Source organism: Castanea sativa, chromosome 2 (assembly GCF_040712315.1).
Source record: "Castanea sativa cultivar Marrone di Chiusa Pesio chromosome 2, ASM4071231v1".
NCBI lineage: Eukaryota > Viridiplantae > Streptophyta > Magnoliopsida > Fagales > Fagaceae > Castanea > Castanea sativa.
In genome coordinates this window covers 7507555-7579643 of record NC_134014.1, presented here as the reverse complement: position 1 = coordinate 7579643, position 72089 = coordinate 7507555, and the positions used below count along the sequence as shown (strand labels likewise).

Here is a 72089-nt window from a genome sequence, read left to right as displayed (position 1 = left end):
TGCTATAATTAAATGAATTTAAATTTTAGGTGTAAATTAAGTTGTATAAGCACAAATGATACCATTGTCCCTAAGTTCCATTCCAAGACTTCTATTTCAGAACTGTTTTTCTATTATGTAAGAAAGTTATCCATCCAGTCATTTAGGAGGTCCTTTTGGCATAATTTCCTTTGTGACTTTTGGAATGTTAAAGTTGATGTAGAGCTTTGTTGCCCATTTGAATGATAGTCGATAGTTACCTACAATTTTTTTTTTTTAAGTATTAGGATTATTGATGTTGAGGCATTATATACTTTTTAAAGAAATGTTACCTCTATAAGTTTTCACAATAGTTGAAGTGACTATTACAATGAATGACCCTTAATTTGTTTTATAGAAACCATCATTCATGTCTTATCTGCCTTTGTGCTTCTACAAAAACATGTGGAAAGAAAAAGTTTTAGAATGCAAGAGGCTCTAGAAATTAATTTCATTTACTGTCTATATACCGGGTTAGCAATTATAATTATCTAAAATCCAGAAAAGTTTGAACTTCTTTTAACACCAAACTCAATTTTAACTACTTAATTTAATATTTTTTGTTCTACTTCGTAGATAAGTGATCAATAAAATGGAACATAGTGGTTATAATGAAGTTCATACATATTAGAGTAGAATACTAAAGTCACAAAATAGAGTATATATTCTTGGACAATGAAAATGAAACTTAACGTTATCTTGATTAATGAATTAAAAAAAAAAAACCATAGAACTCCACATCCAATCATTTTGATAGGAAGCCAGCTTATTTAGAACTAACACCTAAAAATTAAAGAATTAAGATACCTATTTCAGCATTATAGGGTATCTTAAGAATTTCAATATCGTTGGAGTCCTAAATATGCTCACAACTACAAAATGATGTAAAGAATATTTTACATGGTATTGACATGCATTGTGGAGGATCGAAACCTATACCGGGGTGAATAATTATTTTTTCATGTTCAATATACTCAACATATTTGACAGTCGTTTAAGGGTTTGCATATAGTAGTATCATTCTTCACTCATAAAGTTAAAATTTTCAAAACAGATTTAAGATTTATTCTAGCATATTTTGACATCATGTGGGATGTGACAGGTTTCTCTTACCATAGGATGTGATGGTAGAAATGGTACCAAATGTTCTAAATGAGAATGAAAGGACAATTTAACAACATGAATCCACCCAAAATAAATACAAAAGTGAGTGAGTCAAACACATGGTGTATATGTTCTAAATGGGAATGAAAGGACAGTTTAACAGCATGAATCCACCAAAAAAAAAAAAACAAAAAACTGTCAAAGGAAGTTTCAACTTTCAATTCTTTGTAAATATTCTTATGAGAATAATCTAATCTCACATCAATGTTATAAAAAATCAAGCCACATACACGTTGTTTTAATCATGCAGAAATTAATGGTCTCCTCTGAGTGCTTGATCAAACAAAAGTATTTGAATGATGATGAAATTGAAGGAAACCGCAGGTGAGCCTGGGTTGTTGCTATAGCTTCCACTATTCTTTCAATCGCTCAGCCAACTCGATTATGAATATGTCATTTTTTTAAATAGGGAAAACTGAAAAGGTTCAAGCATCAATTCACACCAACGTAGCAAAAATAACATAACATTGTGTCTCCAATTTATTATAGGCAACTGAACACCAATCGGTCAGGGGGGAAAATCCTAAAAATAAATTAAAAACATCAGACAAAGCCTAGGTAGAATTTGATCTTCTATGGTGTTTCCCTGGAAAAAAGAAACAGATAGGAAAACATATTAGGAATTGAAATCTATAATTGCAGCAAACCCTAATTAGAAACCCCCAAATCCCAAAATTAATAACAACCCCAAATCGAAAATTTAGTAATTTTCCCAGTATCCTTGTTTGTTTTCTCAATTTCCTACAAACATTTGAGCCTTAAAGTTATTTTGGATACAAAAACCACAAATTATTCATAAGCAAGTAGATTAGGACAACAGCAACAACAACAAAATAGGAAGAGAGTAGTGAAGATTGAGGATTCAAGGTGATCTTACCAACGATTTGATACGTACCCTGAAAGATTCAAAGCTGGTGAAACTTATGAGAGAAACAAGTGAAAGGGTTTTGTTTTCAATGGTGGGGAACCGATAGTGATGGTTCCAAAAAATTCTCTTTTAAGCTATTGGGTTACGGTTCCAATGAACTTTGTTCTCTTTCCTTTTGATTGCAATATTTTCTATACTATTATTTAAGGGGCTTCCCCTGTTTGGATTTTACATTTTTTAGTTTCATAATACCCCTACAGTCCTATGTTTAAGCAGAGACAAAACTAAAGGATAGTTTGGTAAATGATTTTTTTTTTGTCTAAAATACCCCTACACCCCTAGATTTAAGTAGAAACAAAACTAAAGGATAGTTTGATAAAAATACATGTTTAGCTTGCACTAAAATATTGCCTACAAAATATGATTACTCTTCAGTTGATTTTCAAATTTATTTAACCACCCACTAACATCGTGGTGGAATGTTGATAGGGTTATTTTGCATGTACCTCTCAATCATTAGATTTTTTTATAGCCAACTGCTATTTATTTGGTACCAAATATTTTTTTCCCTCAAAACGATCGAACTTTTTCTCAACTTGATCCGCTGCACAGAAATTTGCAATGTCAAGAGTCCTCTGCTGTTCCTATGATCTCTGAGAAGCGCGACTGTCAAAATGGTTTGTATCTACTGCAATTATATGTTCTATTCGTGTTTGTTGGGCATGCAGCGGTTATTTCTTCTTCTTCTTCTCAAAAGCTATATTTTTCATCATGAATTATGGTGATCGTTTCAACATGTTTTACCTGACAAAAAGCTTTTCCATTTTGAAACAGATGAATTGATGAAAATCATTAAAAAGGAGCCTATGGAGAAATGACTCTAGATTCGTGCAGTCATAAGGACAAAACTCAAGAAATACACGGTCAAGTTTTATGTTCAAATTTCTTTATCTATTTATAAATTAGGTTCTTAAATAAAAATTATATATAGATAAAATAAAAAAACATAGATTTTTTTTTTGGTTATCACCACTAAAAAAAAAAAAAAGCTCATCGCACGCGCGAAGCGTGTGTGATGAGGCTAGTACTAATTTAAGCGGTTTGTTTTCTTTTATATTGAAGGCTATCAAAAGGTGTTTTAACACTGTCAAACAGATCAAAAGGTGTTTTCCAAATCAAAACCCTAGAAAAAAAAAACTATGAATGTAGATATTAAAAAACAAGGAAAGGCTTAGTGATATAAAAAAAAAAAAATTGAAAAATTGAGAAAACAAACTTTTTCAAGGAGAGCTCAAAAGCCCGAAACAAAAAGGAATCAAAACCAAAATCAAATCTAAACTTACCCAACAAAAAAACTTAATAAAAAGTAATATTTCATACCCAAATATATATAAAAATAATAATAAAATAAAAAAGAGAAAAACGTACTAGAGCTGGTTCCGACAATCTGATGGTAGCGGATATATAGCCTAACGGTGTTGATGCCCATATATTTTTCTTTCTGCTTGCAGTGGTGCTTTAAGTCTGGCAAGGGAATGGAGAACTCTCTCTGTATCCTGCTTTTTTTTTGGGGGGAGAATTGCAAGCCTTTTAATTGTATTTGTATTTTGACGTTATATATATATATATATATATATATATATATATATATATATATATATATATATATATATATATATATATATATATATATTTTATACTAATAAAGTGAGAGGCTATCACATGGTATGTTAACGTTGCCAACCAATATAATTTATCGCTTTTTAATTGTCACGCAAATTTTTAGATGGGTATTTTTCCTATATGGCAGCACTTCTTTAAATTTAATTGCAGGAAAAAGCTTCTACTATTATATAAAAGCTTTTGCTATTATATATAACTAGTTGCTAATCCGTACGATACATTGAAAATCTATTAACTATGAAAAAAAAATCAACAATGAATAAAGAATAGACAAACCCATGGAATGGATTTGAATTTTTTTCAAAAAGAAAGAAAGCCTTAAGTGAAGTTTTGTGAATATGATACCTTATGTTTTGTGAAAATGAAGATCATATTTGATATATTTCATAAGCAAATAAATATCTAAACATTTAGCGAATCAGATAAAGAAGAGGTTCGAAATTTTTAAGGTCGGACTTGAGATCGAACCAAAGTTGAATTGTAATGACATCATAATTAATTTAATAATTATTTAAAATATATTAAATATATTAAAATGGTAAAAGTTGAAAATTTGACTATTATAGTCCAAATAAATATAAAAATCTATCTTTCAAATATATTTTTAAATCACAACTTTTAGGTAAATAAAAATATTAAATTCTAAGTAAGTATATATAGATATTGAAGTTTGATAGTCTAATAGTATGTCAAGTTTTTGACCCATATTATCTTGTTCTCGTAGGATTTTATTTCCTTAACCAAAGAGTCTCCAGTTAAGTGGGCGGACAATCCAAGGAAGCTACTAAAGAAAAGTAAAAAAATATTAACATAAAATGCAAAGTGATCAAGTTCCAAGAGTGTGTTGGTAGCACAACATCCACGCAAAGTTGTTCAAACTTTCATAGTTGGCTTTTTTATTTTCTTTAGATAAAAAAATTTCAAACTTTCTCTTCATTTTATCTTTGAAAGTTTCAGACTGTGTATAATCAAATTATCAGCAGCTAAAACTTAAGTTTCCTCCACCGTGCCTTTGAGTTGCTGTTCTTTTTTTCCATCTTACCTCCCCTGTTTTTTTTTTTTGTCAACAATTTCTTTCATTTTCTTTATCTCATCTCGTTATCTCTTCTTTATCATTTGAACAAAAAAGACCCAAATTTTACGGAGAGAGACATGAAATGGAAGATCTGAGAGTGGAAAGGGAAAGGGCCTGTTTGTTACGTGTGTTTAAACAATAGTTTTCAAGTTTGAAATGTTTTTTTGGAAATATGTGTGGATGAAAAAATGTATGAAAATACGTGTAATGTTGTTTAAAAACTGAAAATTATTGTTTGAAACCATGTACCAAACACCCCAAAAGAGTGCAAAGTCTGAAAGTGACTGAGATACAAAGAAGGAGGTTTTGTGATTTGTGGGTTTGGCTTGTATTTGTGGGCCAAAATTGGGAATTAACATTAATTTCCAAACAATATAATTAGTAAACACTGTTACAAAACTATATTTTTTAGTAACATCTCGAGTTTAAAAGACTCAATTTTGAGCTAATAAATCGACTCTCAAAGACTCAATTTTCATGATCTGATCACGTTTGATGTGGCATTTTTTCCACGTGGTGTTTATTTGAAAATCGAGTCTTTAAGACTCGATTTATATCCCTCAAAACGACCTTTACACCTTCTCATCACAAAAGAAAGAGAGAGAAAAAAAACCTAGAAATAGAAACATTGTAGTTAGTCGAAGATCAAGATCGGAGTGGGTGGCTTCAGATCGGCGTGGGACCATGGGTGGGTAAGTTTCAAGTCAGCGTGGGCCATGTGTGGTCGTGGGGCCAATACGGCGAGAACTTGATTCGCCGCATCTCAGATCTCACAATGTCGTCCTACGGAGGAGGAGGAGGAGAGCTTGGCTGACGACGGCGAGGAGGAGGAATTGCGGCGGACTTGGCGGAGAGCTTCGATGAGCTTTGCTCTGATTTGGATCTCCATTTGATCGTCTTAGGTTTTGGATCCGATTTCGGATCTCGCGTTCTATGCTTCGTTCGCTTCAACTCTTCTTCTTCTATGTTGAAATACGGGTTTGAGATTGTAGATTACATTGAACTCTCTCTGATCTTATTTGAGTTTTCTTAAAAAAAATTGGTTATTTCTGGGAATGGCTTGTACATGACTTAGACTTAAATTTTTTTTGGCTTATAAATCGAGTCTTACAGACTCGATTTTCAGGTAGACACCACATGGACAAAATGCCACATCTGACATGATCAGACTATGAAAATCAAGTCTTTGAGAGTCAATTTATAAGCTCAAAATCGAGTCTTTTAGATTTGAGATGTTACTAAAAAATATAGTTTTGTAACAGTGCCTACTAGTTATATTGTTTGAAAATTAATGTTAATTTCCAATTTTGGCTTGTATTTTGTGATTTATGGGTTTTGATGATGTCAAAATCATCAGCTGTGTAAGTTTGTCCAGACAGCGTCCATGTCACTGAGCCTGCAAGATGTGGGATGAAATCCCTCCTCAAATGGTCACTGGTGTGATGCTTGCCATAGAGCCTCTGATGCTAAAGTCAATAATGGAAGCTTTTTATGAAATAAGAGAGTTCAGAATATTAGAATGGGGTTGGCTGGAATGTAATTCAGTTTTTTGTGTGTACCTGGCTCTAACCTGGTGGACTTGGATACATAGCCCCATTGTTTCTAGCCGTAGGGACTTTAATTTTGGCTTTAGTGCCTTTTTTATAATGCCTTAGGACTCATTAATGCGGGTGTTGATGAGCTTCCAATGATATGACAGCTAATTGGTAACTGATCAAGGCATTAACTCCTCTTATTAATGATTTGCCTGTGATCGTCCATGTCGAGGCCAGGTGGACGATCTTTCTTAATGAGGTCGTTTGGGCAGGTGAGTTCGTCGGTCCCATCATGGTTTATGCTGCTTGTGCACTATGTTTGAGGAAATTTATGGGATGAAGATGAAGATGATGAAGAGTGAGATGAGATTATTTTGGTTTTGATAATTTATGGGTTTGGTTTGTGCCGGGTGTGTAATGTGTTTGAAGAAATTTATGGGATGAGAAGAAAGATGACGAAGCCAAAGATGGGGTGTTTTGGTTTATGCTAAGTTTATGATATAGAAGGAGATGGAGATGGGGATAAATGGAAGAGAGAGTTGATTGGTTTTTTTTTGGGAGGGAGAAGGAGATAGGTAGGAATTTTTATTTATTTATTATCGAGTTCTTGTTTTAGTTTTTAGAATAAGTATCGGGTGGAGAAATAGGGATAAATAGTTTTTTTTTTTTTTTTTTTTTGTGTTGGAAACATATAACAAAGCTAATTTAACTTTAAAGTTGTGGAGGAAAAAAAGTCAGAGAAATAATTACTTGTCGGAGTCATTGTTAACCAAAAAGTCAGAGGGAACTCTTTTTAGTCGACTTCATATGCCTTCTTCTTCTACTTCTTTTTTTGGAAAAATCAAAAACCAAAAAGGTCGTTTTACTAGGAAGTAGTTCTCTTTTTTCTTGATCGGAATGTTTGGAAACAAAGATTGAAACAGGTTTTTAAGTTTAGAATGATACGTGATCCTTCCAACCAGTAAGAATATGGGCTTGGATTTTCTTATGGCTTGATGCAGTTGGCGAACAAATTTCTTAGATTTCTCTCTCTAGATTTCTCAGTTTTTCTCTTTCTCCACTCTTTGCAACTCTCTCTCTCTCCCTTTGTTTCTTAGATTCTCTCATGTTTTCAATTTAACCAAATTTTGTTTTAAATCGTGTGGGATAAACTTTAAAGTTTAAAGCCTTCAAATGGTGTAAAGAAACGAAACAGGGCAGAAAAGCAGATCTCAGTTAGAGTGACTTTCAAGTTTTCATTGGGAATGCGGTGTTTGGGTTTGTGTTTTTATAAAGAAGTTTGATATGAAGACTCTTAAACGGTGTACTGTGTGGTTTTTTTAAGATTAAATTGTATACGTGTTTGAATTTTAGATAGACACTTTTCCTATATAGCAACACCTCCTTTATTGTAAGAACTAACTTTCTCTCAACTTATGCTATTGTATATAGTATATGATATATAGATAAGGGTTTGATATTCTTTTAGTGGTTTTATTTATACTTTGCCTAAAGCCGCATTTTTAAACCATGGCTATAGACTAAATTTATAGCCGCGTTTAGAAAACGCGGCTATAGGTCAGCTAAAGCCACATTTTCCAAACACGGCCGTGGGTAGTTTAAATTTTTTTATTTTTTTTATTTTTTTTGATTTGGCTGGTCCTATAGTCACGTTTTCCAAACGCAGCAATAGGTCCTAACCAAAAAACATGACTATAAACTCCTATAAATGCGGCTAAGATCCGATAATTTTGTTGTATTTAGGTCTTTCTTTTTTCCTAATGAAGTTTCATTTTACTCATAAAAGGAAAATGTAATATTAGGCCAATATGTGGACAAATAGATAAAACCCTCCATTTTTGGTGTGTCATTTAGAAATGCCACAAAAAAATAGACTGTGCCATTACTTAGAGGAGATTTACCTTATATGCTAAAGCTGCTGAATTAAAGGCTCCATCAGATAAATGCCTTTGTATGTAATCATAGTCATTGACTCTCTAATTTGACATTTGTCAAATTAGAATCATAGAAATTAGCATACATGAATAATCCTCATCGATGTCCTAATTTTAAATTTCTTCATAAAATTGTCGATGTTAGTATATATTACTCATTGAAAGGGAGAGAGTTGGTATTGTTGAGATTCTCATAATGCTTCGAGATTAGTATTCATGTTTATTCATGATTAACTGTTTTGATTCTTTACTTGGTTAAGGTTTTTAGAATCAATCAATTGTTGATTTAATGAAATCTCATATAATAGCAATGATTTTTTATTATTATTTCTTTTTCAACCTCTCCTCCTTGGCCAAATGCTTTGGAAACTGCTTGACAAAGTTTCCTTGGTAAACCATTGCAGCTTTTTTATAAAGCTTCTTTTGGAGAAGAAGTATGCTTTGACATATCGTGTACTTGATGCTACTGTTGCTCATTTTATGAGATTCCTTGAAGATAGCAGGATGATGCCTGTAATTTGGCATCAGTCACTCCTTGCATTTGTGCAAAGGTTAGTAACTTTTATTGAAGAGTACCTTGTCTTGCCTGATTGGGTGTTGAGAAGAAAATTTCTCCTTGTTAGGATAATATGTTTTATGGAAAGTTCATTTGGTTCACTTACAATATGTTTTTTTGGAGGGAAGGATGGAGAGGGGTAAAAGGGAAAAATGGATTAATTATCTGTTTGATTTAATGAAAGTATGAATTTAATAATGGGGAGGAGCTCAAATGGCATTTCTCCGCCCTCAATAATGGTGTGCATATCTAATTTACCAATAAAAAAAGAACGAAAGGGAGGGGGAGTTTGATTCTTTCTTGATAGAAATCTTAATATGTTACCTCTTCTCTCTCTCTCTCTCTCTCTCTCTCTCTCTCTATATATATATATATATATATTCCCCCCCCCCTCCCCTCCTTATTGGCTTTAGAGTTGGCAAATGATCTGGTTTGGAAAGAGTTGATATGTATAGGCACAGAAAAAAATAATAATAATGTTGCAGAAGCACAGAGAATTTAAAGAAAGAACATTATCCTTGTGAAACCTAAGGCTAAAGTTGTGGCCATGCAGCACGTGTCCATTATATTTAGTTAGGTTGTTAGTATTGACTTCTCTTTTAAGTTTTGTCAGTGAGGGCATTCCTGTAGTTTCCTTATTGCTGGATGCGGGCCAGGGGTCAACTTATTTACTTATAATTTAGGCGAAAATGCATTTTTCATCCTTACATTTTGGAGTAATTTTTATTTTGGTCTCAAAATTGATTTCATTGCAAATTTCATCCTTAAAAAAAGAAAATCGTTTTTAAAATGGTTCCTGCCGTCAACCCACTGACGGAAACCTTCTACGTGGCAGACAGAGTGCCATGCTTGTTGACGTGGCATTGAAGTGGCCATTCAAATATTATTAAAAAAAATTATTTGGCATTTTCAAATGCCACGCTAGCATTTTAATTTTTTTAAACAGAGCCACGTCAGAAAATTTATATAAAAAAAATTAAATTTTAAAAAAGCCTTAAATCTAATTTAATTTAAAAAAAAATTACTTATCATTGTTAATTTTCACAAGTTCTTCGTGTTCTTCCCAATCAAACCCAAGAATGAAGAACTCAAACCTAGATTACAAAGACACAAACCCACAACCAATGACTCCAACCCAGGTCACAACAACACAAATGAAAAAAAAAAAAAACAGAGATAAAAAAATTTCTTCTTGTTCTTCATTTCAAAAAATCTCACGATCTCAAGATCCAAACAGCATGACCTACAAGACAAACCCAGCAAAACCCAGCAAGACCAAAACAGAATGACCGACCTGAAGAAGAGCGCTGCCACTTCGGTGGTAGAGGTGGACTTGCTGGGATTGGCAGAGGAGAGAAAGACCGATCTGACCCACCACGCAAAGCCAAAAGACCTGAGACAAAGAGATCGGAGAGGAAATTTGACAGCCCAGATCCACCGAGGCTTATCACCTCCACCGTCCAAATCTTCCTTCGGCTCGTTCCCTCCACCACCCAATCCATCATCTTGTTTAGCCCAAATTGATATCTTCCTCTTTTTTTTTTTTTTTTTGGTTTTTGGCTTCAGGTTTTCTTGATGAGAGGAGGAAAGTTTGAGTTGTTTTTTGGCCTTTGTTCTTGTTGATTTGAGAGAGGGAGGAGGAAGACATTTTTGGTATTATTTAGATTTGTAATAAAAAGACAATTGAAGCTTCTTGTTCTCTGAAATGAGAAACGTCAAGCTTTTTGAATTTTCTAATTAATTTAATTAGATTAATAAAAAAAATCGTTTAAAACTAAAAAAATAAAATTTTTGTTTGTTTTTAATTTTTTAAAATTAAAATTAAAATTGAGGAATTAAAATTTTTTTGTTTTAATTTTTTTTATTAATTAAAATGCTATGTGGCATTTAAAAATACCGAATAATTATTTTTAATAATATATTAATGGCCATGTCAGTAAACATGGCACTCCGTCTGTCACGTAAGAGGTTTCCATCAGTAGGTCGATGGCAATGATCATTTTAAAAACGATTTTTTTTAGGGATGAAATTTGCAATGAAATCAATTTTGGGACCAAAATGAGAATTGTCCTAAAATGTAGGGACGAAAAATGCATTTTCGCTTACAATTTATAGTGTCTTAATAACAACTCTATCCTAGTTGAACAAGGAAGAGTTAATGGCTGCAAATACTAAATACCCCCGGGTATAAATGGAAAAAAAAATACCCCTGAGGATTGAATTCTGAATGGAATGGAAGTGGTCCTGTAGGTCCTGCCATTGGAGAGTGAAATTAGCAACAGCAGCAGCATGAGTTTAGAGAAGTTTGAATGATTTGCGAAGTTTGTGTGGGAGTTGTGGAAGTGGAGTAAGGTCTGGAACTGAGGAGGAAGTGGACGAGGACATGGAGGAAAGTGAGAAATCTAATTTTAAATGTTTGTCAGGCAGCTTCAAAAAATCTAATTTTGTTTGCATTTATGACCTACGGGTATAAGAGTAAATGATATTACTTACATCTTCAATATTGTCCTTGAGGTCAAGCATCTAACCAAGAGGCTGATAGTGATATATATTAACAACTTAAATGAATTTCTTGCCTGTCTTTTGTTCTTTTCATTATTTTGTTATTTCATTCATTCCATATTAAATGTCTTGCTTTCCTTTTGGAACGTCCCTGAGTGAGTATCCACTTTCAAAAAGTCAAGCATTTAAACCTTCATCTTCCAATAATATCCAATAGTAATTAAAAAGACCAATCAGGACACATTTTAACATTATTAAACATCCTGCCTTTTCAAACCAAGACACTCAAATTAGGATGGAGGGACTATGATTTTAAAAGGTATATATTTTAGTTTTTTATTTTTTTATTTTTTATTTATGAAAAAGGTATTTAATGGAATGAATGAAATTTTTTACATATTTGATGAAAAATTTGCAGTTTTGATTATGTATTAGTAAGAATCTAAGATCTTGTACTACATGGTTATGTGTCTTTTTCCAATAAGCTATAATATTTGCAACTTCAAACTTTCTTTGTTACTGGGATGGTGAAAATGTGTGCATGTAGGTTCATTTGTGTGTTTATAATTTTTAACTCTCACCTCATATGAGTCATCATAAGGTTGAATCATGATATCACGGAGTTCCAAGCAGGGAGTTGTTATGGTCAATATTGGCAAAAGGGAAAACAGATCCAGCCCCAATAATATCTAATTGCTTTGGTGCCAATTATTATTATTTTTTTTCAGTCAGTACTAAATTGGGTGCATTTTAGTTCAGCTATGTTGAATGATATATATCTTACACTGTTAGGTGTCATGGAGTGAATGACTCTACATTGAGGTAATTGGAATATATGCAATTAATATAATGAAGGAACCATTAGGTGTCAATATCCAACATCGAGGCTGATTTGAGTATCAATAGAACACTTTATATCAATTTAATTTTTGTACGGTCCAAGTGTGTATCTAAAACAGTGAAGGGCAGAAGGAGGCTTCCTTGTTGCAAAGTTCACCATTTGCCATTTGGTATTATTAAGAGCCACTTGGCTGCAATTAGTAGCCAATATCCAAACACTCTACCGCACTATGCCCTTCTTGGAATTAAAACTTTTTTGTGGGAATTAAAACTACATATATATTGCTTGTGAGGATTGCATAAGATTTTATTAAATCTACTTCTGCAGGTATTGTTGAACTTGCTATACTTATACATGTTTTCAAAAGGGTAGGGAAAGCTCAGTTTCAATAGTGTCAATAAAGTGATAAATTTATATCACTTGAACTACTGTGACCCTTTTTTTTTCAACTGTGCTTACAGTTACATGCGTGTGTCAGTGTGTATGCATGTTAATTGAACCCTTTGAATTCTAGACTAATTTGTTTGTAGAATTAATATTGGGTGTCTTTTATGTTGAAATTATTGGCTCTGCTGAAGTGTAGACCAGTGGATGTGAAAAATTGAAGTGTAGACCAGGGATTATGAAGTGGACCTTGAATCTCAGTTGGGAAAAACTTAGGTGTGTTGCTTTGTCCCTGTTTCTTTTCTAGAATTGTTTTTGTTCTTGAATGTGTGCTTAGGCCATTTTGCTTGTAAGTTGTACTGTTTGGTTGACTAGTTCTTTTATGAGCTGTTCAATTTGTGGGATGTTTATGACATTGTTTCCTCTTATGTGGATGACATTGAAATTCATTGCCACATTTTTAGGAGTACAATCAATTTTCATAAGTAATACTTAGAAGTGAGTTATAAAAGTTTTCCTAAAGTGTGTGTTGTCAAGTGACCTGGTTAATCTGTTGAGTGGTGGCAATTGTTTTGGGTAGGAATTACAGGTTTAGCAAGAAAAAAAAAAAACTATAGCCACGTTTTTAAAAACGCAGCTATTGGAAAACCCAATGGATGGGGCTTTTAGCCATGTTTCTAAATGCAGCCCAAAGCAAGTCTATAGCCGCGTTGTTTACAAAACGCAGCTATAAGTCTCAGCCTATAAGGGTGGAAAAACGCAGCTATAGGGGGACCTAGAGCCGTGTTTACAAAAACGCAGCTATAGGTCCTCGCAGGGGGATATTGTCGCACATGATAGGTTGTTTTATTAAAGGAAAATTCGATTTGTACATTAAATAATACATGTTCTACATAGTACCAAAAAAAGAAGAAGTTAACGAAAATTAGGTTAGAAGTCTAATGGAAGCAAAGAACAATATATCTATTGACTGTTGGGGCAACAAAATGAAAACTAATCTTCCTGATTGCATCCCTTTTTTAAAGCACACATTTGTTTGTTACCTTGTATTAACAGTGTTCATTTGAATTCTGCTTAAAGGCAATTAGAAATTAGAACTCCTGAATGGTATTGTATTATTCACCAGTACGGTTTAATTGTTTGATGCTCAATAACAATTAGTCTCCTTTTTGATATAGGCTAATTGAAAGACATTCTTAATTTCTTATAGGATGTGAAATTTTGGATGCCAGAGTATATTTGTAATAGTGTTGAACTTGACAATAATTAGTTTTTGTTTTTAATTTTGCTTTCTACACAATATAAAGGTAAGAATATCCATGAAACATGTGTATTATTAAAACAAGTTATATAACTTATTAAAAATGCCACGTGACTAAAACTACACATAAATGTGGTCTTTTTAATAATCATGTAACGGATTGGAGGAAAATTCTTCTAAACTGGTTTAGAGGAAAACTTTTTCCATAAAGGTAATATTTGTTTCTTTTTATTTTTATGATTCAATAAATAAGAGAGGGGATTGAACTTTGGATGTAGACGCTAGCATGTGTCAAACACTTAATCTACAAGGCTTTCTTGTTAGTGTTTGCTTTCTAGAGTACTGATTATGCTGACTTGCCAAATTGTTTGGTGCTGTTCTCCACCTCCACAAGGTTTGAAAGCAAAATTTACTTATTAGCTGATCATTATTGAGGTTAATACAATGGATTGAGAATCACATCTTATTTGTGTGTACTTTAATAATATAGCATTATTAATTTTATCAATAGTTTAATAAAACATCATTGACTTTGACATTATTGTAAAATTCTTCTATAACAAAAAAATCATCACGCCTAAAAAATTTGGGATTTGGCAAACAACTACATGTTCCTTTGACTAGATACAATAAAAGTTCCTAGTGATTGAGACATTTTTTTTTGTAGGAAAAAAAATTGAGTAATGTTACAGTCACAAACTATTTTACAATATTTTTACAAACTGTTGATGTGACCAACTTCTTAATGGTTTTCATCTAGCCCATTATTAACATCACTTTTTTTATTTACGTACTAATAATTACTCATCACATCAGTAGTTTGTAAATTTTTTTATAAAAAAATTTGTATCTCTAGCGTTACTAAAAAATTATATATATATATATATATATATATTTATTTATTTATTTAAGCAAACAATTTGATTGCACCAAAAAGTTAGTTGTAGCACACGTATTTTTATTTTTTTGAGAAAGTTGTAGTACACGTTCTTAGCCATTTAAATCTATTAAACATGGAGGCAAAACCCTGTAAGCATGAATATATCTTGGGCATTAACTAAAATTTAATACAAAATAATATGGATTTAGTATCTGTTTGGATACTGATGAAACCCAGTGCGTCTGCGTTTTGGTTTTTTTTTTTGAGAAGCATGTTTCATGAGTTCCAGTGGGTCTCGATAATTACAATTGTCCATCACGACAAAGATTAAGAAAAACAGCTATAAAAGAACTTACATAAATGAAAGAAAAACAACATAGATGTGATATTTGAATCGCGGAAAATATTTCTTTATTTCAAAATTATATTTACTGACTTAATCATCGGATGTTTATTGACGAGCACTACATCAATGGCCATATATAACCTTTTTTTTTTGTAGGTGTCTATTGTCCACATCGGCTGTACAACTAATTAATTGAATAATGTATCATAAAAGATAGCAAATTAAGTTTGAAAAGCTTATCAACAAGGTTAGGTATTGGCTTTAATCTGAAAAGTTGTATGCTTCCTACTATGTCAAAAAAGTTCTTATTAGTATAAGACCCATCATGGGAGAAATAGTCAGATTTGAATATTATAAAGTTTCATATTAAGCATAAGAGCACTCATATTAGTTAATGTATAATATTATAAAGAGAAAATTATGCTCATTAAACTCCAAAAATCATTCACATTAATATATGTAAACTTGTGTAAATTTGAGTTGTTGCTACATAATCGTGTAAATATACACTATTATTATTATTATACAAATCTAATTTTTAATACTTTTTTATTCATATGGAGAGAGAGAAAGAGAGATATATAAAAATGATTTGAAGGAGTAATAAAAAAATTAATAAAAAAATGATATTTTAATAAATGTAGTATGAAATAGATAGCATGATACAAGTATTTTTATAAATATGATTATATAAAATGAATTTTACTAACATGTGCTCTTAGGTATACAATAGTAAACTATTTTATGAAACTTCTTATAAAAAAATAAAAAGTTTTGAATTTTTTTTTAGGATTTTTTCAATTTTCTTAAAGTGTTTTCGAAATAGATGATTAATGTGTGCTTTAAAGACATATATTAACCGGATCTATATAAAATAAATAAAAATTATCATCAAATTAAGAAAATTTTCAAAAAAGTTAGTTATTTTTGTTTCATTATTTTATAATTTTTTTAATAAAATAGTTTGTTAATATCTACTCGAAGATTATACATTAATAAAACTCAAATAAAAGATAAAAAAGAAATGCAATATATCTTATTTGAGACATAGCCTTTGACCAGTCACTAGTCTAAGATTCTGTAAACTTTCACATCATAGAAAAAAGAATAGGCATGTAGGCTATATACCTTGCACAACTAGCAAACAAACCTCGATGCGTTAAATTCAATTTGTGTTGGCATTTGGTAGGAATAATTTGTTTTCAATTTGTGTCGGCATTTGGTAGGAATAATTAATTCAAACGGCACCAACTTGCCAGTTGTTAATTTAATGCAGAAGAACTTAGTTTGTGTTTATTTCCAAGAATAAAGCATGCATGTTCGACTGTGCTTCCTATTGTATTTTTTAGTGATGAAGAACAAGCGTCACCGTTTGTGAATAATTTACTCAGGGGCGGCGAAGGTCAAATTTTTTTTTTTTATATATAATAATTTAAAAATTTTTATTTGTCCACCTTTCAAAAAAAATTTGAGAACACTCTCATGCTAATAAAATTAAATTTTTCTCTATAATTTATTCTACATTCAGTGAATGAATGATTGCTTGATTGTGTACATTAAAAGAGATGTAGCTTATAGTATTGATAATGAGACTATCATGCAACGATTTCAAAATATAAAAACTCATAGAAGGCCATTGTAAACTTTACGTATTTGTGAGTTTTTTTTATTATTGTTGTTGTCAATATATAAATTTTTCTTTTGATTATATTGTGTAATTTATGCTTTTTAAGAAATACCATGAGAAAAATTCTGGGAGTCGCCACTTAATTTACTTAGTTTATTGTTTTTGTTTTACTGTTGCTAAAATATATTTAAAAAAAAAGAAGAAAAAATAAACTAGCTTATAATTAAAATTAAGAGCTAAACACACATGGGTCAGCAAAGAAATGAAGCACTGACCTACACTACAGTACGTAAAACATATGTAATAATAACAACAACCAAGTCCAGAAAATTTTAGAATCGTCATGTCTGTCGTTAAAAACATGTCACATCCATATACTACTCTCTGTACGTGCCTTTCTCGATTAAAAAGTATCAAATGCTTCCATCGTACTTGATAAGGAAAGATCGACATTGTAAAGTCTAAGGTAGATCTATACACAACATTGATAGTTGAAATTAATATAGTATATATATATATATATATATAACTGCCCTAACCAATTGACGTTGTTCCCCAAATTAATCTATTTGCTATGTTAAGTAATCTTAACTAATACAAAGAAAGAAATATATAAAAAGTGGTAAGCAAAGTCAAACAATCTCTCCATCACAAATTTCAAAATCAACAACAGATTGAACATTATTTAAACTAATCTTACCTTCCTGTAATGAAATTATGAAACCATTTACTCGGAGAAAGAATACCATTACCTCTATTTAAGGATGCAATGCTTGTGTTGGAAAAGTATGTAGTAGAGCAAAGAAACAACGAGAGAGAGAGAGAGAGAGAGAGAGAGAGAGATGAATACTAATTTGAGCTCCTCCTTTATCTTTATAGCAGTGTTTGGGCTTCTAGGAGTTTGTCATGGACAGTTGAGAATGCATTTTTATGAGGAGAGTTGTCCCCATGCCGAGGAAATTGTGAAGGAAATCATATGGAACCGTGTGGCATGCAATTCAACTTTGCCTGCCAAGTTTCTGAGGATGCATTTTCATGATTGTTTCGTCAGGGTAATTCATCTCTCTCCCTTCTTTCTCTTTTCGTGAATTTCACCCTCCTTATGATACACGTACTAAAATTACAATAAATCTAAGAATACAACATTTTTTACAACGATTAACATGACTTCTTATAATTGACACATAATAAAAGTATTGTCACTAGTAAACTTAGGTGGAGGTGATATTATTTAAATCATAACGGGTCATGTTAGTTATAGGGGCGGCTTGATACATTTGGAGGCTTAAGGTGAAAAATGAAATTGAGGCTTTTTGTATGTGTGTGTGTGTGTATAAATATGACTTTAAAAAATTAAATATTATTTAAACTCTATTATCTTGTTTTAGATGCAAATCATTACTAATTAACATGAACTATGTATAAATTTCTTTTTTATAGAAAGTTTATAGATACAAAAAATTTGACAAAACTTTTCACACCTATTGATGTGATAGTGGTAAGTAAAAGAGTGATGTTAGTGGTAGATTTAGGTGAGAACTAGTAAAAAATTTTCAACTCAACTATTGTGAAAAATGTTGTGAATTTTTTTTTTTTTTTTTTTTGTGTATTGTTCTTTTTTTAAAGAAGTGCTACATTCACAATAGAACTCATTACTGAAATTATTTTTTTGTCATCAATAACAGCCTGTAATAATCTGCTACTTAGGATTTATTATAAAATTTTTGTGAAAGTAGCATTTTTATCTCTTTTTTTTCTTCTTGTTTTTCACTTGATAAAAAATATTATTTTATTTATTGGCTAATAATTGGGCTTAATTAAATTAAAATTTGGGGCATTTTTTATACTTGGGGCCTTAGGCGATTGCATCAATTGCATTTAGTATTAAGCCGGTATTCTTAAAAAAAAAATAGTGGGTTAATCCCACATTGAAAACTGAGTGTGAGTTATAGAGGTTTAAAGCCTGTGTTGTGTATCCAAGAGTTAGACCCTTTTGGATATACATCACTGTTAGTTTCTTTAAAACCTTCTTCCTTTCCTCCTTGTGTGTGTCTGTGTTAAAATATTTAGTATTCTCAAAAGAAAAAACAATGGGTTAATCCTATATTGGAAAATGAGTGTGAGTTATAGAGGTTTAAAGCATGTGTTATGCATGCAAGAGTTAGACCCTTTTGAATATATACTATTGTTAGTTTCTTTAAAACCTTCTCCTCTCTCTCCTTGTGTGTGTGTGATAAATATTTAGTATTTTTTTAAAAAAAAAATAGTATTAAGCCGGCATTGGTTGGTTACATTTATAGCTAGCATTGATTTCTCATATTATGAAACACATGCATTGTTATATGTTTACCAGACATTTAAGGTCTTGAATGGTTATAATGTGTCAGGGTTGTGATGGCTCTGTACTGATAGACTCTACCCCAAATAACTTGGCTGAGAAGGCAGCAATTCCAAACCTATCTTTGGGAGGATTTGACATAATAGATGAGGTGAAGACCGAGCTAGAGAAGACTTGTCCTGGAGTAGTTTCTTGTGCAGATATCGTTGCTTTGGCTGCTAGAGACTCGGTTTCCTACCAAGTAAGTATTGAAAATATTCTAGTGTGACTTGGAAACAAAAGAGTAGCACAAGTGGGATGTGTTCAGTTTGAAAAACCAGGCCAAGCTGGTGAAGTTAATGTTGTTGATCAAATGCACGATTAAGATTTTATTTCTAATATATCTAACAATGTTTAGAATATCACGTCATTTAAAATTTTATATAAGATGACGCTATATATATGGATTTTTTTTATATTTATATAAAATTATGAAACTGATCTGTTTCAAATGAAGAGGATGCTTTTCGAGTTTTGCACTAGTTCATTTAGTTTATGTTATCTTTTAAGGGAAAATCTACCTTTTTTTGTGTCTATAAATTAATTTTGCTAGCAAAATGCTATACCTCAAGCTCTTTTTGTCTTCTTCTTTTTTAAATAACATACTGAATTTAGCAATAGATAATCAAGTGCTTGTGGAAATGGTTGTAGTTTCAGAGGCCAATTTGGGATGTACTTACCGGTAGAAGGGACGGAATCATATCGCGTGAGTCAGAGGCCCTTGCCAACATCCCATCACCATTCTTCAATTTCACCACCCTGAAACAATCTTTTGCTAACAAAAGCCTCTCAGTTCATGATCTTGTTGTTTTATCAGGTAAAGATTCTATAGGGGGGTTTATATAATAAGCTTGTAATATGATAGCATGGTTTCAATAATTCAGTGTTGACAAAGTATTATTATATTACAAATGTAGATGTAAAATTTAAGCCCTATTGCTAGTAGTCTTAAGTAGTAACAATTTATTTCTTTCAAAATGATATCTTCAGCTATGCCCAAAAGATTTATAAATTAATTTTGGTTAGGTGGACATACAATTGGTGTTGGGCATTGCAATTTCTTCAGCAACAGGCTATACAATTTCACAGGAAAAAATGATGAAGATCCTTCTCTAAACTCAACCTATGCTGCTTTCTTGAAAACCCAATGCAAAAGCCTCTCAAACAATGTAACTATTGTGCCAATGGATCCTGGAAGCCCCCTATCCTTTGACAACAATTATTTCAATATCTTGAAGCAAAACGAAGGTCTTTTCCAATCTGATGCTGCACTTTTAACTGATAGTGAAGCTACCTACAATGTCAATGAGCTGCTTAACTCTCAGAATTTTTTCATGGAGTTTGCTCAATCGATTATGAGGATGGGAGCCATTCAAGTGCTTACAGGAAGTTTGGGAGAGATTAGGAAGAACTGTAGTGTGGTGAATCCTTGAGAGCTAGTTGGTTTATAAGTGTGACAAATGAGTATTTATTCACTTTTTGTGGTATTATGAATAATTTTGTTGATGTACCTTTTATGGACTCGACGTAAGGCCACGCAAGATTATCTATCAATAAAAATCTTATCTCACTTTATGTATTTTACTTTGTACCAGACCAATGTCTATCACATCTCTATAATAAAAAATAAAAATTGTCTATCACGTCTCTATCTCTCTCTGTAAAGTAACCGAAGTTTTAACATTAAAAAAAAAAAATTCAAACGCATAACATGCTACAATTTATAATTTGAAACACTGTGAGTGTTGGCAAATGACTTTTATTCGGTTATCTATATGCGATTTCTGTCTGGATGTATTATTTAGAAAGTACTGTGCATGTTATGTTACCTGAAGAAAGGATCTAATGGCAGGACTTGGTGAAATTAATTTCGTAATACATTCAGGAATTAACCTCGTGACGGCAGCCCATGAATAAACTATTAATCACACGGTTTAAATTATCTGAATTATGTGATGATTCTCAAGTTAACCAACTATTCATCTATGTGTATTGATGAGCAAATAAGTATATTTTTCCCCTTCTCAAAGTTCATATCAAGAAAAAAGAACTGAATAGGTAAACTGTAAAAAGATAAATAACCAAAACAAGAAATCAAAAGATAAATAACTATCAAGGTGTAGCAAAAAGAATATGGCAAGAGGTGTAGCAAAAGTGCGAGATAAATAGAGCTGCTAACGATGTGAACAACGAATTAAACTAGGCATAGGCAGTCACTAGATTGAAAAGCAAAGGCCTGAAATTAATACTTTTCTAGCTGGCTTTGGCACGTATCATATACAGCATGATCAAAACGCCATAATCTGTAAGCTACTTGTTTAGTTTAGTATGAGTACTTGTTGTAGGCTGCAAATTTGATGGCTTGGAAAGCAGCTTGTATTAATTTCACCAAGAGTCTGATCATGAGGGAAGAGATTTGAATGAGCAAATAAGACATTTTTAAATTCATTTCTCCCAATAGCAGCAATAATAGTGGCATGAAGTCTAATAGCGACATCAAAATTTTTTTTAATCCATCCGAGTTGAGGAGGAAACCATTTCAATTCTGGATGTGCTAGGTGAGGTGTCAAGCTGCAATATGTTCTGAATAAGCTCTGTTAATTATATCAGCATCTTTTCTAAGACCAAGCATATAATTTGCAAATATTGTTTGATTACTAATTCTCCAAATGTTTTGTCAAAGAAGATTGATCAAAATAGAGTGATCATATATCCATTTTCTAAAGAAACCTGCAAATGCTTATGATGGAAAATTGCATATTTCACAATGTCATAAGGAGATAAATGGTCAAGAGTAGTGATGATTAGCCAAATAGATAGAAACCAAATAATTGGTGTATATGGGCGAGATATTAGAATATGCTCAATGTACTCGTCATAGTGGTTACAGAGAACACAATGAAAATCATGTTGAAGCCATCTTCTATTTAGAACCACTTTAGTGGGGAGAATATCCCATGCAATTTTCCAAAGCAAGAGTTTTAGTCTTTCATTAGGGGTGTCAATGTTTGACCTAACCCGCGAACACGGCATAAACTCGACACGAGTTTTTGCAGGTTAGGGTAGGGCCTTAGCAGATCTGGGTCATAAACGGATCAACTAGAAAACGAGACAATAAGAAACGGGTCATAAGTAAGTCGATCCGCGTTACCCGCAATAGATACGTTTGACACGCTAATTTATTTTTGTTAACTCGAAATAACTCATTTAACACAACTTGTTTAACTTGTATAACAAATAAATATTCATTTTATTTTAGATTTGTCAAATACCTTTTATATCCAACCTATATTTTAAACTTAAAAAGAAAAGTAAATAATTACAAAAACTTACAAAGGATATAATTGGAAATTAAAACTTTACAAACCCTAGATCTATAAACCCTACAAACCCTAAATCTCTAAACCTTCTTATATTTTTGTAAAGAACTTATTTCTAGATGGATGTTAAATGTTTGTTGAATTACTAGTATTATGCTCATGCGATGCACGACTTAATCAATAATAATGTGTAAATTAATTCTGATAAAAAAGTGTAAATTAATGAAAATACAAAAATAATTTTTATTTTAATTAAAATTAAATAGATAATAAAAATTAGGTAAACTTTTACTTTTTTTTTTTTAAGTAACTTTTTACTTTAAGTTATATAATGAATGCATATTGTATGAGATTAAGTTATATATATATATATTTATATATATATATTTATATATATATAAAATCATATATAAGTCCAAAATTAATTGAATGGAATATGGTAGATAACTATGCAACTAATATAAAAGGAGATGCCTAAAAAAATATAAAGGGAGTTTGCATAATTAAAGCTCAAGTGCATATTTAAATGAAAAAACCTTAAATTCAATAATTAAAAAAAATAATTGAAAGCATATTTAAGTGGTAACCTCAATAGTTAAGAATTATGAACAACCCAAATTACTAAACATTAAAAAATAAAAGTAGATAAACTTACATAAGAATTGAATTTTTGTTTTTCAAAGTGAGGTAGGAGGCACCAAATTTCACCCTATCAAGACAAAATGTGTAAATATAAATTTCAAGATTTTTTTTTGAGAAAAACTCAATATTAAGAGTATTGTTTGATCGAGTGCTTCGAAACCTCAATGAAACTCCCTAAAAAATAAAAAAATAAAAAATTGCATGAATAATAACAAAAACAAACAAAATTGGGAATTTATTTTTTGAAGCAAAGAGGGACTGAATTTGAGAGAAAAACAAACAGCAAATAACCCTAAAAAATAATTGATACTTGGATGTTCAAGATATTATTTATAGTGATCTGAAAATCTAAAAATGAGAGTCATGATATAATAAACTATTATCCATAATCATTCCTATATTTATCCAACAAACAAAATTTCAACCACGGTATACTTCAACAAAAAAAAAAAAAAAAGTTGATAAGAAGTTGTTTCTATTTAAAACAATAATTTTAAGTTGTAAAGAAGTTGATATAAGCAGGAAAAAAAGGAATTTATTTAAAATCAAATACCATAAAATCAAGTTGTTAACGTTAATTATAATTTTTTTTTCTTGTTATACAGTAAAAATCAAGTTGTTAACGTTATTAGCTTTTTTTTAATCCAAAAATTTGATATTTATAAAATAAATAAATTAAAACAAAATATATTTTAAATAAAGTAGATAACAAACATATTATCAATTCCTCCCCATGTGTATATCCTCTCAATGAAAGTGGTTTATATATATATATATATATATATATATATAAATGTTTTCTTTTTACGTGTAATGTAGTAATTAAAAAATAAGAAAGTTGTTTTTATTTTATTTTATAATACACTATACATTAAAAATAAGGATTGGATAAATTAGGTGAAGAATTTGAATTATAATACGCTACACTAAAAAAGATAAGGATTAGATAGATTAGATGAAAAATTTGGATTGTAATCAAATTAAGATTTTTATCAACTTAGAAATTATAGGAGAAGAAATTTATATATATATATTTTAAATCTAAAAAAATTTCTACAATTTAGTGAAGCTACTTGGTATAACCACAGTTTCTAAGCCAAATTTTTATTATATAGTATATGATATCATTTTAAATGTGGGTTGAAAACTTGAAGTGTATACACTACTTTTGGGATGTAAGAAAAATAAAACTTTCTAGATAGATGTTATATTTAATATTGAGCAAGTTGAAATGAGTTGTGTCACATTCATGTCAACCAAATACGACCCATTTATTAAGCGTGTCAAGTGGGTTGGATTAGTTCAACCTGCCTTATTAACAGGTTGGGTTAGGGTTGAAGGATTCTGACATGATTATTAAATGGGTCGGATTCGGGTTGAGTCATTTAGTTGAATACTCCTACCTAAACACAACACGAACCGACACGCTAACCCAAATTAACACCCCTATCTTTCATGTATTTTGAGCTTCTGCAAGAAATTCCAATCTTGTTTTGATAAAGGAATAGAGTCTTTAAATCTTTGAAAATGATTCAAAAGGTAGGCTGATTTAACCGTAAACTCACTATGGCTATAGGGGTCCAAAAAATTTAATCTGGGACATTAGTGGGGCTAGGGAAGGGATTTGCAAAATGGTTTGCCTGTCAAAAAGGGTATTTAATTTATTTAAGTCTCAAGCTGAATCAAATTAATGCATAAACATGTAAATGTATGTAAATGGTTTGAATATTTCTTAACTCGTTTATCAATATCATAATTCCACTTCCCAAAAAAAAAAATGATTGACTCTGTCCCTGTCCAATATAATCATCTACATTACATTCACTAGTAGGTTTTTTATACGAGTCTGAATTTGGTAAGAATGAGGTGTAAAACCCATGTTTTATACCATCTAATAAGTGATTGTCATGTTAGCATTTCACTTAAAATTTAATATATCTTACCACACATAATAACATCTTAATAAATTCCCAATTTGATTGAATTTATATATAGGTATTAGAATTGATTGGGTGTAGTTCTGTTTATTCTTAAATATATAATTAGATGATGTGGCATGTTGGGATTAAAAGGGTAGAACATGAGTTTTACACTACGTTCTTACAGAATTTAATATCTTTTTCTTTTTATTTTTATTTTTAGGGGATTCTAGATTCAGCTAGCGCATCTCCATCACCACGCGGGCTACTTAATTATGGGAGGGTCGGTTGTTTATTTATAGAATAAAACACAATTTGTACAGTAAATAATACATATTCTAGATATCAGCAAACATATATGTCTATATATATATTCTAGAAATCTAGTGGAAGCAAAAAATAATGTTGACTGTTGGGGCAACAAAAATGAAAAATTAATCTTCCAGATGGCATCTCTTTTTCGAAGCACACATTTGTTAATTTGTCTCCTTGTGACTGTTTTCAATTGAATTCTGCTCAAGCAGTTTCGTTGTTCGTTCTTTTGTCAACAACCCTATCTATTATTTTGATTGTGAATTTCTATCTTGATTAATTTGATCGAATATTCATGTATTGCTTTCCACATTTTCCCTCTTGTTTAATAAGTTGGAATTGAAGCAGAACTTCCTAGTTCCTACCCACTACTTGTTTATAGCTCAATAAGTCACCATTTGGTTGAGGCTAATTGGAAGAAATTTTTTATAGGATGTGAAATTTTAAATTCCAGAATATTTGTAATAGTGTTCAGCTTGTCCTTGGTTTTTAATTTTATTTTTGGCTTCAACTTCAAGCATAGAATAAGTTGGTAATGTTTGATTTCTAAAGTAATGACTACGCCGACTTGCCAAATTGTTTTGTGCTGTTATCCACAAGGCTTGAAAGCAAAATTTACTTATTATTAATTTACTCATTATCAAGGTTAATATAATCGCTTGAGAATCACATCTTTAATAATATAGTATTATTATTTTTTATAAAGAATTTAATCAAACAACGTTGACTTTGACATTTTAAAATTCTTCTAAAACAGAAAAACAAGAAAGATTGGTTTGCTCAAAATATGGATAAACATCGCGCCCAAACTTTCAGGTTTGGCAAACAACTCCATGTTCCATTGACAAAGTTTAGCAGACAATTTGGTTGCATCCAAAAAGTTAGTTTGATCAGTACACTTTCTCAGCTATATAAATCTATTAAACCATGCAAGCATTCATGCATATCTTGGCATTAAGTAAAACTTAATACGAAATGATATCTATGTAGTCACATTTCAGCTATCTCACCTTCTCAATACAGTGACTTATCCATCTCGGACAATCCAGCTTGAGCAACCAAATTAACAAAGGCGAGGATGACCGATGACTTCATGTTAGCCTTGTGGGGAGTAAAGGGACCTGAGCATGTATTTGGGCCTTGAGCTTTATTGGTGGGTGCCAGACCGTTTTTGACTAAAGGCCTTTAAGATTGTAAGTTGGCCCACAGGGCGAAGGGCCGAGGATTCGTCCGAGGACTAATCTCTCATCGGAAGACCCGCGATGACCCTGGGATTCGCCAAGAAGATTATAGACAGTGTTCTGGACAAATTGTTGGTTAAGAGAGGGATCTAAATACCTTCTAGACGCAACAGTGCGAAAGAAATAACTAAAAAAAAGGCTGCTACCTTCACATTAAAGACCCTGCACCTACCTCCCTGGCCGTATTAATGGGGAGGTGACCCCTGAACAGTAGAATTGACCTTCTGGCCATTGTTTAAAGGCTTGAGGAAGGTGGTGGAAAGGAGGGGGGAGGATCTAAGGATAAAATTTGTGTGACATGTGGACAAAGAGGGAAGAAGAAGTATTTAAGAAGAGAAGAGAGTAAAGAAGAGAGGGGGGGTCAGCTAGCTAGAGAGGGACTAAGAACTGTAATCTTTGAAAGAGAAAGAGAGATAATACATAAATCATCCTCGGCTTACGTCCGAGGAGGTTCCTTTGTCATACTCGGTCATTGTTTGCAAATACTGTAACATTCTAGTCTGTTTATCAAGCTTCTAACACCATTAAACTAGATTTCAAATCCATGCTCTACAAGTTTTATTATTTAAGGCTCATTAGGCCTGAACCCACGTTTGTTTTTGGGTCCAGGCGCAATTGTACACTTACAATTAGCGCCGTCTGTGGGAAATCTAGCGTTGGGGGAGCTGGAACACCATGGTAGGCTTAGGCTCACACCATGCAGAGTCTCAGGGATTGCAACCTGAGGATCTTTTCGAGCATCTTGAGTGCCGGAGGGATCGAGAGGGAAGCGTTCACACCGAATATCCTAGGGCGAGTCATACCCACGGTGGAGGCAGTACCACCCATAAAGATGGTGCCAAGGCCATGCAGAAGGAGATTAATCACCTTAAGAAGAAGCTGCGCTGTGTCAGACGGAGGCGTGCATCATCCTCATCTAATCCTTCTTCGGGGGAATCCCGGGGAAGTAGTTACAGTTCAAGGTCATGGTCGCCCCCAGCAAAACATCCTCTTGCGAAGAGGATGATCCACTAGGTCGTAGGAACAGGAAGCTCCCCTCCAGGGGCTTAGGGAACGATACTATGAGCTGGACATTGCACCAACTCTCCAAATCGCCATTCTCACGCAGGATTGAGAATGAGAGGCTCCCCAGGAGGTTCACCCAGCCCACCTTCACCATTTATAACGATCGGACTGATCCGATGGAACATACGAGCCACTTTAACCAGAGAATGGCGGTGCATTCTCACAATGAGACCCTAATGTGCAAAGTCTTCCCTTCTAGCTTGGGACCTGTTGCTATGAGGTGGTTCAACGGTCTTAAGTTGGGGCCTGTAGGTTCGTTCGGGGAATTGACTAGAGCATTCGCGTCACCGTTTATTATGTGCAACAGAGTTCCTCGACCGTTGGACTCATTGTTATCTATGGCTATGAAGGAGGGCGAGACGTTGAAAGCATACTCCGACAGGTATTGGGAGATGTTTAACGAGAAAGATGGTGATTTTGATGAGGTGACGATCAATACCTTTAAAGTAGGCCTTCCAACTGATCATGACTTGAGGAAGTCCTTGACCAAAAAACCCGTACGGAGTGTACGTCGCCTTATGGACCGTATTGACGAATACAAAAGGGTCGAGGAAAACCAACAACAGGGAAAGGGTAAGGCGAAGGTTATCCCGCAGGAGAGAAGGGATTTCAGGTCGGACAGATATCACAACAACAAGCCGAGAAGAGATTACTCTGGGTAGTCTGGCTCGGCGCCACCTTAGACTGTTAATACTGTATTTCGAGAACCGGTACACCAGCTACTGGAGAAGGTCCGTAAGGAACCCTACTTTAGATGGCCCAGTAAGATGGCGGGGGATCCTGCCAAGAGGAATCAAAATCTCTTTTGTCAGTACCATCAGGACGTGGGTCATACTACCGAGAATTGTCGGACCCTCTGGAACCACTTGGAGCAGCTTGTCGGTAAAGGAAAATTAAAGCAGCACCTGTACCAACCTAATGGGCAGGGCAGTCAGTCCGGCTCGAATAATCAGAGGAATAATTCATCTCGGCCGCCCTTGGGAACGATCAACGTTATCTTCGCTGCGCCTGGCAGGACTAGCTCATGTCCCACCAGGGTGATGGCAGTTTCGCACTCCCAAGCCGATGAGGCGGGCTCCAAGCTGAAGAGATTGAAGGTGAATATGCTCGTCTTGGGATTTTCAGAGGAGGATAAGGTTGGGACCATCCAACCCCATGACGACGCCCTGGTGGTCACTCTGAGGATAGGGAATTATGATGTAAAAAGGGTGATGATTGATCAAGGCAGCGGCTCGGATATCATGTATCCTGATTTATTCAAGGGGCTGAGGTTGAAATTTGAAGATCTCACTCCTTATGACTCGCCACTCATAAGCTTTGAAGGTAAAGCTGTTGTACCAAAGGGATAGATTCGGTTGCCCGTGCAATCTGGCTCGGAAATGGTTGAGGTGGATTTTATTGTGGTCGACGCATATTCCCCATACACAGCCATCCTTGCCAGGCCCTGGTTGCATGCTTTGGGTGCTGTCTCCTTCACCTTGCATGTTAAGGTTAAGTTCCCTTCAGGGGAGTACATTGAAGAGATACTCGACAGCCAATTGGTGGCCAGGCAATGCATAACGGTTGTAGTGCTGCATCAGGCCGAAGCACAGTCCTCGACCTTGGCTATGAAAGACTCATAGCAATTAACGACTCTGGATGCGCCCAATGTGGTGACAACAGAGGAGGCCATATGCGAAGACCTAGAGAGGTTTCTGATAGCGGATGATCCTGAAAGGTTCTTTCAAGTTGGCATACGTTTACCATGTCAAGAAAAGAGGGAGTTGCTGAAGTTTTTGAAAGATAACATCGATGTCTTTGCGTGGGATCCCTATGAGGCTCCGGGGGTAGACCCAAACTTCATTTGTCATCATTTGAACGTCAATCCTGCTATTCCTCCTAGAAGGCAGCCCCCTCGGCACTCCTCCAAAGAGCACTCCGAAGCCATCAAAAAAGAGGTGCTCAAGCTCAAGAGGGCTGGGGCTATTAAGGAAGTTTTCTACCCGGAATGGCTGGCGCACACGGTTGTAGTAAAAAAGAAAAATGGAAAGTGGCGAGTATGTGTGGACTTCACGGATTTAAACAAAGTCTGTCCAAAGGACTCGTTCCAGATGCCGCGCATTGATTAGCTTGTGGATGCTAAGGTCGGACATCCTCGGATGAGTTTTTTGGATGCCTTCCAGGGTTATCACCAAATTCCACTGGCAGCAGAGGATCAGGAGAAAACTGCCTTTATTACTCCAATAGGGAACTATCACTATAAAGTGATGCCGTTCGGATTAAAGAATGCTGGAGCTACTTACCAAAGGATGATGACCAGAATGTTTGAATTGCAGCTTGGAAAGACCATTGAGGTATACGTGGATGACATGGTAGTTAAGAGTAAGACGATACCTGCGCACGTGAAAGATTTGGATGACACTTTTCAGGTTCTTAGAAAGTACAAGTTGTGTCTTAATGCCTCGAAGTGTTCTTTTAGCGTGGGTTCTGGGAAGTTCCTAGGTTATATGGTTACTCATAGAGGGATAGAGGTGAATCCGGCACAGGTCAGGGCTATTCAAACCTTACAGCCACCTCGGAATCCAAAGGAAGTTCAGAAATTGACCGGAATGATCGCCGCTCTCAGCAGGTTCATCTCTCGGTCAGCTGATAGATGCAGGCCTTTCTTCCAACTGTTGAATAAGTGGAGGGGGTTCCAATGGTCCGAGGATTATGTTGTAGCCTTCCAACAACTTAAGGAATATCTTTCCCGGCCACCCATTATGTCTCGGCCTGAAGTAGATGAAGTCCTGTTTGCGTATCTGGCAGTGGCCGTCCATGCGGTCAGCCTGGTCCTCATTAGGGACGACGGTGGGGTGCAAAGACCGGTCTACTATGTCAGTTAATCCTTGAATGAAGCCGAGATGCGTTACCTACTTTTGGAGAAAGCGCTTTTAGCCGTAGTTCATGCCACGCGGAAGCTTTCTCATTATTTCCAGTCCCACATCGTTGTAGTTTTGGCCCAACTGCCTCTCAAGTCAGTGTTGCACAGCACTGACTACTCTGGAAGGGTGGCTAAATGGGGAACTATTTTAGGAGCTTTTGATATTAAATACATGCTATGTACCTCGGTAAAGGGCCAGGTTCTTGCAGATTTGATGGCGGATTGATGGCGGAGTTCGCAGAACCATTGTTGGAAGAAACTGTGAAGGAATCACACATGGATGAAAAATCAATTGGCGTGATCACGGGCATAGGACCTCCCACTTGGGAAGTGTCCGTTGATGGGGCAGTTAACCAGAGAGGGTCTGGCATCGGACTTGTCCTGGTATCCCCTGAGGGAATTGTCTTCGAAAAATATCTGAGGTTGGCGTTCTCGGTTACTAATAATGAGGCCGAGTACGAAGCAGTCTTGGTCGGTATGAACATGGTACATATGATGGGCGGAAAGGGAGTTCACATGCTCTCGGATTCTCAGTTAGTGGTCGGCCAGGTGACAGGAACCATGGAGGCTAGGGACCCAAGAATGCAAGAATACTTGACCCAGGTCAAACGTTAACAATCTAAATTTGATTCCTTTGTCCTGTCTCACGTTTCTAGAAGTGGAAATACGCATGCAGACTCTTTGGCTACCTTAGCGACATCCTCGGCTCAGGGTTTGCCTAGGATTATCCTCGTCAAAGATTTGCTAGAGCCAGATCTTACCACTGTTAGTGTAGCTCGGATCCATTTAATAAGGCCTGGACCTAGTTGGATCGACCCTGTGATATCTTTTCTGAAAAATGATATTCTTCCCGAGGACAAGTCTGAAGCATATAAGATTCGTTGAAAGGCACTGCGTTTCTGGTTGTCCGAGGATCAGAAATTGTATAAACGATCCTTCTTCGGACCATATTTGTTATGAGTGCACCCCGAATCAACGGAGGCGCTTTTGGAAGAACTACATGAGGGAATTTGTGGGAGCCATACTGGGGGAAGGTCCCTAGCTCATAGGGCCCTGACTCAAGGATATTGGTGGCCCAATATGCAGAGGGAAGCTCAAGACTATGCAAAAAAGTGTGACCAATGCCAGAGGTTCGCTTCTAACATTCATCAACCTGGGGGAGTCCTTAATCCTCTTTCTAGTCCTTGGCCTTTCGCTCAATGGGGATTGGACATAGTAGGGCCATTTCTGAGGGCTGTAGGAAACAAAAGATGGCTGCTCGTGGGGACCGACTACTTCAGTAAATGGGTCGAGGCTGAGCCTTTAGCAAATATCAAGGACGTTGATTCCAAGAAGTTTATCTGGACGAACATCATAACTAGATTTGGGGTACCACACACTCTCATTTCGGACAATGGCATTCAATTCGATAGTAGAGCTTTTAGGAAATATTGCGAGGACATAGGCATCATAAATAGATACTCCACTCAAGCTTATTCTCAGGGAAACGGGCAAGCCGAGGCCGTTAACAAGGTCATAGTTAGTGGACTCAAGAAAAGGCTGGACGATGCGAAGGGCAGATGGGTGGAGGAACTACCACATGTTTTATGGACATATCGAACTACGCCGCGCAGATCCACTGGAGAAACGCCATTCTCTATGACTTATGGAGCCGAGGCGGTGATACCTTTAGAATCTGGTTTCCCCACGCTAAGGACGAGTTCTTTCAATCCAGAAAATAACAACGGCCTCTTGGAGAAAGGCCTGGATTTAGTTGAGGAACGGCGAGAGGCAGCTATGGTCCAAATGGCTTATTATCAGCAGAAGCTTAAACGAGGGTATGATGCCCATGTGAAGCTAAGGCCACTCGCGCCTGGGGATCTGGTGCTGAGAAAAGTAGTGGGTATTGCTAGAAACCCAGCTTGGGGTAAGCTAGGACCAAACTGGGAAGGACCATATCAGATTATTTCTGTAGCAAGCATAGGGTCATATCGACTAGTTGATCTAGATGAAAAGGTTGTACAACACCCGTGGAATGTAAACAACCTTCGAAGGTATTATTATTAATAAAAGGTACTTTTGTCGTTTGTGGTTTAAATTATGAATGTATACGGGCTTATAAATTGCAACTCTCAAAATATCAAACAGAAACTTGGTAATGCATGGTCCTCGGATCACATACCTTGTGAAAATTGATATGTTCCAAAATATCAAACAGAAACTTGGTAATGCATGGTCCTCGGACCACATACCTTGTGGAAATTGATATGTTCCAAAATATCAAACAGAAACTTGGTAATGGATGGTCCTCGGGCCACATACCTTGTGGAAATTGATATGTTCCAAAATATCAAACAGAAACTTGGTAATGCATGGTCCTCGAACCACATACCTTGTGGAAATTGATATGTTCCAAAATATCAAACAGAAACTTGGTAATGGATGGTCCTCAGACCACATACCTTGTGAAAATTGATATGTTCCAAAATATCAAATAGAAACTTGGTAATGCATGGTCCTCGGACCACATACCTTGTGGAAATTGATATGTTCCAAAATATCAAACAGAAACTTGGTAATGCATGGTCCTCGGACCACATACCTTGTGAAAATTGATATGTTCCAAAATATCAAACAGAAACTTGGTAATGCATGGTCCTCGGACCACATACCTTGTGAAAATTGATATGTTCTAAAATGTTCTAAAATATCAAACAGAAACTTGGTAATGCATGGTCCTCGGACCACATACCTTGTGAAAATTGATATCTTATCTTTTGTTTATCAGAACCTTAGTTATGCCGGGTCCACGGACCTTCTACTTTGGGAAAATTAACATCTGGAGTTATTGTTCCTAAGTGTCAAACAGAAACTTGGTTGTGTATGGTCCTCGAACCACCTACCTTGTGGAAATTGATATCTTATCATTTGTTAAACAGAACCTTAGTTATGCCGGGTCCACGGACCTTCTACTTTGGGAAAATTAACATCTAGAGTTATTGTTCCTAAGTATCAAACAGAAATTTGGTTATATCTGGTCCTCGGACCACCTACCTTGCGAAAATTGATATCTTATTATTTGTTAAACGGAACCATGGTTAAATAGAATTTTAAGTTATACATTTTTAAGTATCAAGAAGAGAGCTGGAAATGTAAGGTCCTCGGACCCCACACTTTGCTAAAATTAACGTTTCAGGTTACAAATTCTAAGTATCACATTGATTTGCAAAGTGAGGCACTACTTACAATCTAAACCAAGTCTGTTTTTGTCGGGTTCTTGAACACTTTACTTTACAGATTTTAGCAAAAAGTTAAGTTAGCTTGTTAGGCGTTCGTTATTGTGTCATGCTTGCTACACTCCTAAGATGTAATTTGCGAGGTACAAGACAAGTATGTGTACTATTGATCAACTATTGAAAGTGGAGTTAGTTGTTCCATTCATTCTTTCGATGTGTGCTAAGGAGAACTCTAATGGCAAACACAAAGATAAAATAAATAGAAGACAGATGAAGATCAAACAAAACTGACTTTCATTAATTGTTTTGATATACATTACACAGAAAATCTCAACTACAAAGAAAAAAAAAAGAAAAGCCCTAGGTTCGGCCCTAAGCTTTTGGAGGGGGGTCTTGCTGGGAAGTGCTGGTAGCCTCAGTGTTTTTTTAACTCCAACTCAAAGGAAGAGAGGACTTGTTTCCCTTTGTCTGTAGTAGTTGACGGAGGGACGATGGGCTCAACACTTTGGCTTAGGTCCTTCTCAGCGCCTCCACCACTTCCTTCTCTTTATGGGAACCTATAGGTTCTGTAGGATCCGAAATGAGCTCTGGGATCACAGGAGGGAGAGCAGAAGGAGCTGTCTCAAGGGCAGATGCGACAGTAGGAGCCTCTTCTATCTCCTGTATATCAAGGGGAAGCCAAACGTTCTCGAGCTTCCTCAGCTCGAAAGCCGAAAGAACCCCTACTATGTTTAGGGCTTCGCCCCAAACCTGCTAACAGTATTCTCGGCATAAGGCCGCGAACGCCTCTGTCAGCTGGTCTTCTGTCACCGCTACCCCTTCCTTATAACCAGCCTTCTTCGCGGCCTCCAGCGAATCCCTGAAGGTGCGAGCTTCCTCCCTCATCTTCGCAAGCTCCTTTTCCAAGTCAGAGCGTTCTTTCTGAGTTTTGGAGAGCTCTTCATCCTTTTGATGAAGAAGCTTGTGCTGCCCCTCCACCTGAGTGCTCATGGATCTCAGGCTAGCCTCGGCGCCGTCTCTTTCTCTTTTTAGATTGGCCAGCTGAGAGGAGAGTTTCTCATTTTCTGCAAGGGCCTGGCCTAGGGACTTCTTAGTCTCCATCCGAATCTCCTGCTCCATTCTAGCCTTCTTCCGAGAATCCTCCACGAACTTCTCGGCAGCAAAGACCTCTTGAACGGCCTATGACAAAGTATCAGAGGGTTAGACGCAGGAAAACATTCACTAATAGTCAGATATAACGAAAAAACAAAATTTATATGAGGAGTGAAACTTACCAGGGCTAAGTCCCTTTTCAAAGAAAGGAACAACTGAGGCTGGCTCATTTTTTCCAAGGCTTCCATATCCTTGGGTAGCAGAAGGGGACGTTCCAACGCATCGGCCAGGTGAGGGCGTGGCCTTGTTGGAACGCCCTAATGTTAGACTAGCAAGAGATTGGCGCTCCGTCCAGTCTCAACTCGGGAGACCAAGTAGCCGGTGCTCGGCGCATTTCGACCAGGTCCCTAATCTCCCCGCTTTCAACTGAACGGGCACGTCCCTTGCCTTTGTCCAGTTTCTGCAGCTGAGCTTGCTGTGGTTGCTGTTTTAGTTTCTTTTGTTTTTTGCCACCAGCCTCCTCGGCCTCCCCCTTTCTTTTCTTCTTGGGCTCCTCAACAGGAGGCTTAGGATCGGCTGGAGGAGGGGGTGGTGGCAAGGACGGAGGAGCTTGAGACCCCCCATTCCTTTCTTGGCGACTCTCTCGCCTCTCTTATTTAGGAGGCCTTTAAGCACGTCCATCTCTTCCTCCTCGGAACTATCGTTAGGACGCGCAACTATTAAACCTGCAACTCCGGAGGCCTCGGTAGGCTCGTCTTCCTCATCAGAGAGTACGACAAATTGGTTTCCTCGGGGTCTTTCGACGTCCTCGAGCTAAAATTGGTCTATCTCCTCGTCCAACGAGTGCGACGAGGACATTTGCTCCTCCGGGGCGGCGGTTGTCTGAGAGTGCGCCGAGAGAGGGATCGCCGCAATGGGTCACGTGTATAGGATGGTGTTGAGTTCGTCAAGAATGTCGTGGTCGGTGAGAAAGTGCGGCCTTGCTACGTTTATTCTCCGGCGTCGCCTGTCCCCCGCGATAATCGCGTTCTCTATCTCTTGGAAATCCGAGGATATGGGGTCGTATCCTAGTATTAAGTGAGCCGCTCTTACTTGCAAGTCTTCACTCACAAAGACTTCTGAACGGAGGACGCGGTTTAAGTCGGCGACGTTACAGTAGCTCAAGCGTGGGCGTACGTGCTGTTTATCTGCGAAAAACGACATCCAAGGAGACAAGCATGGTTAGATTTGTGATAAGCGAGAAAAATCAGAAATAACAACGTGCAAAGAGAAATAAAATATTTAAAGGGGTTGAGATTGAGTCACAAGGTAGGGAAATTAACTCCTGAGGAGTCACACCTGGATCTCCCCATACGACTGGGCAGCGAGGGCCGTCGTGCCAATTGCATGAGGCGATGAGGTAGTCGTCCTTCATGCCTTTATTGGACTTGGGCAAACAAGAAATTAACCTAACTACACTAGACCGTGATTTAATGTAATAACCTACGCTCTTAAGTTTGTGACATTCGTACATAAAGGCAACATCGTGCCATGTGAGGTTTAAGCCCATCTGCTCATTTAGAGCGTCGACACTTCCTAAGACCCTAAATACATTGGGTGCGCGTTGGTCTGGGCATAACCTATGGTTGCGAAGGTATTCCCTAGTTACGCTTCTCATAGGGAGGGTCATCCCACCTTCTATGAAGGCAATCATAGGGATGATAACCTCTCCCGTCTTCCTAGAACCACCTACGGCTTCCGCCGAATAGTATTTCAAGCCTATGTCACTGGGAATTTGGTATTTGGCCCTAAAGCCTTCCATCCCAGCGGCGGTGTCTACCAAGCACTTAAACCTACCCATTTATGAGGAAAGAAAAGCAAGTTTTGAGAGGGAAAGTAGTTAAGAAGGGAGCCGAGGACAAAATCTGAGAAGGAAGGAGCAAAGAAAGTAAGAACTTACAAAGTTTAGTTGTGCGAGTTTCCACGGGTTTCTAGAGAGAAAAGGCAATAACTGATATTTTGATGTGATTAAACTCTGAAGAAATGAATGAAGGCGCGGATTTCCAAGCATCATGACGTGCGGGAGGCGGCCTCGAAATTGGATTCTTCCCGCCCAAATTTTCAGGGGGCGACACAAATCGTTGGATGTTCATCTCATCGTTGAACATGGGGAACAAGGTGTAACTTGCGGTCATAAATGCGTGCGTTTTGAAATTCGAAGCGTTAGACGGCATTTTCTAGGAAACAGAAGGATCCTCACACGCGCGGTGATGTGCGAAATGTGTGGAGGGTATTCTGGTCGGATCAAAACTCCATTTTTCTCCTCGGATGGCGAAAAATAAAGTTTTGAGGGGCTATTGTAGGGAGTAAAGGGACCTGAGCATGTATTTGGGCCTTGGGCTTTATTGGCGGGTGCCAGACCATTTTTGACTAATGGCCTTTAAGATTGTAAGTCAGCCCACAGGGCGAAGGGCCGAGGATTCGTTTGAGGACTAATCTCTCCTCAGAAAAACCCGTGATGACCCTGGGATTCGCCAAGAAGATTATAGGCAGTGTTCTGGACAAATTGTTGGTTAAGAGGGGGATCTAAATACCTTCTAGACGCAACGGTACGAAAGAAATATCTCAGAAAAAGGCTGCTACCTCCACATTAAATACCCTGCACCTACCTCCCTGGCCGCATTAATGGGGAGGTGACCCCTGAATAGTAGAATTGACCTTCTGGCCATTGTTTAAAGGCTTGAGGAAGGTGGTGGAAAGGAGGGGGGAGGATCTAAGGATAAGATTTGTGTGACACGTGGACAAAGAGGGAAGAAGAAGTATTTAAGAAGAGAAGAGAGTAAAGAAGAGAGGGGGGGTCAGCTAGCTAGAGAGGGACTAAGAACTGTAATCTTTGAAAGAGAAAGAGAGATAATACATAAATCTTCCTCGGCTTACGTCTGAGGAGGTTCCTTTGTCATACTCGTTCATTGTTTGCAAATACTGTAACATTCTAGTCTGTTTATCAAGCTTCCAACACCACTAAACTAGATTTCGAATCCACGCTCTACAAGTTTTATTATTTAAGGATTATTGGGCCTGAGCCCATGTTTGTTTTTGGGTCTAGGTGCAATCGTGCACTTACAAGCCTATCCAAGGACCACTCAACTCATTATATACTTAATTATATAATAAAGAAAAATCATTACTTAATTATATAATAATTATTCATTACTTAATTATATAATAAAGTGAAACTTAATACAAAATGATTTCTATGTAGTCACATTTGATCTATCTCATTTGCTCAATTCGACCCTTAACTTTTACTCAGTCCAGTGACTTATCTCACTTAACAACCCAGCTTGAGCAACCAAACAAAGGTGAGGATGACTTCATGTTAGCCTATCCAAAGACCACTCAACTCATTAATTAATCATATAATTAATATAGAAAAATCATGTCAATAATTACAAGTTACAGCCATAACTTCCCATTAACCACGATAACATAGATAGGGATTTAATTCTTAGGTACTTTCAGAGTATGGAGAAATAGTATTTCTTCCTCCCATATTCATCATAAACCCCACCATAAATTTAATGAATGGACCCACCATAAATGTGAAAGGAGGGAGTACCATTTTCTATGCTCTGAAAGTACTTAAGAATTATTCTTAAGAGAGAGTTTCACACACATATATACTTAGATTAGACAATAGTAGAGTTTCATCTCAGATTAAAAAAAAAAAACCGTTGAGATCTTTCGTAAAAGAGATCTCATAAAGGAAAGAAAAACCCCATGGGTATGACATTTGAATTGCCAAAAATTTTCTGAAAAAAAGAAAAAGAAAAGAATATTTACTGGCTTAATCATTTGATGATCAATACGACCAGCACTACATTGGTGTCCATAGTCCATGTAAGCTGTGCAACCAATTAATTTAATTTATCATAAAAGATAGCAAATTAACTCTAAAAGGCTTATGTACAAGGTTATTAATTTTGGCTTTAAGCCTTTAATCCAAAAAGTTTTATGCTTCCTACTATGTCAATAAAGTTCCTATTAATATAAGACCTGTCATGGGAGAAATACTTCCTGACTGAATATCATGAAGATTCATTTTAAGCACAATGATATATAATTTTTAGGCATCAAGTAATTATCTCTACTCATGAATTACATTATCTCTTTTTCTCAGAAGTTACATATGATAGGCCAAGAATGTATTGACCTCTTGTGATGGATTAATTAATTAATTAACTAAGTTTAATTAATTAATTAAATTAACATGCAATGTACGTGATAGCACAAAAAAATCACAAACTAAATAATTATGCAGCGGAAAATAAATTGACATGGTAATTTGTTTACTAATGGAGAAAACCTTCGAGGCAAAAACCTCACCAGGTGATTTTAAAGTCACCACTCCCGAGAATTTACTATTATCATAATAAGAGGTTACAAGTAAAGGAATCACAGTTCCTTATACCAACCTACAGTTGAACCCTTACCCCAATACCCAATTAAACTTGTTCTGTTGTGACAATCTCTCCTTTATATTGCATGGCTTTCTGTACATGACTAACTAAAAGATGCGCAGATCCCAGTATGCGACTTGATCGCCAACTTGAGAAGGATGTTGACTGCAAAGTTCTTCTGTTCATTACACGATGATCGTGAAGTTGCTTGGTCACAAAACCCTACAGTGTACAAACACAGCACCTTTCAAGATGAACTAGGGCAAACTTTATCTCTGGTCACAATTTGCGTGAACAAAACTTTGCTCTACACTCATGCAACTTGTGTCACCTTTGATAGCCCTTAAAATAATCCTTATATATCTTTAGGGTTGTGAGAAAATAAAGCTCAAACATACATTTATGGATTGGATGAAAAACAACCCTGAAAAACTGAGTTTCATAAACCTCGATAGATAGCCATCTATTTAGATAGCCGTCGAGCCACGGGCTTCAGCAACTTTTAAACCTTGATAGATACTAGCTATCGAGATTTAAAATCCAGCACTTTCTTACTTGATTCTTGGACAGACTTGCATAATTTTAACACTTGAACTTGAAACTTTTTCCTTGAAGTATTAAACACATCCTAAATCTACCCATTTACAAGTAAAATGCGTTTTGTCAAAGGATTAGCCAATTACATAAAATGTTGATATATGTTCCTAACATGAATCACATATGTCCTAATAACATCCAAACAGTTCAAACGTGCTTTTCAAGTTGACAATCTAATACGTTGATTTCCAACACCGTGCCATTTCCGCTAGCTTTTGCTGCATTCAAATTTGCTTTTCAGCTGGCCCAGATAATTAAGTGTACAACTAAGACTAAAATTCCATGGAAAAAAAGGAAATATTGGGTCCTCACATGCATGCAACATATGTACCATATACCACGCATGATAATGAACTATAGTACTTAAAAAATGTATCATGGGGCACGAAGAGAGAGAAAAGGAAAAAAGAAAAAATAGGAAGAAATGCAATATTTGACAAGTCTTATGAGAGAATAGTCTAAGATTCTGTGAAACTTCCACACCATAGGAAAAAGAAAGGGCTTTGAGGCCACTGTACAAGTAGCAAAGAAACCTCGATGGAGGATGCTACAAATTTGACGAAATTAGTGTGTTTATTTCAACATTTGGTAGGAATAATTGGTTCAAACGGCCCCTACCAATCAAATTGTTAATTTAATGCAGAAGCTATTAGTGTGTGTTTATTTCCAAGAATAAAGCATCCATGTTTGACTATGTTTCCCATTCTATTTTGAGTGAAGAACTAAATGGAGTCCATCAAATAAAAAAGCAACTGAGTCATTGACCCTACAGAGTAAGAACATATGTAACAATAACAACAATCATGTCCTCAAAATTTTAGAGTCGGTCATTTCTGTTTTGAAAAACATGCCACATCCATTTATTACTCTCCGTATGTGTTTTTCTCGATTAATAAGTATCAGCTGCTTCCATCATACATTCATACTTGATAAGAAAAAAGAAAGAAAGATATTATTATTATCTCTGAGTAGCTAGACTCGAGCTCTATACACAATATTGATAATTGAAATTAACATATATAAAACCGCACTAACCAATTGACGTACGTTGTACCCTTCAATAATCTATTTGCTATGTCTAACACAAAGAAAGAAAAATATAAAAAGTGTTAAGACAAGTCAAAGACTCTCTCTCTCTCTCAACATCAACTTGTGAGAGACCCGGAAAATTGCCTCTCAAATTATTTTTTTTTTTTAGAGTACTTTTTAGAGCACCTCTCTTTTTGGATAAGTGGTGTTGAGTCGTTACTTATTTTTTATATAAAAAAAGAAAAACTAAATATATGACTGAATTATTCTCTTCATTGATTGAATTAAAAAATTACACAAGTGAAAAATTGAAAAATTACATGGCTTTAGGTCCTAGTTACAAACTACTAAGTAATTACAAGGCTTTTTGTCCTAGTTACATTCTACCCAAAATAAAACAAAGACAAGACTAGATCTACTTAACCAAAGACCTAAATCTGGAGGCTAGGTTACGAAATAAAAATGTGTTAGGCATCCATTCCGCTCAGACAGAGTCTAGTCTTCTAAACTCTTGTGACTAATATACCAATTTATGCATGTTATGTATGATATGTTGAACATGTGAAAAACAAACACAAACTCAGATCTGCTTTTGCATATGTAAAAAGAATGATTTTTAAAGAGAAAATTCAGATATGTTTTTAAAGAGATAAAAAAGTGGTTTTGAGTTTTGTAAAAGATCAGATCTGTTTTGATGATGATAAAAAAATGGTTTTTATAACAGAAAAATCAGATATGTTTTTGTATTTGAAAAATATATGTTTTTATTTTATTTTATGGAGATGATCTCATTCATGAAATTATTTCATGCTACTTGACTCAAATAAAACAAACAACAAAACAACAATTTATGATCTCTTTCTTTATTTTAAAAATCTGCATGTATTAGAAAAATCAAATCTGTATCTAAAGAAGATACAAAATGCGTTTCTATTTTAAGAAAAACTTAGATCTACATCTAAGAAAGATGTAGATCCATTTAGTTTTGAAGAAAAATTCAGATCTACATTCAAGAAAGATGTAGATCTGTTTTGTTTTGAAGAAAAAAAGTTAATTGCATGCAAATCTTTAAAACTAAGAAACAAATTATAGCAACAACAAAAACAAGATCATATTTTCACAATTTACACTAACAAGTAAGCATATGAATGTCTAAAAAAAATAAGAGAGCATGCATCATCATGATAAAAGAAACATAAGAACAAAAAAGGGTTAGAGAACAACCTCTTGCATAAGCACACTTTGTTCTTGAAATGATGTTTTAGGGTTCAAAGAAATTTGTTCAATACTTTTTGAAACCTAAAAACCCTAATTAAGGCAGCAACACTCAAAGAAAGGATTCAGGAAATATGGGTGATTTGAGAGCCAAAAACGTATGCCTCTTAGAGCGTAGCCAAAAGGTGTTGAATTATGAGGTTCAGACTCTATTTATAGAGGCCAGAAATCTCTAAAAAATAGGTATGGACGATTAGGGTTTGAATCCGGGCTCATCCTTTTGCAAAAATGTCAAAAGGGTGTGCATAATCGTTACCCAAAGGCCGTTGGGCCAAAGCCCATTCAAGGAAAATTAGGCACTTTTAGAGTGTCGTTCGACACTCCAAAAGTGCCGAATTGGCTATTGGAGTCCAAACGTGCTTTCGTGTTTAGGTGCCAATTGGACTCTCTATCTAGGGTTTTTTTGGCCGATTCTTGTACCTAGACATGTTTTCATCCTCCGTCTATGATTTTTTTTTTAATATCTTTTTTGGATAATTCAAGCTTTTTAAGAACAATTATCTTGAATCAATCATCTTGACCCATTATCTTGTGGATAAATCCCTTAAAATAGATCTTGATAAAGTTCAGATTATTCACAAATTTTATTGTTATCCAATCATCCCTTTTATTCCTATGCATGCATCTCTATTTTAAACACTAATTATCAGCCAATCACAAACTTATTTAATTAATTTTAATTGCTTGACCAATTAGAATTAATTTAAATGAATCGTGTGTGGTCAACTCTTCCTAGACACAATGCATATGGACTGTGCAAACTTGATCATGGGATATCTTTTGATCTGATGGTCCGATTTGAAAACCAAAAACAACATTGCGACCGTTAGAATCTCAAGATCATTTTCGTGATTTGTAATAAATGACATGATGCATGTAATGCAAAGACAAAATGATGTATATAATGCAAGAACAAATGATGCATGTGACGCAAAAATGATTTTTTTTTTTGTATGTGGATGTTCACTTCAATAATTCTCCTTGATAAAATCATGGGTGCAACATCAAGTGTCTACAGAATGCTCTTCATTGACAGAGCTTGAAAAGTGAATGTCAATGTAAAACAAAGACATTGATTTCAGTGACCATGATTTAATTGAGGTTGAGTTTTCAAAGATTACTTAGCTCTCGAACCTAAAACTTTGGAACATAGAACTAGTGCCTTATCTTTTGACAACAAAATGAAGATACCGGACTTAGCTGGTAGTTGATGACTTTGGACATGATTCTTGGCAATTGGGGTGACCAAAGGATCTTTTTATCCTGATCTTAAAAATGGGGTTGTTTGGAATGCTAATCAAAGGTCTTCTTCTACTTTGATCTGAAGTTGCTGGAATGGTGATCAAATGGATCTCCTGTACTTTAATCTAAAGTTGCTAGAATGTTGATCAAAGGGATCTCCTCTACTTCATTCTGGAGTTGCTGGAATGAAGATCAAAGGGATCTCCTTTACTTTGATAATCTGGCTTTGGAACAATGATCAAAGGGATCTCCTCTACTTTGATCTCAAGTTGCTTGAATATTGATCAAAGGGATCTCCTTTACTTTGATCTGGAGTTGCTGGAATGACGATTAAAGGGATCTCCTCTACTTTGATAATCTGGCTTTGGAATAATGATCAAAGGGATCTCCTCTACTTTGATCTGAAGTTGTTGGAATGTTGATCAAAGGGATCTCCTCTACTTCGATCTGGAGTTGCTAGAATGATGATCAAAGGGATCTCTTCTACTTTGATAATCTGGCTTTGGAATAATGATCAAAGGGATTTCCTCTACTTTGATAATCTAGAACTGAAATAATGATCTAAGGGATCTCCTTTACTTCGATTTGGTTTTGGAATGATGATCGAAGGGATCTCCTCTACTTTGATGATGATCAAAGGGATCTCCTCTACTTTGAAAATCAGAAATTGAAATGATGATCGAAGGGATCTCCTTTACTTCGATCTGGCTTTGGAATGACGATTAAAGGGATCTTTTCTACTTTGATAATCTAGAACTGAAATGATGATTAAAGGGATCTCCTTTAATTCGATTTGACTTTGGAATGACGATTAAAGGGATCTTCTCTACTTTGATAATTTGGAACTGAAATGATGATCGAAGGGATCTCCTCTACTTCGATCTAGCTTTGGAATGATGATCAAAGGGATCTCCTCTACTTTGATAATTTGAAACTGAAATGATGATCGATGGGATCTCCTCTACTTTGATTTGGCTTTGGAATGATGATCAAAGAGATCTCCTCTACTTTGATAATTTGGAACTAAAATGATGATCAAAGGGATCTCCTCTACTTTGATCTGGTTTTGGAATGACGATCAAAAGGATCTCCTCTACTTTGATAATTTGGAATTGAAATGATGATCGAAGGGATCTCCGCTACCTTGATCTGGACTTGCTTTCTGCAAAAAGTCAAAATTGTAAATTAGACTTTAATTGACAAGTGCTTCATAGTCGCACCATTTCTAAGATGTGTGACTTTCATTTGCTCACTCTTAATTTGAATTTTGTCAAGAAAAACTTTGATTGAAAAAGATTTTATTTTTGAGAAACATTTGATTTTCTGGAACTTGGAAGTTTTGAAATTCTTATTTCAAATTCTAAGACTTTTGGGATTTAGAAATTTTTTTTCTTGAAACCCGGGACTTAAAATCCGGAATTTTGAGCCTTAGAATTTTGAAAATTCACACATCACTCTCTTCAAAAAAACTTTTACTATTTTAATTTCTGTCCAGGATTATAGTGATAACATGTGAGTTAATTTCAGCCTTCAAAAATTGAGAATTTTGAAAATCTCAAAACTGGAAAATTGTAGATATTTAAGTCACGGTTCCAATCCATCTAGTCTTGTGTCAATTGGAGCTTTGAGGAGAGATACGCCCAAGTACTGATCAGTGCTTAAATAAGATTTTTCCTTTTTTCAGATTCTACCTCTTTGATTTTTTTCCTTATTTGAAGCTTCCAATAATGGTAGACGATCCAAGCACTCCAGCTACTCCTTCTTAGATATTTAAGCATGGTCTTTTAACTCCACTTTAATTCTAGTTTGGCCTTTATTCTCTCACAAATTCCTGTAAACTCATTTTTCTCACATGATTTCCTAAAAGTAGAAAATTACACACAATGAATGACATCTTATTCAACAAATTATGTAAAGATAAATAATAGAGACTAATGCAAATCATGGCTTAATTATACAAATTAAGCATAGTAATAAGAAGATAACACCCACATAAATATATAACAAGTATACATTTTAAGACATTATCAGGCACTACACCTAGAAGTTTTTTGAGTTCGGCTGAAGTAAAGGAATCATTGACAAGAATTCTCTCACCACCCAACCCCAGATCAGTGATAATAGAGAAGTCATAAGGTGTCAACATTACCTCCCCAATACATGAAAAATGGAAGGTGCAAGTAGTGTCCCGAAGCGCTCTGCCAAAGCGAGAAGTAACTGAAAATCTTTATACCCATGAGTCTCATGATTCGACAGAGCTTCGAAGAAAGTACCAAAGCTTGCTTTAGTGATAATGCTTTTGATGTTAGGAGACAATGCTGCCTATGCACCTCTCAACATTTGGAGACTACCTTGACTCTTGAGGCTCTACAACACACAAACACACAAATTCAATTCATTAAATTCCATGACCAAAATCACATGCCTAAAAGAAATTCTCATGACCAAAATCACATGTCCAAAAATTCTCATGCGTCCAAAAAAGTCAATGCCTTACCACCACAAAAGAAAATCAATGCCCTGCCAAAATTTCACCATAACCAAAGTTCTTCACATATCCATGCACAACTACCAAATTTTTCCATGGCCATGCAAAAAAAAAAAAAAAAACCCTACATGACCAAGAAAAAAAAATCCCTCATGCTCAAATAAATTCTCACATAGCCAAAGTCATAACCACACAAAGTCTCCAAGAATCAACATCACATGCCCAACAAAATTCTTTCAAAGTTTCATACCCATAAAAATTTTCATGTCCAAAAATTTCCATGCCCATAAATTTACCCATAAAATTTTGCCATGTTCATAAAACAAAGTTTACACATGCCAATAAACTTTTTCCATATCTATCATGAACAATGCCAATATTCCCAAAATCCAAAAAAATTTATCTAACAACATCAATATCTACCTACATTGTCAAAATTCCATAAGCCACCCACATTATCCAAATTGCACCATGATCACAAAAATGATACTTCAAGAATGCTCCAAAGCCAACACTTTCCAATATAACCAATCAAAAAATGCCCCAAATTTCAAACAATCAAGTGACAATATCTCACCATGAAACTTTCAATAAAACATGCAACAACATTTTTCCAAGCAAGAAGCCAAAGAAAAACTCACCTTAGTGTCTACATGACAATATGGAGCATGGGTCCTAGGGTCTTGAAGAAGTCTATCCTCTTCATGCCAATCAAATGTTGGATTATATTTCTTACCATGAAGAGTAAGAAAAGAAGGTCCTTTGGAAGAAGAAGCCATCTTGATTCAAAGAAAAATGAATTTGAAAGATGGGTTTTCACTAAAATGGGTGTGTGAAGAAAATGCTCAAAACACAAGGATCTAAAGAAATATTGATGGAGATGGATGAGGGAGATTTGAGAAGCTTAGAAAAGTATTTTTTGGTGAGAAGAAATGATGAAGTGAAGAAGAAAATCCAAGGGGAAGAAGAGAGTGAATAGTGACAATAGAGAAAAATTCTAAGGCTCAAAAAAATTCTAAGGCTCAAAATTCCGGATTTTTGAAATTTTGAGCCTCAAAAAAACCCTAAACTTAAAAATGCTCATTCTAGCAACAAAAATAGCGGTTTTTTTGGAAAAGGAGGTTATTTGCCCCAAGGAGGTAGGCATTGGGCATGGCAAGGTGCCCAGGGGCATGCCCGCATGCACGCCACGTCGCATCGCCCCGCATCGTCCGGCACTTCGGCAAAATTGGCCCGTGCCTTTTTCCATTTTTCTGTCCCTAAATTCATTTCATGATTTTAGAGGAGGTTTCTAGCAAGCAGTTCGACGTTCCGAGCATTTTTTAATTTTTTTTATGATTTTTCCTATTTTTCGGCTTCCAAAAATCATAAAAAATAAAAATATGTTGAATCTGGCCTTCAAAATTTGACAGTTTGAATATTGGATTTCTCTTAGCATGTGTTCAAAAAATCAGGGCAAGAATCCAAGAATTGCTCCCAAAAAGACCCATTATTCCTCCTCAGCAAATTAATGTTTCCTCATACTAGATCAGATTTTTTCCTAAGCGCTCCTTAGGGGGGGAAGAGTAGGAGGGTTCTAAAGAGGCTAGCTGGGCTTGGCAGCAGCAGCCCTCCTAAGTGCTGCCATGGCCTTTGAAGGGTCCCAAGGGCATGCCACGGCCTTAGCATCCCACCCATAAGGCATGCCAAGGCCTCGCTCGCGTGCCCACGTCGTGCTGCCATTGCCCCTCATGCAGCGTGCATGCTGGGTACCCCCAGGGGCCTTGTTGCCTGCCCCCAGGGGCATGCCAGTGTGCCCACGCAAGCATGCCATGGCCTTGGCTGTGTGCCTTGGCCTTGGCTGCTGCATGCCCATGAGGTGCTGCCTTGGCTTTGGTTGCTGCATGCTCAGACACTGGCCTTGGCCTTGGCTGTTGCCACTGCCCACATATTAGGAGTGATTTCCTAAAAATGAGGGTTTTTTTGAAAAGTGAGGTTATTTTCCCCAAGGAGGCAGGCAGTGGGCATCCCAGGGCATGCCCGCATGCACGCCGCGCCGCATTGCCCCGCATCGTCCCGCACTCCGGCAAAATTGGCTCATGCCTTTTTCCATTTTTTTGTCCCTAAATTCATTCCATGATTTTAGAGGAGGTTTCCAGCAAGCGGTTTGGCCTTCCGAGCGTTTCTTGATTTTTTATGATTTTTCCTATTTTCCAGCTTTCGAAAATCGTAAAAAATAAAATATGTTGAATCTGGACTCCAAATTTTGACAGTTTAAAGCTTGTATTTTTCTCAGCATGCGTGCAAAAAATCAGGGTAGGACTCCAAGAATTGCTCCAAAAAAGTCCCATTATTCCTCCTCAACAAATCAATGTTTCCTCGTGCCAGACCAGATTTTTTCCTAAGCGCTCTTTAGGGGGAGAAGAGTATGAGGGGTTCGAAGAGGTTACCTTGGCTTTGGAGCAACACCCCCCCCCCCCCAAGTGCTGCCATGGCCTTTGCGAGATCCCAAGGGCATGCCACGGCCTTGGCATCCCACCCATAAGGCATGCCCGCGTGCCCACGCCGTGCTGCCACTGCCCCCCAAGCATGCATGCATGCTAGGGCCCTGCTGCCTACCCCTAGGGGCATGCCAGTGTGCCCATGCAAGCATGCCACGACCTTGGCTGTGTGCCTTGGCCCTAGCTGCTGCATGCATGCATGCCCAGGCCTTGGTTGCTGCGCGCCCATGCCTTGGTTGCGTGCCCATGGGAGGGCTGCCTTGGCCTTGGCTGCTGCATGCCCTGGCCTTGGCTGTTGCATGCCCATGGGGGGCTGCATGCCCTTGGGCAGGTAGTGGGCATCCCAGGGGCATGCCCGCGTGCACGCCGCGCCGCATCGTCCCGCACTTCAGCAAAATTGGCCTGTGCCTTTTTTCCATTTTATTGTCCCTAAATTGATTCCATAATTTTAGAGGAGTTTTCCAGCAAGCAGCTCGCCATTCCGAGCGTTCCTTGATTTTTTTATGATTTTTCGTATTTTTCGACTCCTAAAAATCATAAAAAATAAAATATGTCGAATCTGGACTCCAAATTTTGACATTTTGAAGCTATGGTTTTTCTTAGCATGTGTACGAAAAATCAGCGCAAGACTCCAAGAATTGCTCCAAAAAAGACCCATTATTACTCCTCAACAAATCAATGTTTCCTCGTGCCAGAGCTGATTTTTTCCTAAGGGCTCTTTAGGGGGGAAAAGGTATTCGGCGATGCATAGGGGCAACCCCTCTTGAGCAAGGCCATGGATAGGCATGCTTATGACGAGCTCCAAGGTCCCAACCCCGCGTGCTCCACAGTGTGAGGTGGTCCCTTAATGCATCGCCGGGGTGGTCCAAGGTTGGCATTTCACGTGTGGGTGGTATAGCTACGGCGTGCTCTTGCAAGGCGGACAGTGTTAGTTTCACCCATTGCCATGCAGAGCAAGCCTAAGATGATGATCATGTGCGCTGTGAAAGCCCTCTCTAGTGCCACTTTTCCTCGAGGCCACACCTACTCGTGCCTAGTGGCGGGGGGTGGATGGTCTCAATAGTCGCGCAGTGGGGGGATGCATGCACTCTTGGTATAGTTGGACACGCTATCGCAATGCAAATGGTGTTAGTTTCACCCATTGCTATGTGAAGCAAGTTCCATGGCAACCACTTGGGGTGTGCGTGTCTTTCTCACAATATGGTTGCGTGGTTGCGACGACGACGACGACAACAGCGACGACAATGGTGGCAGTGTCCCTTGATGTCCCTTGTAGTTCCTACGTGTGGTTGGTGAACCATGCAAGCTTGGTATAGCTTGGGCACGCTCTCGCAAAGCAGACGGTGTTAGTTTCACCCATTGCTGCGCGAAGCAAGTCTCACGGCGACCATTGGGCCTCTGCCTGACGACGACCCATCCTCGGAACGTTAAACTGTTTGCTGGAAACCTCATTTAAAATCAGGGAATGAATTTAGGGACAGAAAAATGGAAAAAGGCACGGGCCAATTTTGCCAGAGAGCGGGACGATGCGGGGCGATACGGCGTAGCGTGCACACGGGCATGCCCCTGGGCACCCTGCCATGCCCAATGCCTGCCTCCTTGGGGCAAATTACCTCCTTTTCCAAAAAGCCCTCATTTTTTTTTTTGCTGGAATGAGCATTTTTAAGTTTAGGGATTTTTTGAGGCTCAAAATTTCAAAAATCCGGAATTTTGAGCCTTAGAATTTTTTTGAGACTTAGAATTTTTCTCTATTGTCACTATTCACTCTCTTCTTCCCCTTGGATTTTCTTCTTCACTTCATCATTTCTTCTCACCAAAAAACACTTTTCTAAGCTTCTCAAATCTCCCTCATCCATCTCCATCAATATTTCTTTAGATCCTTGTGTTTTGAGCATTTCTTCACACACCCATTTTGGTGAAAACCCATCTTTCAAATCCATTTTTCTTTGGATCAAGATGACTTCTTCTTCCAAAGGACCTTCTTTTCTTACTTTTCATGGTAAGAAATATAATCCAACATTTGATTGGCATGAAGAGGATGGACTTCTTCAAGACCCTAGGACCCATGCTCCATATTGTCGTGTAGACACCAATGTGAGTTTTTCTTTGGCTTCTTGCTTGGAAAAATGTTGTTGCATGTTTTATTGAAAGTTTCATGGTGAGATATTGTCACTTGATTGTTTGAAATTTGGGGCATTTTTTGATTGGTTATATTGGAAAGTGTTGGCTTTGGAGCATTCTTGAAGTATCATTTTTGTGATCATGGTGCAATTTGGATAATGTGGGTGGCTTATGGAATTTTGTCAATGTAGGTAGATATTGATGTTGTTAGATGAATTTTTTTGGATTTTGGGAATATTGGCATTGTTCATGATAGATATGGAAAAAGTTTATTGGCATGTGTAAACTTTGTTTTATGAACATGGCAAAATTTTGTGGGTAAATTTGTGGGCATGGAAATTTTTGGACATGAAAAATTTTTTGGGTATGAAACTTTGAAAGAATTTTGTTGGGCATGTGATGTTGATTCTTGGAGATTTTGTGTGGTTATGACTTTGGCTATGTGAGAATTTATTTGAGCATGAGGGATTTTTTTTTCTTGGTCATGTAGGGTTTTTTTTTTTTGTGTGTGTGTGTGTGTGTGTGTGTGTGCATGGCCATGGAAAAATTTGGTAGTTATGCATGGATATGTGAAGAACTTTGGTTATGGTGAAATTTTGGCGGGGCATTGATTTTCTTTTGTGGTGGTAAGGCATTGACTTTTTTGGACGCATGAGAATTTTTGGACATGTGATTTTGGTCATGAGAATTTTTTTTAGGCATGTGATTTTGGTCATGGAATTTAATGAACTGAATTTGTGTGTTGCAGAGCCTCAAGAGTCAAGGTAGTCTCCAAATGTTGAGAGGTGCATGGGCAACATTTTCTCCTAACATCAAAAGCATTATCACTAAAGCAAGCTTTGGTACTTTCTTCGAAGCTCTGTCGAATCATGAGACTCATGGGTATAAAGATTTTCAGTTACTTCTCGCTTTGGCAGAGCGCTTCGGGACACTACTTGCACCTTCCATTTTTGAAAACAATGATGCAAATGATGATTTGTTTGAAAACAAATGTATTAGATATGTCAAAACGTCCCAGTTTGATTAAAAAAATCTTTTTGAGTGTCACATGGCCTTTAAAAATTATCAGAGAACGTAAAACTACATGGAATTGCATGAGTGTAGGTCGAGAGGTTGCGCGCCTCTTGGTGAATGAGGAATGCCATTCGGCACTCTTGGAGTGACGTTTGGCACTTCTAGAGTGCCAAATAGCATTAGGCCATGTTATGGCGTTCGTGCCATGGTGGGCCGATTCCTTATGATTTTCCAATGCATGTTTCGTGTTTTCGCTTTTTTTTTAAAAACGTTTACTTAGTTTGTGATGATGAAACACTCTCCTAGTTAGCTACAAACTCTATGAAACCTATTTCAAACCTGATTGGGAATTGATGGGCCTCATATAAATAAATCCTCCTAAGATAATTATCTGCATAAAGGTTAGCAACACACAATAATCACAAGCAAAAGTCATCCATGGCTAGCAATCAAAATTTTTCTCATCCAACAATTCATGAGATCAACAGATGGGTTCATAGCTTTGATTTTAGCACTAGGACCAGTTTACAGCCTTCAAACTAGAGGGAATTAACGCTTTGAGGAATGTCAAGATCAAGTGGGACTTCCTTCGTGCTGTGGTGAAATTTTGGGATTCGGAAGATCATGTGTTTCGGTTTAACACTGTTGAACTCTGTCTGACAATTGAAGAATTTTTCGCTATTTTGGGTTGTAATCCAAGCAAGAAATCTGTTGCAGTTTCTTGTGATCTCTGTTAGGACATATGTGTTTCACTTGTTTAGAACATATGTCATTCATATTATGTAATCAGTTAATCCTTTGACAAAACGCACTTTACTTGTAATTGAGTAGATTTAGGATGAGTTTTATACTTCAAGAAACTATGTTTCAAGATCAAGTGTTGAAGTCATCAAATTTGTTCAAGAAACAAGCTGAAAAGTGCAAGTTCATTAAAGCTCGACAGCTAGCATGTGTCGAGGTTTAAAGAGCTGTTGCAGCCCCGTGGCTCGACAGCATCTCGATACCTATATCTGTCGAGATTTAAGAAAAACAGATTCTAAGTTCTGTTTTGATTCCAATCCGTGGATGTGTCTTTGGGCCTTCTTTTCTTCTAACCTAGGCATATAAAAGGATTGTTTTAAGGGCTATCAAAGGGGTTTGCAAGTTGCACAAGTATTGAGAAATCCTTATTCATGCAAATTGTGACTTGAGACGAAGTTCTTGCCCTAATTCATCTTTCTTGTGAAGAAGTTGCTATATTTTTGCACCATAAGGTTTTGTAACCAAACATCTTCTTGATCTTCATCGTGTGGATGAATTGAAGAACTTTGTAGCCAACAATCTTCTCTAGTTGGTGATTGAAGTCACATACTGGGATCCGCGCAATTAGTTAGTCATGTACTTGGGAGCTGTGCATTGAAAGGAGAAATTGTCACTATAGAACAAGTCCAGTTGGGTATTGGGGTAAGGGTTCAATTGTAGGTTGGTAAGGTACTTGAGATTCCTTTACTTGTAACCGCTTGTTGTGATAACAATGGAATTTCGGGAGTGGTGACCTTAAAATCACCTGGTGGGGTTTTTGCCGTGTAGGTTTTCCCCATTCGTAAACAAATCACCGTGTCATTTCTTTTCCGTTGCATACTTTAGTTTATTGGTGATTTATCTGTGCTACCACGCTTTTGCATGTTAATTTAATTAAATTAATAACTTGGCTAATTAATCAACTTAATTCATCACAAGGGGTCAATACGTTTTTGGCCTATCAATCCCAAGTATAAAGGATCTTTTTCTGATGCTATCGGTCTTCCTACTTCCATTACTGATAGTATGATTGAAGGCCATATGGTGAATCTTCATGCAATTATCTCTTGGGTGATTGACAAACGCACTTATGGAGTGGCTGACAATATGCCGAAAAACTTCGGTTTGGCCTTATGCTTCATAGGAGAATTTTTACTTTGCTCTGGGAGGCATGGTTTTGTGGATGCTTGATCCATAAGTGTTGTGATCCAACTTAAGGATGGTGACAATCCTGTTTCTTTGATCTTGGCAGAAACCCTTCTTGGATTGGATGTTGTATTTCATGGTGGAAAACTTAAAACTTCTTAGGGAGTCCTTTGACTTTACAGATATGGTTGATGGAGCGATTAGACATGATTTCCAAGCCTACAACTGGTAATTACAGACCTAGCAGTTTTCTTAGCATGGTTGTAATCAAAACTGGATGTCAAATTGAGAGTGATTGGGTGAAGTTTCTAGACAAGAAATCTAGTACTTAAATTCAATGGAATTGTTATTGGTGGAAGTGCCCACCCCTTCTATTGCAGTCTCCAAGATTAGATAACATCTTCCTTGTTGGGTTGCGAAGGGTAACGTTCTACAAGGTAGATAGACTCTTGAGGCAATTCAAATACGAACAAGGAATGCCAGATGGCAAAAGAAGAAGACCCTTCTCTCCTGTGGACACAAATCCTATTACTGTAAAGAACATGCTATTGAGTTTAGAGATGGCTGATTAGGTGGACCGGTCTTTTGTCAAGGTTCACTTTCACAGGATGACTATAGAATATTCTAACTGGTTAATAGACAAGATTGTTGACAAGGAGGCTGAGAGGGTTGCTATTGTTAGGACATATGTGACTGGTTGTTATGAACATATGTCAACATTTTATGTAATTGGCTAATCATTTGACAAAACACACTTTACTTATAATTGGGTAGATCTTGATTGTGTTTAATACTACAAAGAACAAGAGTTCAAGTCTAGTATTGAAGCCATGCAAGTCTGTCCAAGAAACAAGTGAAGAAGTGCTGATTCATTAAAGCTCGACAATTGCTTGACAGATAGCTATCTATCGAAGTCTCGACAACTAGCTCGACAGCTGTATCTATCGAGGTTTACGAAATTCAGATTTCCAAATCTGATTTTCGGCCCATGCTGACATGTATGTGTAGGGTTTCTTTTCTTATAACCCTAGACATATATAAGGCTTATTTTAGAGGCCGTCATACAAGAGAATACAAGAAGAACACATGAAAAATGTGACAGAAGCCTTATTCTCTCTAAAAGAAGCTACTGCGTCTTTGTGCCTTAGGGTTTTGTAACCAAGTGCTTTATGATCTTCATTATTAATGAAGTGAAGAATTTTGCAGCCAACATTCTTCTTCCTCAAATTGGTGAGTGAGTCACGTGCTGAGATTCGTGCAAAGCAGTTAGTCACGTACTAGATCCATGCATCAAAGGGTGGCATTCATATATTGAAGAGTTCAGAGGTTCTGAAACGGTAGAAGGTTTCTACTGTAAGTTTATCCACAGGGATTGTAGAGTCTAGGGACAAAGGTTTTGTGCTAGATCTGGAACTTCTCTTTACTATAGTGAATTGCTTTTCGGGAAGGTTTCTCCTGAGGTTTTTTACTGTGAAACTAGTTTGTTTCATTGGTTTTCCTAAGTCATCATATCTTGTCTTATTTATTTTTTTCCGCTGCACTTAATGATTTTTTTGGTCATTTGATTTTGTGTGCAGAATATAGGCAAGCTTGGAATATAACAGAAACGATTTGTTGTTTATCCACAACGAGTAGGTATAGCAATTATCCAGCCACAACCGAAAAATTAAGAGGTAAATCATTTAAGTTTCATATATGGTTATTTATTTATGTACTCAAACTTATGTTTGGTAGTATGGCATGGTTAAATACCACAGCTTGGTGTTAACACTCAGAGCTTTACCTCTTCAAGGATAGCTTTATTTTGTGGGTACTTGATATTTAGGATATTTGATGACTTTTTTGTGAAGTATCAATTGTTTGCTCATATTAAAATTTTCCAAATATACTTTTTTTTTGGTGGTATTAGTATATTGCAAATATAATTATTTTACCATACTATATTTGTGTTGCAAGTAAAATAGGTTGTCCACAACTCTCGATTTGATGTTTTCTACTCTACAAGTCATTTCACCCTGTGACCACGAATCAGACAATCATTAATTATGTTGTTGTTTATGATATACTATGATCTTATATTTAATTTTATATCTCATTATGTTATTGTTTGGGGAGGGAAGGAAAAAAGAGTTTTAACTTTGGCCGATGCTTCACAACAGCAATACTATATACTAAAACTTTATAGATTTGGTATCAGTTGACTTAGAAGGATTTAACTCATCTGATTCCTTATACTCATGCATTTCCTTTCTAAATTCCCTGTGAATGTTAGATACTACTCTTTCTCTCTCTTTTCATTCCTCATTTTCATTTTTGGTAAGGTGAGTTTCTCAGTTTTTGGAGTCTGTCTGTCAGAGCTTTGAACCCTTAAACAAACAAGATTTCAATAGTTTATGTGTCTTTCGACCATGCTGGTAAAAACGAATATGGAGCAACTAGCAAAAGTAAATTGGTAAGTCTCTCATTCTCATCTTTATTATATCTTACCACATAGATTAGGCTAAAAGGTTCATTTGATAAAAACATTGTTATTTTCCTCTCTTTTCCTTTTTTTTTTTTTTAAATTTAATTTTAATTGGCTGGAATGGATGAAAATGATGATTTAGTGGTAGCAATCTGATTACTACATAGTTTCAGATAGCTTAATATAGAGTAGAGAAAAAAAGGTAAGATTGGATATTGATTAAAGTATTATGTCTACTTTTGGCTTCTTGTAGGATGAATGCTTTGACATAAGGGAAATTGTTGTTGCACACCATGGAGTGCATGCGCACCGTACGCACAATTGATATGTGTTTCTGCTTCTCTCTTTGCAGGAATGTTGCCTCCAGCATGCTAAAGATCTATCTTTGTGTCATCAACAAGCATTTTGATGTTTGAGGCTAAGATATATCACATTCTTGATCTGAATCATTTTCTCAAGCATTAAGGACATTATGATGTAAATTTTGTTTACAGTGTGTTTAGGCTGATTCCTATATGGGTATTATAGATGACCATCAAGTTCTTGTACAGCCTCAGGTGGATATCAGAGAATATGGATCTGTTACTGATAATCAACTTGCTACATCATTTCTCTTTAAGGAACAAGCTCTATGAATCTATTATAATGAACGTTTTAGCTCAGAATTTATCTAGCATTACTTAGGTATGACATTTTATCAATGGACAGAGCTTTTACTACCCCTGGTAATCTCTCTCTTTCTCTCTCTCTGAATTGTCTGTCTCTTCTTGTTCTGCTGGTGGCAGGTGACCTGACTAAGCAACTGTCGGAATCATTCACACCTGATAATGCCTTCAGGTTTAGTCCATGATCAATTCGACAACAATTAAATGGTTTCCATTCTAAGGAACCACTTTCCTTCTTTGGGTATGCTCTTTATCATCATTTTTTTAATTCTATCTCAGCCAATAACATTGCAGTCTGACATCTGCCTTTATCTTAAGTATAAAAAAAATTGGTGGTTGGAGTGGAGTGCCAGGAGTGGGGTGGTCTGGTTTAAAACTCCCAATAAATTTGTCAAAATGAAGAAATCTTTCAGAAACTAGCCTTTCCTTGGAGATGAGAGTAAAGAATGATGTAGCTGAGCACCAGCCTAACCTGCCACAACTCATAACGTTAACATGTAGTTCCTTCATGACTATGGTCTTTGATTGTTGCTTTTGTTGCAGGAGTTCCCAGCAAATTCATTATTTGAGGCTGATGCAACAAGTGAAACATCCACTGCTGACCTCTCTCGCTTCATTCCCAACATGCCGTCTTCTCCATCTGTGCCCCATGTTATCAGCAATGGGTAGGTTTTGGAAACGGTAACCTCTCACTCTGTGTTTTGAGAAGAAATATGTATGTGAATGGTGAAACAAGAGTATATTAACTTCCTGAATTTCTTCTGTATTATTTTTTATCCAAGATAAAGACACTTTGAAAAGAAAATGAACAATTTTATAAAAATAAAAATGACTGAAAGTTGTTTGTGAATCTGTATTAACCTAAATCAATGCAGTGACAAATTATGGAAATAGTAAGATTGACCATCTTGGCTGCTAAATATTGTGGTTGGTGACAATGTTCTTTTTGATCTACTCCCAAGTCTTTTCCCTAAAAGCAATATTCCATTGATCAGACCCCATACATTTTATGTCTTTAGTTATTAGGTGTCTCCATGTGTTTCATGTCTTTAGTTATTTGGCTTGTAATTGAACTAGATTTATTTGTTCTCCTTGGTGGTTATCTTCACTATTGTTGAATGTAAAATTCCTTAAATGAAATCTTTAGCTTTCAAAATCTTGATTGATTGATTTGAGCTGACATGTTTGGTTTCTAGATTTTAGTGATGTCATGGTTGTACACTACGAGTTGAGTGTTCTATTAAAATTTAAAGATTTACATCTTGGTATTTGAATCCATGCACTCACCAACTGTATGGAATGCAAGCTTTGGGTAAAAGTGATTATCTTGCAAATATGGTTTTTAAAACTTTTTTTGAGAAGAACTCATTTGAAGTGTTTGTGTTAAGTTCAACTCATTTGGTTTATTTTCAATGATTGAAACATCATCCTCCAAATCCGTGCCAATAGTGATGCACTAAAATGCCTTTTGTTCTATCAACAGATTCAATGAGACTAATCATTGAGTGGGTGTGGATCATCTAAATAATTTGAAGATTTTGTGGAAAATATGGTGAAGGATCTATTGCTTTTTCCAGCTTGGATACTTTGAGGATTTCGGAAACTGATCTAGCTTAGGTACTTGGTTAATGTCATCAGTAATCAAATGTTATTGAGTAATTTGGAGTAGTGTTCTAGTGGGATCTCTGATTTTTGGCATTCAATACTATGGTGATATTGAGTTAATCAATTTTCTTCCAAATAAGAGAAAAAAGCTTAATAATATCACAAAGTCACTAATGGGGAAGAGAGGATGGTCCACCAAAAAAGTTCATGTCCTATAGTTGGGAGGGCTTGAACTTGGTTCATCTTCTATGTTTCTAGATAAATGTAGATTAATTATGAATCTTAATCCTTTGTAGATATTCAAATGCTAATGTTCTTAACTCTTCTTCTTTGTTTTCTTTGGGTTTTTTGATGATCTCCCAGTTTATTTGATCCTAGATGGCAAACAAATTGGAAGCACAAAAAAACTAGCAACAAGTGAACAGCTCATCTAATTATCTTTTTTTTGTATTCCTTTTTCCCTCAAGGGTAAAAAAAGGGTTTTGGGGGGGGGGGGGGGGGGAAGAAGCATAAATCCTAGCCTTCTGATTATCTTGTCTTTGTTCTTTTTTTTTTTAGATGAACTTGTTTCTTTGTTCTAGCCATCTGTACCTTTGTATAAATGATAAGACTGGGTTTGCAGAGTTGATTTTGAATAGAGTAATGAAAATTTTGCACTTGGAGATGTTGGAATAGATTTATGGTAAATAATCATTATTCAGTAGGATGCTCGACATCTAAACAACAACTGTTGGAATAGATCTATGTTATACTGGAATAATATTAAATGCATTTCAGAAATATGATCTGCTCCAAAACTTATCAAAAAAAAAAAAACCATAAATATGATTTGCTCCAAAGTTTGTATAGGTCCATATATCTCTGTTATAATTTAGTCATCTTGTTCTCCTTCAATTAAGAGCATAGTGATTTTTTTGGTCATTTTATTATGTGTGCTTCATATAGGCAAGCTTGGAATATAAAAACAGAAAAGAGTTGTTGTTTATCCAAAGCGAGTTGGTATTGCAATTATCTAGCCACAGCTGAAAAACTAAGTGGTAAATCATTTAAGTCTCAAATATGGTAATTTACTTATGTACTTGAACTTATGTTTGGTAGTATGGCACGGATAAAGACCACAACTTGGTGTTAACTCCCCTGTTTCTTTATATTCATGCTTCGCCTTTCTAAGTTCCCTGTGATTGTTAGATACTACTCTCTCTTTTCATTCCTCAATTTCATTTTAGGTATGGTGAGTTTTTCAGTTATTGGAGTTTGTATGCCAGAGCTTTGAATTCTTAAGCAGACAAGATTTCTATAGTTTATGTCTTCCAACCATGCTGGTAAAAACAAATATGTAGCTACTAATTCTCATCCTAATTATCTTTTACCACATAGATTAGGCTAAAAGGTTCTTTTGCTGGAAATTTAATTGTAAGATGCTAAAAACATTGTTACTTTCCTCTCTCTTTTTTTTTTCTTTTTTATATATTATTTTTAATTTAATTTTGATAGGCTGGAATGGATGAGGATGATGGTTTGGTGGGAGCAATCAGATTACTACATAGTTTCAGATATAGCAGTACTCAGAAAGCATCCCTTTGAAATTACATAGTCACAAGAACTATCTTAAGAAATAAGGTAGAGTTACACATGGAATTTTTTACTTTTATATGGTAGGTAGAGTGGAAATAGGATTCAAACTTAAGAACACCTATTTTGATGCCATGGTAAACTATTAGTTGTCCCAAAAGCTTAAACTAATAGAAAATTTTTCCTAAGCCATTATTGTATTAATTATAATGTAGAGTTTATCCTAACTAAACCAGGTAACTCACCTTTTACAGTTTACATGACAATAGCCACCAATATTGTCTCTTAAAACTATGAAGTTGCTGCGTCAACAATCAGAGCAGGGCTTGTGCTTTTGTGCAGTAGAGTGGAGAAAAATGGTAAGATTGGATATTGATTAAAGTATTATGTCTACTTTTGGCTTCTTTTAGGATAAATGCTTCAACATAAGGAAAATTGTTGTTGCACAACGTGGAGTTCACACATAGAACACACAAGATTGGAAATTGTGTGTTCAAAACACGATTTGACAATTTATGTCAAATTGTGTTTTGAATCCATAACTTTAGTTGACATGGCATACACACACCATATACACTGGTTTGTATATAACAAAGCTCTTGACATAATATGCAACTTATCATTACTACTTTTACAATCCAAGGATGCAACTTTTAGGTCACACATTGGAATAGATGATGCCAACAAGTTCTTTGACTTCTGTATTACTGGCCCATAGGAATTTTCCTTAGGTATCAATGGTCTTGCAATTCCCTTACTTAGAGGAAATGTGGATTACCAAAGAAAGAAAGAAAGTATAGCACTAAGACAAGGAGGAAACTTCTAAAGTTAGTTTGGATGCGCTAGCAACAAAGGGAAATCAAATTAAAAAATGATGTATGCAATCTTTTTCCGACTAGGAATGACACCAACAGTAATCATCTACTGTTGATTTTTGTCATTTCATGATGAATTGAACTTGCATTCCTGTATTTTTTTTTTTTTTGTTGGCTTTTGCTATTCCATGTTTCAAGGTCCTGTAAGGTAGATCATGAGTATTTCACAGGTTGCTTTTGGTGTTTTTGGGTAAATCCACTAGGATTATGTCTTGGTACTTGAATTAATGATGAGGAAGATTTGGCCAATGAACTCTAACTCAATGGGCACCTCCTCCCCTTAATAGTAAAAAATATGAGGAAGAGAATTTGGAAGCTCAATACATGGATGCCAATTTTTGTGATTCAATTTCCACTGCAAGGGAATTTTTTTTAATGCAATTCATAGCCGTGTGTCCTGGCTGCATGTGAAAAAATTTCTATTCTATGGTAGTGTTCTGTCTACTTACCTTTTACCATTTAGCTGCCTCTACTGAACCAATTCCCTACCTACCTTTGTCTCCATATGATTAAAAGTCTCTAAACCATTTTCGCATTATCTTTATAGTGGGTATATATCAATTTTTTAATGCAAAATTTGTGTTTCTTTGCATTATTTAAATGAGAATAGCATATAAAAATTTCCCAATAAATTTCATTTTATTCATCCTTTAGAGTTTGGTCATATTATGACACTTCTCTTTTTCCCAAAAGAAGGCACAGTCTAGAGCATTGCTTTAATAAATTCATTTTTTTGCCTTGCCAATGACCATCTGTTGTGGCTTCCAGAATTCCAGATCTTGTTGATGATTAGTGACATATAATTGTTAGATAATAGTCTTTATAAAGAGTATAGCTACTATCATCGTCATGTGAATATGCCATGGATGCTTGACCTAAATGATACATATGCAACTAGCGTGTGTGTGTGTGTGTTTTGGTATAATGTGAATCCAAAAGGATCCTCAGTTCCCATTCATAGGCCACCATATCAAAGAATACTAACAATTTTGTAAGAACATTGTTGTGATACTTTACTAGCTACTCTCCAACTTTGTGACATGGTCTTCTGTTGATCATGGCATGTTGGCATGTTTTTGTTTTCCAACCATTGGAAGATATTCACATTCATTCTTCCTTTCTTTTTTTTTTTCTTTTTCTTTTTTTTCAGGTAGAATGAGTTTATTAGAAATTTGATTCTATATGTCGGGCAGCAGGAGCCAATTAGCCACAGGAGCATTGAATACTAGGCGGATGTGTTTGAGAGTGCATCTTTCTTCTTACCACACTAGTAATAAAAATATTTAGAGACTACCAAAAAGCAAATTGTTATGTATCTCATATCTATCCTCAATAAATCTTAACTTGCAGAATAGATAACTTCATGTGTTTTGAAATTGTTTTTGCCAGTTGGTAGAAATATTAATGTTTCCTCACTTTTCTTTTCTATTTTTTTCACTAACTTATGTTCGATAGGATGGAATGGATGAAGATCGTAGCTTGGTGTTAGAAATTGGAGAGCTGCCTAGTTTCAGTGTAGCTTGATTTTTGAAGACTGATCGTGACTTTTCAATGACTCCTTGTAAAGGTCAGCTTTATGTTCATGTAAAGATATTATTGATGATTTGTACGGATGCTATTTCTTTTCAAATTGACACTATTTTGTACATATCAGTACTCAAAAATCATCCTTTAGAATTTACATAACAAAAGAACTATCAAGAGAAATATTTTAGTGGGTCAGAACTTGTCAATTACAACAGGATTGGATGTTCCAATGCTTGTTGCCTTTTCTTCTTCATAAGTCCTTTGCTTAAGTTGGTGAGAATGCCATCAGTTTGTGCACTAACTGTATGAGTGGGTAGAAAAACTTAACTAAAAAAAATTAAGTGATTATCAATTTCATGATTTACATTAGACTTAGCTGTTGGAGCAGGAAAAAAATAGAATGATTTCCTAAGATATAATGTTTTGTTTCTTTGGAAGTTTTTCTTTGTAAGCATTTAATGCCTTTGATGTGCATTGATAATAGCTTAATTTTGCATATTTATATAATCAATTTTGTGCTTAATTGAATTTTATTGCGTGAATTTGTTTTTTATAGGAGAATGGAATTAAATAATTAGATTTGTGCAAAGAAGAAAGCTAATGGACTTTACTTTTACAAGGGCCATGATGAAGTTAAAGAAGCTCAACCCAATTAAATTTAAGTCCAATTGGAGCAAGGAATCAAAATAAAATTGCACCAAATCCAAGTCCAATTCGGGTTAGGATTCTAGCTTGCACATCAGTTAGTATTTTTGGCATAACGTTTGGGTCAAATGTCCAATAGAGATGATTCAAGTTGGGTTGGAAAGTTAGCTTAAAGGACTACAACTTTGTAGTTTACTAAAAGTCCGAATTATGATGTTAAATGAGCCAAAATTATCGGTTAAATGAAGCCTAAAAACTTGAGATTTTTTCCAAATGAGAATTTAACTTGTAATAGGATTCCTTGACCTATTTAAAGGCTCTTTAGGGAAAAATTCAGAGGAGACCAAGGCTAGTGCTAGGGCTCATGGCTGAATGTATAGAGAGTTGCGGCTACCTCTTCCATGACAACTAGTTTTAATTATTTTTGTAGTTTAACGTTTAGTATTTTATTTTTGTATTTTCTTTCAATTACTATGAGTAGCTATATTTATAATTAGGGTTGAGGATGAAACTTGTTAAGGATTATCAGTAATATTTATGTGATTTGATTTTTCCCACAATAGTTGTTCTTTAATGATTTAAATTGCTCTTGCTTCATATCAATTGACAAAGATGCGATTCTAGATATGAGTTCAATCATGTTTTTCTCATGATTTAGGATTTGTCTTAATTAATTGAATGCTTTGTTTATTATTTTTTGATTTTAAAATTGGATATCTCTTGTGATTTGTTTGGCTACGGATACAATTGATGATTTGATTTTATACCTAGGAAGTAAAGAAGAGCATGCTTTAAATATTTAAATAGAAGCTTTAATGATAATATTTTCCATTTAACAGCTAACTATCATGAATACTTTTCGATGCAGAAATTTGCTTTTAAGGTGAAGTGAGGCCCATTCTCAATTCTAATGTATGAAATTCCTAGTTTTCTACCTGAACTCTTGCATCAATAATTGTTCATCATAGATAATGTGGAATATTACTTTGTTTGCTTTCATAAAATTCTAGGATTGAAAACATGTTAAATCAATCCATGCACTCACAAACGTTAGGGAATGCAAGCTTTGTGTAGAAGTCATGTCCTTGTTTTACATTATTGTTGTTCTTGCTCATATGGTTTTCTAAATTTTTGTTAAGAACATATCATTTGAATTGTTTATGTTAACTTCAATTCATTCGGTTTAATTTCTCTTGGGTTATGAAACATTATATTCCCAATCCCATAAAAGCAAAAATGTCTTTACACATGTAATGAGAAAACCTTAAAACCTGCATACATTATACAATTAAATGTAACATAGAAAATTTACCAATGGTACATTTCAATCCATTTTCTTGTTTCATAATTCATTTCATCTCTTGACCTTACTTGAATAGGTTTTTAGTTATACACTTATTACGTCAAGATGGCAACATATACAATATGGATTTGTTTATACAAACAATTTCATTTGTCATTGATCAAGAAACTGTAAGCATAGATTATAATGTGGACTTTTGTCCTAACTAAGCCAGGTGACTCACTTTTCACAGGTTATAGGACAAATGAAACCAATATCATCTCTTAAAAATGTGAAGTTGATGCATCAACCATTTGAGTAGGGCTTGTGCTTTTGTGCAATAGAGTGGTAGTAAAATGTAGGGGTAGATATTGATTAAATAACTGTCTAATTTATTTATCTATTTATTTTTCTATAGTAATAACTGTCTACTTTTGGTTTCATTTAGGATGATTGTTGTGATATAATATGCACCCTATCTCATGACTACTTTTATGTCCAGCAGTCCAGGCATGCATACATCACATGTTGGATCAGATGATGCAACCAGTTGCTTTGACTTCATTATTACTGGCCCAGAGGAATTTCATTTGTTATCAGGGTCTTGCAATTCCTGCTTTACAAGAATACTGGATTACTAAAGAGAAAGTTTTACATGGGGTTGAATTAGTTTCATTTACACACGTTCAACGCCAAACCAAATTTGACTCAAATTTGGTGATTGCTTATTAATAGGATGAGAAGATATTAGTGGCAACAAATAAATAGGCTTTGCAGTTGTATATATAGCCAGTCATGCTTAGTTCTTTAAAATGCACAACTTTGGTCTTTTGCAAACCGGGTTTAGAGAATTTGAAAATTCTTGTTTGCTGGTTGTGGTGAGAGAGAGTTGTTTGGGTGTACTTGGGGCTTGCGTTTTGTGAGAGTATTTTTGTGTCGCTTTTTTAATCTTCACTTTTTTTTTTTTAGTGAAACCTTCTACAGCGCTGCCCATGGATGTAGGCCTAAGGCCAAACCACGTAAATCTGTGTCCTCTATGTGATTGTTTCTCCTATTTTTCTACTTTTATTTCAAATAAACCCACTTTATTTTTTTTGCTTCACTCATAACCAAAAAAAAAAAAAAACATCAAGGCTTCTGCTATCTCAACATAGAGTATAATATTAAGATAGGAATGAAACTTCAAAATTTAGTTTGGAATCTATGCACTAGAGATAAAGGGTATTTAAGATGACAATGATTTATGGTGCCAATCTTTTTCTTTTTGAAAGTGTCACCCACCTCTGATTTTAGTCATTTTCATAATGAATTGAACAAGAAATTATGTTTTCTTATATTTGTTGGCTTTTGCAATTGCATGTCCTTTGCAGCTACTAATACTGTAGATGATGAATTTTGGCGGATCATTCTCTATAGGCACATCTTAATACTTGAATTAATGATAAGGAAAATTAGGTGTGTATAGATGCCAAATTTTGTAATTCGACTTTCAATGCAATTGAGTTTTTAAGAGAGATACTTAATTAGATGTTTGCAGATTCAAATATTTGATTTTGTAGTCATGTACTGTCTACTAATTACATTTCACCATTTAGCAGCATAGCCAAAGTTTGTTTTTGAATTTCAGAAAATGAGCTAAAAATAAAGGTGTGGTTGGATGAGATGGGAAGAGGATTGTAAAATGGATTGGGCCTAAGCCCATGTTAGCAAGCCCACAAATATAGGAGCCCAATAGTCAAACAAGGGCAAATTTATTAGAGTTTGGGGCCGAATAGACTAATATGTAGTTCAATATGTCCATGGGCATTTGGTGAATTGTAATCTTGCTTTTGTCATGGGAGAAAGAATTATAAAATACAAAAACTCTATTATATGTAGATTCTTGATGATTTAAGATTTCTTTTGCTTTGCATGATTATATCAAAGCTGCCATTGGTCATGTAATTTGACTCGCTACTTAACTCATTACTTGACTTAATACTATATGAAGAAGAATCAAAGAATCTTCAGTTAAGATATTATCACTAAGATCAATCTCCTCCTTTTGTTAAAAAAAAAAAAAAAGAAGAAGATCAATCTCCTCCTTTTATTTGTTGCTGCAGTCCATGTCCACCAAAGAAAGAATCGTGTCACCACAAATTCAAATGGACTTAATTAACTTTGAGGTGTTACCTAACTCACTCTCTAAACTTAGAAATTCATCACAACAACAACTGTAAAAGTATTAGCACTAGTACAAGCATAAGAGGTGCCATCCCCCATACAAATATTAGTACCAGTAGAAGCATAAGAGGTGCCATATAGACATCTTGTTGGTTAATATAAAAGTAAATGGATATAAGCCCAACTATCCAAAATAAGTGCAATTAGCCCTCAATTTTCTTTAAAATATCTTTAAAATACTTAAAATAAATCCTAAAATCTGATTAAATAAATTATTATTAATTTTGTGTTAAAAACAAATCTAATCACTATTAGTATTAATAATAAAATCATTTATTAATTATTATTAATTAATATGTTCAATTATTTTACTTAACTAATTTACCTAACCTAAATTTACTAGTTAAGTAAAGAAAACTATAGTTTAATTAGTAGACACTAGAAACTAGAGATAGGTGAGGATTCCTTTTTATTCAAATATCTTACAATGTTTGCATTTGTAAAAATTGGTCAAGAACGTAGCTTTCAAAATAGCGTTAATGATAGTGTAATATCTTAAAGGATCCTACTTACTACAACTCATGTGTTACCTATAGTGTACCCTCTAGAGCCTATTACCAAGTGAATCCTAGAATTAGTTTTCTATTTGAATTTCACTATTCACAGAAAAATTAGGATGTGAAGCTGAATGAATTAGTGTTTGCAGGAAAATGCCATGACCATGAGTTGGGGGAAGCAGCCCTCCAACTAAAGTTCAAAAAAAAAAGGGGGGGCCTAAATAGGAACAAATTATGAAACTACAAATGTCACACCCCAAACCCTAAAGGGTTCAAAGCATGAGAAGAAGAACCATCAAAAGAAATTGTAGGGGATTTTTTTTTTCTTTCTTTCCTCATGATATATATAAATAAAAATACTAATCTCTCTACAAGTACAATGTAAGTCAAAACTCTATAACATAATTACAGCGATACAACTAAAAATCATATGCCTTCAAAATACAAGAATTTATTTTGAAACTCCAAACAATATCACAGACCTCCCTAGAAACTCCACCAACAAATCTAGGATTGGCACACCCAAGGCTTACAACTTCAAGAGTTTAACATCCAATTAAACTAACTATGACCTCTTCAAAATTAGGTCGAACCACGTAAATCTTTATGTTTCTTGTGTGATAGTTAGTTTCTCTTATTTTTCTAATTTTATTTCACATAAATCCACTATCTTTTTTTCTATCACTCATAACAAATAAGGATCAACGCTTCCACTATCTCAACAAGAAGTATAGTAATAAGACTCAGATGGAACTTCAAATGTTTGTTTGAAATCCATTCACTAGAGAAAAAGGGTATTTAAGATGACAAAATGATTTATATGGTGCCAATCTTTTTCCTACAGAAACTGCCACCCACAACAATTTCCCACCTCTGATTTTAGTCATTTTCATTATGAACTGAATTTGCAATTCTGTTTTCTATATTTCTAAAGGTAGATGATGAAGTATTTTGGTGAATTTCATCTATAGGCACATCTTATTACTTCAATAATGATTAGGAAAATTAGGGAACTCTCTATACATTGATGCAAAATTTTGTAATTTTTTTTCGAAGATATTCTTATATTAGATATTTGCAAATTCAAATATTTAATCTTGTAGTTCTTTCTACTTATTATTACATTTTACCATTTATCAGCATAGCCAAAGTTTGTATTTGAATTTCACAAAATGAGCTAAAAATAAAGATGAGGTTGGATGAGATGGGAGAAGGCTCGTCAAATGGATTGGGCCTAAGCCCATATTAGCAAGCCCAATATAAAATAAGGGTAAGTTTATTAGAGTTTTGGGCTAAGAGACTAACATGTGGTTCAATAGGTCCATGGTTGTGCATGATTCTCTGGGTGTAGGAAGAAGAGTAGCTAAAATTGTTTCCCGCGAAAAACTTTTAACTGAAATAAACAGAAATACACATAAGCTAAAAGCTGCCTTTTTGGAAAAAGGAAACCCTAACCACTCTTAACAGCTAGTAACAGTACTAACAGAAAATAACCGTTGCTTGGCATCAGTTATGGCTTGAATGATTGCAAGCCAATATATGCCAAGTTGGTCAAACTAAAGCTGACCGAGTCCTACTTATGCACTAAGAGCAGGGGCAGAGCTAGGGGGTTCTAGAGGGGGCAATTGCACCCCTGACCTCACCCAAACCCCAACCCTTAATATAAATAAATAAATATATATATATATATATATATATATATATATATATATATATATATATTTCTTTCCTTCTTTGAGATTTTTAGTATTTGCTATGTATATGTTTCTGTTTGCTTTAAGTTTATGGTCTTCAACTCTACATGTAATCGTGCTATGAGGCTGTCACTCTTGACTCCAATTATAATATACTTTTCTTAACCAGTGATTAATAAGAAGTTCCTTTAACTTCGTATAATAATGACTATATATTGATTATTATTTTTTTCTTAATCTTTTACTTCTTTGAAAAATATACTTATAGTTACTTATGAAGTATCTTAAGTAGTAAGTACAACAACATTAATACTAAATCTAACATTACGCACGAGGGGGGAAAAAAACTTATCACTAATGTAAGTGCACAATTGCACCTGGACCCAAGAATAGTTATGGGCTCAGACCCAATGAGCCTTAAACAATAAGAATTTGTAGAGTGTGGGCTTGAAACCCAGGTTAGAAGTGTATGAGGATGAAATGACAAACTAAAGATTCCAAGTACTTAGAGACAAAAAGGAGTAATGTAAATAGACCTCCTCGGACGTAAGCCGAAAGCTGTTCTTATATTATATCTCTCTCTTTTTCCTTCTTCTTTTTAGGTTACAAAAAGTTCCCCCCCGTTTCTGTTCCCGGTCCCTCCTTAAATACTCCTCTTTTTAATACTTTATCCACGTGTTGCCCCCCAATTCCTCCCTTAGCCTAGATATTTCTTTTCTTAGTGCCTTTGAACAGTAACTAGAAGTTTCCCTTCCACTGTTTAAGTGTCACTTCCTCATTAATGCGGCCAGGGTGGTAGGTGCAGGGTCTTTAATGTGGAGGTAGCAGCCTTTACCTTTGATATTCTTCCAACATCGGCGCTTCTAGGACATTCAAGGGTTCTCTCCCTTTAACCGTTGGTCTTGACCGTATCATTCCCTAATCTTTACCATGAAGTCTCAGGTTCTTTGATGTCAGTCCGAGGGGAAAACCATCCTCGGCTGGATCCTAGGATCCTCGGCGTATAGGCCGACCCATAGCACCAACAATCTCTAACCCCAGGGTCAGGTCGGCCTTCTTTAACAAGGCCCAAAAGGCCCACATTCCCACCAGGATCCTTTTGCCCCACACAATAGCCCCTCAAAACTCTAATTTTCGACATCCGAGGAGAAAAATAGGGTTTTGATCCGACGAGAACCTGCTCTACACACTTTATAAGTGACGACACGTGTGGAAATCGTTTCGCGTCCCAGAAGATGACACTTGGCGGTTTCATTTTCGAAAACGCGCGCATTTATTACTGTAAGTTACTCTTTGTCTCCCACGCTCAACGGTGAGATGGGCATCCAACGGTTCTCCTCACTCCACGAAATTTTAGGCGGGACAGACATAATTTTCGAGGCCGCCTTTTCGCACGTCGTGACGCTTCGGGAACCTGCGCCTTCATTTAAGTCATCAGGGATCAATCCCATCAAAACAACAACAATCATTCTTCACCAGCAGAAAAACGTGGAAACCCGTACCTTCAACCTTGTAAGTTCTTGCTCTCTCTAGTCTTGACCTTTTCTCCTCGGATACAGTCCTCGGCTACCAATACAATCACTCTCCCTTTTAAAGTTTAGTCTATCGTCTCTCTGTAATGGGAAGATTCAAGTGTCTAGTTGATACCGCCGCTGGGATGGAAGGCTTTAGAGCCAAATACCATATTCCCAGCGACGTAGGGTTAGAATACTGCCCGGCAACAGCCGTGGCTGGTTCTAGGAAAGAGGGAGAGGTTATCATTCCTATGATAGCCTTCATAGAGGGTGGGATGACCCTACCAATGAAACCCGTAATGAGGGAGTATCTTCGCAACCACCGGTTGTGCCCCGACCAATGCCTTCCAAATGTTTTTAGAGTTTTAGGTAGTGTAGATGCTCTAAACGAGCAGATGAGTTTAAACCTCACATGGCACGATGTCGTGTTCCTATATGAGTCCCACAAACTCTCTAAGGTAGGCTATTATATGAAATCTCGGTCTAGCACCGTTAGGCTAATCTCCTGTCTGCCCAAATCAAACAAAGGCATGAAGGACGACTACCTGATCGTGTCTGGGAACTGGCACGACGGCCTCCACTGCCCAGTTCAGTGGGGGGATCCAGGTGCGACACCATAGGATTAATCTCCCCACAACACAACTTCTCCTAACACACACACAGAAATGCGTATTTGTATTTACTTAAATTCGTTAAATATTTGTGTGAATCTGACCAGGTTTGTTTGTTTGATGTCTTTTTTGCAGATAAGCAACACGTGCGTCCTCGTCTAAGTCACTGTAACGTTGCCGATCTAAACCGAGTACTTCGCTCCGAGGTATTCGTTAGTGCAGACCTACAACTCCGGGCTGCTCATCTCATTCTAGGATACACCCCCCTTTCCAAAGACTTTCAGGAGATAGAGGACGCCATTATTGCCGGCGACCGAAGACGGAAGAGGATAAACGTAGCTCGGCCCCATTTTTTGGACGACCGTGACCTCCCGGACGCTCCTGACACTATTTTGTACAACCGGCCGATAGCAGCAGTCCCCCTCGCCATACACTCACAAACAACTGTCGTTCCAGAAGAGGAGGTGTCTTCTTCACACACTCTTGACGACGAGATAGACCAATTCCATCTTGAAGACACCGAGAGACCTCGCGGAAACCAGTTCGTGGTACTTTCCGACGAGGAGGAAGAAGCCACTGAGGCCTCTGGAATCGCAGGGTTTGTAGTTGCCCTTCCCGAGGACGAATCCGTAGAAGGCATGGGACGAATGGAGGGTCTTCTCACTAATAGGGCTGCCAAAGTTGCAGAGAAGAAGAAAACAGGGACGTCCCAAGTTCCCCCAGCCTTACCTCCTCCTCCTCCTCTAGCTGAGCCAAAACTACCAGCCGAGGATCCCAAGAAGAAGAGGAAGGGAGATAATGAGGGGACGATTACTAAAGACCCCAAGAAACCACGCCAACAACTCCCACCGGCCCAGCAGCAGAAGCTGGACAAAGGCAAGGGTAGAGCCCGTTCAGCTGAACTTGGGGAAATCAGGGATGAGGCCGTAGTGCACCGAGCACCGGCCACTTGGTCCCCCGATCTAAGGCTGGACGGCGCTCCTATCTCCTGTCAGTCCAGTATAAGGGCAGTTCAACAAGGCCACGCCCACCACCTGGCCGAGGTCCTAGAACGCCCTCTTCTGCTGCCCAAGGACATGGAGACCTTGGAAAAGATGGGCCAACCACAACTATTCCTCTCTCTAAAAAGAGACTTAGCACTGGTAAGTGTTTCTCCTTTTAACAATATTTATAAGTAAATTAGTTTTTGTTATTCCTAACTCCATCATGCTTTTTTACAGGCTATTCAGGAGGTCTTTGTAGCTGAAAAGTTTATTGAAGACGCTCGGAAAGTAGCCAGGGCTGAGCTCGAAATTAGGGTGGAGACCGAGAAGTCCTTGGGTACAGCCCTTGCTGAGAACGAAAAGCTGACCTCGGAGGTAGCAGAGCTGAGGAGAGAGAAGAATGGGGTCGAGTCAAACTTGAAGACAATGAAGACCCAGATAGAAGGACAGCGCAAGCTCCTTCATGCAAGAGATGAAGAGCTCTCCCAAGCTCAAAAGGAGTGCTCGGATCTGAAGAAGCAGTTGGCGCTGATGAAAGAAGAAGCCAGTTCCTTCCAACTCT

At 36.2% G+C, this 72089-nt stretch overlaps 1 protein-coding gene across 1 annotated transcript; it reads left to right on the top strand.

Annotated features, from left to right (window-relative positions):
- The first annotated feature begins 17413 nt into the window (after positions 1-17413).
- On the top strand, positions 17414-20642 carry LOC142624293 (peroxidase 3-like). The gene is made up of 4 exons (XM_075797821.1): positions 17414-17726; positions 19062-19253; positions 19703-19868; positions 20078-20642. Exons 1-4 carry the CDS (start codon positions 17517-17519, stop codon positions 20482-20484), a joined length of 975 nt encoding a protein of 324 aa, XP_075653936.1. The 5' UTR covers positions 17414-17516; the 3' UTR covers positions 20485-20642.
- The last annotated feature ends 51447 nt before the right edge of the window (positions 20643-72089 follow it).

Coding starts and splice junctions, on each gene's coding strand:
- LOC142624293 (XM_075797821.1), top strand. CDS start 17,517: ATGAATACTAATTTGAGCTCCTCCTTTATCTTTATAGCAGTGTTTGGG. Junction 17,727..19,061: donor TTCATGATTGTTTCGTCAGG/GTAATTCATCTC, acceptor ATAATGTGTCAG/GGTTGTGATGGCTCTGTACT. Junction 19,254..19,702: donor GAGACTCGGTTTCCTACCAA/GTAAGTATTGAA, acceptor AAATGGTTGTAG/TTTCAGAGGCCAATTTGGGA.